Source organism: Anolis carolinensis, unplaced genomic scaffold, assembly GCF_035594765.1.
Source record: "Anolis carolinensis isolate JA03-04 unplaced genomic scaffold, rAnoCar3.1.pri scaffold_10, whole genome shotgun sequence".
In the NCBI taxonomy this organism is placed as follows: domain Eukaryota; kingdom Metazoa; phylum Chordata; class Lepidosauria; order Squamata; family Dactyloidae; genus Anolis; species Anolis carolinensis.
Window position 1 is genome coordinate 10,094,250 of NW_026943821.1, and position 71,553 is coordinate 10,165,802.

At 42.1% G+C, this 71,553-nt stretch overlaps 4 protein-coding genes across 6 annotated transcripts in view; all 4 read left to right on the plus strand.

Annotated features, from left to right (window-relative positions):
- Positions 1–3,379: 3,379 nt before the first annotated feature.
- Positions 3,380–14,915, plus strand: LOC103279331 (cytochrome P450 2G1). Its single transcript, XM_062962115.1, has 9 exons — positions 3,380–3,591; positions 8,061–8,223; positions 8,312–8,461; positions 9,029–9,189; positions 11,404–11,580; positions 12,980–13,121; positions 13,369–13,556; positions 14,027–14,168; positions 14,497–14,915. Exons 1-9 carry the CDS (start codon positions 3,412–3,414, stop codon positions 14,676–14,678), a joined length of 1,485 nt encoding a protein of 494 aa, XP_062818185.1. The 5' UTR covers positions 3,380–3,411; the 3' UTR covers positions 14,679–14,915.
- A 4,951-nt stretch (positions 14,916–19,866) lies between these two features.
- On the plus strand, positions 19,867–28,243 carry LOC100556452 (cytochrome P450 2G1). The gene is made up of 9 exons (XM_003222839.4): positions 19,867–20,116; positions 21,552–21,714; positions 21,803–21,952; positions 23,234–23,394; positions 23,614–23,790; positions 24,724–24,865; positions 25,058–25,245; positions 26,016–26,157; positions 26,497–28,243. The coding sequence occupies exons 1-9, from the start codon at positions 19,937–19,939 to the stop codon at positions 26,676–26,678; spliced, it is 1,485 nt and encodes a 494-aa protein (XP_003222887.2). The 5' UTR covers positions 19,867–19,936; the 3' UTR covers positions 26,679–28,243.
- Positions 28,244–29,737: 1,494 nt separating this feature from the next.
- Positions 29,738–49,744, plus strand: LOC100556646 (cytochrome P450 2G1). The gene is made up of 9 exons (XM_062962122.1): positions 29,738–30,036; positions 35,061–35,223; positions 40,019–40,168; positions 40,879–41,039; positions 42,291–42,467; positions 43,323–43,464; positions 44,348–44,535; positions 45,074–45,215; positions 47,393–49,744. Exons 1-9 carry the CDS (start codon positions 29,857–29,859, stop codon positions 47,572–47,574), a joined length of 1,485 nt encoding a protein of 494 aa, XP_062818192.1. The 5' UTR covers positions 29,738–29,856; the 3' UTR covers positions 47,575–49,744.
- Positions 49,745–60,333: 10,589 nt separating this feature from the next.
- The window catches only part of LOC100551943 (cytochrome P450 2G1), a 22,151-nt gene continuing 10,931 nt past the window's right edge, over positions 60,334–71,553 (plus strand). For 2 of the 3 annotated variants that reach the window (XM_016994808.2, XM_062962123.1), the window contains exons 1-2: positions 66,546–69,902; positions 71,019–71,181. In XM_016994808.2, the coding sequence (XP_016850297.1) occupies positions 69,714–69,902; positions 71,019–71,181 (352 nt within the window). In that variant the 5' untranslated portion in view covers positions 66,546–69,713. Of the gene's footprint in view, positions 60,420–66,545; positions 69,903–71,018; positions 71,182–71,553 lie in introns of those variants that run through there. The other variant, XM_008113839.3, reaches the window with a different exon arrangement.

The window sequence follows — 71,553 nt, forward strand, 5'->3', positions numbered from 1 at the left end:
ATTAGAATGATCTGTGTTTACAGAAATTCCAGTGTCAAGAGTTATGAATTTGCAAAGAATCTTCAGACAGTCAGGCATGGCCAGAAATGTCCAAGAACAAAGTGAGGAGCAAAAACTTGCTTGAGATACAATTGATGGTCAAGAGGGAAAGTCTATAGAACCCTTAGGTTTTTACTAGTGCGTCAGGGTGTTAATATAGTAAAGTCCTCACCAAAAGGTTCAGCAGAAGACAGAAGATTCTCCTCTTTTTTGCTTGCAGGAAAGCGGATCTGTCTGGGCGAATCCTTGGCCCGCATGGAGCTCTTCCTCTTCTTCACCACCATCCTGCAGAGCTTCCACCTGAAGCCCACTATCCCCCCTGAGGACATTGACCTCACTCCTCTTGAAAGTGGCTTGGTCACTGTCCCACTCTTCTATCAGTTCTCCGTCATCCCACGCTGACCCAAAAGACTAATTGTTTCCAGCCATCACTCTTTTACACTTGCTGAATCCCACAGCTCTTTAGAGGAGACCCCATAATCCGTTTTCTGCTAAATACTCCATGTAGAGAGGGAGGAAACTCGTAATTCACTTCAGACCAAGAAATATGCTTTGAGCCTGAAAGACTGTCATGTTCTCTTCTCTATTTTTATCTCTGTACCTACAGAATGTGTAAATCTTGAAATATAAAATGTAACAGCAATATATTCCTTGGATTAGACTGATCCGCCATCAGTGGTTCCTTGAGGCCACTATGCAAGCTTCCAGCTGCTTCCTGTGGTGCTTATGTAGGTTACAATTCTGCTACATTTTTACATGCATTTTATATAACCAAAATGTATTTTTGCGTACTGTATCTACAGACATACATAGTAATGTGTGCATATAAACAATTACAATTATTTAATTTCCCTATATTGTCTACTTCGATTTGCCATAAAGCATTAAAATTATATACTTGTTTATGGATCAGGGTGGGCACAGTGCCACAGATGGACCATATGCTCTAGATATTATTTTTGTGACCCATAAACTCCCCTTGGTTTACAAAAGTCGTGAGTTACATCTGATCAATGGGTTTCACTGGAGCCCCCGATGGCGTAGTAGACTAAAGCCTCGTGACTTGAAGGTTGGGTTGCTGACCTGAAAGCTGCCAGGTTCGAATCCCTCTATCAGCTCCAGCTCCATGCGGGGACATAAAAGAAGCCTCTCACAAGGATTGTAAAAACATCAAAACATCCGGGCGTCCCCTGGGCAACGTCCTTGCAGACAGCCAATTCTCTCACTCCAGAAGCGACTCAAGTTGCTCCTGACACGGAAAAAAAAGGTTTCACTTAGCAATCCCTCAAGCTGAATAGCTGCACATAGAAGGACATGGTGGCCATACAGGAATATTTTGTTGCTGTACCAACAAAGAATTATTTCATATCTGACACCTACTTTTGGACATATGTATGCTGCATGAAATATTCACCATGGTACACTTAGTTTGTGCCCTCCTTTTAAAAAAATTGTTGATTTTTACAATTGCATAGAGACATCTCCACTTCCATTTTTATATTACCAGCTTAGGTAGCTAGGGTTGAGAGGATTAGGTATTTTGTTATGATAAATATTAGAATTAGTCATTGTTTGGTTTTAGATGTTGTGGTTATCAATGGTCCCATTAGAAATATCTAACACCTTGAAAAGAAAAACCTTGCCTCTCTGGATATAGGATGAACAAGGGTAATCAGAAATGAGAGAACTACAGGTCCCATCATCCAGTGTCAATTCCTGCTGGAATCCCACCAGTATTTTAAGTTGGTCATGGTTGTTATGTGTGCCAAGTTTGGTCCAGATCCATAATTGGTGGGATTCACAGTGCTTTCCAGATATGAGTGGGCTGCAACTCCCATCATCCTCTGCCAAGCTTCCTCTAACCTCCCCAATATTTAAAGTTGCTCATTATGGGTTTGTGTATCAAGTTTGGTCTAAATCCATAGTTGGTGGGTTTCACAGTGCTCTCTGGATGTGGGTAGACTACAACTCCCATCAATCTCTGACAGGCCCCTGAAACCCCGTTACTATTTTAAGTTGGTCATGATGCATATGTGTACTAAGTTTGGTCCAGCTCCACCACTGGCAGGATTGAAACAGCTCTCCATATGTAGGTGGACTGCAACTACCATCATTCTCTCTCAAGCCGCGTGAAATCCTGTTGGTCATGGTGGTTATGTGTACCATGTTTGGCCCAGCTACACATGGGTCATCAGATGTGGAAGGACTATAGCTCTCATCATCCTGTGTCAATCCAGACTGAAACCCCACAAGTATTTAAAGTTGGTCATGGTGGGTATGAGTGCCATGTTTGATCCAGATCCATTATTGATGGGATTCACATACTCTTTGGATGTGAGTGCACTACAACCTACACTATCCTTTTCCAATCCTGCCAAAACCCTGCTAGTTTTTCAAGTTGAGTCACGATGGATCTGTGTACCAAGTTTGGTCCAGATCCATCAAGCCATCTAGGAGCCGTCCTGCTGCTGCTGCTCAGTTGTATAGTCGTTTCTGACTCTTTCTGCCCTCATGGACCAGTCCACGCCAGAGCTCCCTGTCGGCCGTTGCCGCCCCCAGTTAGGCCAGTCAATTCAAGGATGCCATCCATCCATCTTGCCCTTGGTCGGCCTCTCTTCCTTTTTCCTTCCATTTTCCCCAGTATCGTGGTCTTTTCCAAGCTTTCCTGTCTCCTCATGATGTGGCCAAAATACTTCAACTTTGCCTCTAATATCCTTCCCTCCAGTGAGCAGCCGGGCATTATTTCCTGGAGGATGGACTGGTTGGATCTTCTTGCGGTCCAAGGCACTCTCAGGATTTTCCTCCAGCACCAGAGTTCAAAAGCATCTATCTTCCTTCGCTCAGCCTTCCTTATGGTCCAGCTCTCGCATCCATAAGTTACAATGGGGAATACCATTGCTTTGACTATGCGGACCTTCATTGCCAGTGTGATGTCTCTACTCTTCACTATTTTATCAAGGTTGGCCATTGTTCTCCTCCCAAGAAGTAAACGTCTTCTGCTACATACATACATATTTTGATTTGCATTATACACATAGATAGGATTGTTCTTCTATCTGGATTTTGGTGTGTTGTTGTTATTAGTCATCTCAATTACCAGTCATGATTTTATTGCAAGGGTTCAAGAAAGCTAAGCAGGATTTTTCTTGAAAGGACACAGAAATGTAAATCTCTACATGTCCTCTGTCATAATAAAAATGATTAACTGGGAAATAAATTATTAATCTTTCCTCTGGTTCCAGAGATCAAACATCCCACATGTGTATGTAACATAGTTATATAAGACAGAAGGTGGGACCTAATTTGTGCCAAATTAAATAAATGGACTGGACACATTCTGGGTAAAGGAGCATAAGGAGTGCAAACTCCATCATGGAGCTATTCGGAGCAGTCACCCTTTTCCTTGTCATCTACCTGTCTTTCCTTGCCATTGTATCATTTAAGAGGAAACTATCAAACAAGGGGAGGCTCCCTCCGGGACCCACTCCCTTACCTCTGATTGGGAATTTCTTACAGATCAAGTCATCAGAAACCTTAAAATCTCTCCTCAAGGTGAGTGACTTTAACCATGTTGTTGGACGTATGACGTATCACATCTTATTGTCCTGCAGTTTTTATAAACAGGCTTGGCTACAAATTATTAACCCACTACTAGAATCATAGAATCATAGAATAGTAGAGTTGGAAGAGACCTCATGGGCCATCCAGTCCAACCCCCTGCCAAGAAGCAGGAAATCGCATTCAAAGCACCCCCGACAGATGGCCATCCAGCCTCTGCTTAAAAGCCTCCAAAGAAGGAGCCTCCACCACAGTCCGGAGCAGAGAGTTCCACTGCTGAACAGCCCTCACAGTGAGGAAGTTCTTCCTGATGTTCAGGTGGAATCTCCTTTCCTGTAGTTTGAAGCCATTGTTCCGTGTCCTAGTCTGCAGGGCAGCAGAAAACAAGCTTGCTCCCTCCTCCCTATGACTTCCCTTCACGTATTTGTACATGGCTATCATGTCTCCTCTTAGCCTTCTCTTCTGCAGGCTAAACATGCCCAGTTCTTTAAGCCTCTCCTCATAGGGCTTGTTCTCCAGACCCTTGATCATTTTAGTCGCCCTCCTCTGGACGCTTTCCAGCTTGTCAACATCTCCCTTCAACTGTGGTGACCAGAATTGGACACAGTGTGATTCCAGGTGTGGTCTGACCAAGGCAGAATAGAGGGGGAGCATGACTTCCCTGGATCTAGATGCTATTCCCCTATTGATGCAGGCCAGAATCCCATTGGCTTTCTTAGCAGCCGCATCACATTGCTGGCTCATGTTTAACTTGTTGTCCACAAGGACAACTGAGAAACCTACCTGGTATATCATCCCAATTCATGGGAACCATGTAGAGCAGGGGTCCCCAAACTTTTTAAGCCGAGGGCCGGTCCACAATCCTTCAGACTGTTGAGGGGCCGGATTATCATTTGAAAAAAAAAATACAAATTCCGATGCACACTGCACATGTCTTATTTGTAGTGCAAAAACAACAACAACAACAACAAAAGGCCCCCGGGCCTTAGTTTGGGGACCCCTGATGTAGAGCAATGGTTCCCAACCTTTGGTCCTCTAGATGTTTTGAACTTCAACTCCCAGAAATCCCAGCCAGCTTACCAGATGTTAGGAATTGTGGGATCTAAAGTCCAAAATACCCGGAGGACCAAAGGTTGGGAACCACTGGTGTAGAGTTTTTATTAGCAGACAATTTATTTCACCTGACATTGGCTGTTGACAAGTTTCTCTCTGAGGTAGCCAGGATACCTTCCTGTATTAGACTCAGGCTGAAACCTGTCCTGTATCTATTTGCACTGTCTTTACCCTAGTTCATATGCATATGCAGTTCTGCACCTTTTACCACTGGGCCAATTGGTCTTTGGACTGTAAAAAGGTTTTGACTGACATATAGAGTAACTGTCTTTTGGAAACATAATATGACATTTTGAGAATGGAGGAAAATCTAAGATGGAAATCAACATTTACCAAGCGCTGGCTGTCTCCTGAAACCTCTGCCATCTCTTCTCTTGTATAGAACTTAAGGGAATCCTTTCTTTCCTTCCAAATAATCTTGAGTTACATGCTGACTTCCAACTGACAAAGAACTCTTCTCACACCCTGGACTCTCCACAGATATATATATTAACCTTCCTTGCCTAGTTTCTCCATGCCTCACAACCTCTGAGGATGCCTGCCATAGATGTGGGCGAAACGTCAGGAGAGAATACTTCTAGAACATGACCATACAGCCCGGAATACATACAACAACCCTCCAATCTTGAGTTATTCTGTGATTTTTGACTGAAACATCTTCATGTACCACCACCCATCCGCACATTCTTTCTGTTTGCTTGTGGACTTTGTAGGCAATTTATTTATTTACAGTATTTATCTTCCGCCCTTCTCACCCCGAAGGGGACTCACATTATATACATATAGGGCAAACATTCAATGCCCATATACACATAGAACCGAGACAGGGACAGACGCAGAGGCAATTTAACCTTCTCTTGAGGGGAGGTTCGATTTTGGCCACAGGGGAGAGCAGCTGCTTCATCATCCACTGTGACAGCACTTCCTCATTCCAACATCGTAAGTTAGTTAAATTTGCCTCCCCACTTTATAAGTGGTACCTTATTTCCTACTTGATAGATGCAACTATCTTTCGGGTTGCTAGGTCAGCAACGAGCAGAGGCTATTTTTTTTTAATTGATGGGTGCTCACCCCACCATGGGCTGGCCTCGAACTCATGACCTCATGGTCAGAGTGATTTATTGCAGCAGGCTGCTCACTAGCCTGCACCACAGCCCAGCTATATCCATTTGAAAGTACAGCAGGGAGATGCAAATTTTTTCCTTATCTAGGATGTTACAAGCTGACCTCAATTTGTTTTAATGTTAATGAGAGTGATTTCTTAAGCTTCTATATAATAGTCTAAGCAGTCATAAAATATTTTTTGTAGAAAGGAACTTCTTTGTCACAGGTTTGTTCACCCCTGGACTTGGGGTTTGTTATTGCTGAGAGAGAAAAGTGGGATGTAAATAAAGATTTATTATTGTTATTATTATTATTTGCAGGTTTTTAAAATATTTTTACTGGGATTTTACGTACATTGTTGCTTTTAGACTTATGTTAAATTTTTATATTGTGTACTTGTATACTGTGCATTGTGCATTAGATACGGCATTGTAGTGCTTCTGTGAGCTCCCCCAAGTCCCTCCAGGGAGATAGTGGCAGGGTACAAATAAATAATAATAATAATAATAATAATAATTATTATTATTATTATTATTTTATTATGACACAGCAAACAAGATAGATATGCTGGATTTCGTATCACAAAATCACAAGTCGAACACTTCCCAAGTGTCTAGGACAGTGTGATGTATTTTCAGATGATTGTTGGTTGATGATACTGTTTCATGTTATGTTATTGTCTTATGTAATGTTATTGATTTTGAGTTATGTCTTAATCTATGGTTAGTTTTAATTTGTTGTTGGACTGGGCGTATTTCCCATGTAAGCTGCCCCGAGTTCCTCTGGGAAGATGGAAGTGGGATATAAAAATAAAGTTGTTGTTGTTATTGTTATTATTGTATGACACAGCAAACAAGATAGATATGCTGGATTTTGTATCACAGAATCACAAGTCGAACACTTCCCAAGTGTCTAGGACTGTGTATTTTCGGATGATGCGCGCAGATCCCAGTAGGGTGGCCTTTTGTAGTTGGCAGATCATAATTTTGTCAATGTCTATTGTTTCCAAATGCCAGCTGAGATCTTTTGGCACTGCACCCAATGTGCCCATTACCACTAGGACCACCTGCACTGGTTTCTGCCAGAGTCTTTGAAGTTCAATCTTGAGGTCCTGATAGCGGCTGAGTTTTTCCTGTTGTTTTTTGTCAATGCAACTGTCACCTGGGATGGCAACATCAACGATCCAAACCTTTTTCTTTTCTATTATTATTATTATTATTATTATTATTATTATTATTATTATTATTATTATGCTTTTCTCTCTGAATGGAGAAAAACACCTAGGGTGGATTTTAATGATGAAAATGCCTTGTGTCAAAAGCCTTAAAGAACATAATTTGACAATTACTCTAGACAAATCTCAAATCCTTGCTTTCAATGAAACAGGAAAGCCCCATTGCGAAGATGCAACCACAAAGATTCAGAGAAGAGATCTTTTAAATTTTTCTTTCTTTCTTCTTCTTATTCACTTTAGATGGTAACGTAACTTGGTTTATAATATATGCGACAGAGGCTTAGATGTTGGAGGAACAATAACAAGTTTATTCAGGCACAGAGCCTAGTGGTTACAACGTTGTTTCTCAGAGGCACTTTTATTAACGGTTACAATACTAGAATAAGGTGAGTCAAACTCCCTAAAGTGTCACTTCTTTTATTTAAAGTAGTTAGAACTTCTTCCTCTGCTACTTTTAAACCGCAGTCACCCTGTGATATACGATCACAGATTCTCTGTTCCTTACCAGGACACAGACTACATTAAATAAGTCACTAAACTTATTTTAAACCAACTCAAAAATGAATTGAGTCTCCTTTATCCCCTCAACCTAGGATCAATCTTCCCTGTGCCTCATTGAGCACAGACTGAATCCCTTTTTAAAACGCTGCACTTCTTCAACAAAATGGCAGTTGGCTCCACCTACTTCTCCATGGTAACCAGCCTCTGAGTGCTGAGATGCAATAACTGTAATACTTACCCTTTTAAAACACAAACACACAATTAAACATAACATCTATAAACCAAAAATTCATACTTCATTACACCCATTAAGATTCATTCTACTCTGAAATTATTTAGTCATAAACTAGAAACCTTCTTCACTTTGTTCCCTTCTGCTGTAGGACTCGAAGCTCATTAGTTTTTGCACACTTCAGCTTTCAGATATGACCATTTCAAAGAATACTTACAAAAGAGCTGCCAACCTCATAACAGGAGAGTCCCTAAATAATATATGATTTTCCCCACACAGCTGAGTGAAATCTATGGCCCCGTGTTCACAGTCTATTTTGGAACACGGCCAATTGTGGTCTTGTGTGGACATGATGCCGTGAAGGAGGCCCTGATAGACAAGGCAGATGAATTCAGTGGAAGGGCCACCAACCCTACTCTGGAACGGACCTTCAAAGGACATGGTGAGCTATTCATATTAGCTTTGCTAGCACAATTCCCATTTTCTGCTTCTTCCTGTCAAACACTTCATTTCTTTCCTGTTTCCTGCAGGGGTGGCCTTTGCCAATGGAGAGCGTTGGAAGCAACTACGGAGATTTTCTCTCAATGTCCTGAGGCATTTTGGGATGGGGAAAAAATCAATTCAGGAACGGATCCAAGAGGAAGCCCAGTTCCTGCTGGAGGAATTCAGGAAGACTAAAGGTGAGTTGAGCTATAAGGAATAGCAATAGTTGTTTTCATTTTCAAGAAGATGTAATCGTTGGAAAACGATATCAACCACAACAATATATTCCATCCTGGAATTTAATCAGAATGTTCAATTTTACATCTTCAGTGAATTTTGCACATAACTCTAAGGCTGAGATCCTCTTCTAGGAGATGTTGCTATGATCTATCTATGATTTAGGTATGGTGACCTATCTCCATGCTGTATGTGACCACAAAAAGACCCTTAAAACAGAGGAATCACCAAGGTTTGGAAGGAGAGGGTGGTGAGCAAGGATCCATACATCCCTCTCCTAGAAGTGGGGCAGAAGACAACAACAACTGAAAAAGAAGGGTCCTTTTAGGTACCAGAAAGTGCTGGACCATTAAAGAACTGGATGCCTCATGGCTCAAAAACCTGGTCTTTTTTTAGAGGATAGTATGGTATAAAAGATAGGATTGGGGAGCACTTTCAAGCAACTGTTGCAGAGGAAGTTTCTAGATACCAGGAAATAAGACACTTTTCAAGAAAACACCTCTTTTCTCTTTGTTCTTGAACTTCAGAGAAGCCCTTTGACCCCACCTACTTCCTCAGCCGGACTGTCTCAAACGTCATTTGCTCCATTATTTTTGGGGATCGCTTTGACTATGAGGACAAGGAATTCCAGTCCCTCATGGAGATGATAAACATCACCTTCCGGGAGATGAGCTCAGGCCAGGCTCAGGTAACCCATACCTCTTCTTCTTTCTATTAGATTAATGAGAGAAGGTCTTGGTGCCATCTGCTAGTATCTGAAAGAAATAACTAATCTGTATAGTCTTCACATACGTTTGGCTAATCAATGTATCTGCTAGACCTCTGTGATCAATTAAAAATCTTTCAATACTCGTTACTAAATTAGACAGGCGTGATAAATTATTTCTAAAATGTTTCTAAAATATTGTTAGGGGTATATAACTATAAAAATTTAACAATTTTTGTTACTTTTTTGGTTATGTAATTGCACAAGGGGGAAGCTTCTGGGACTCCTTTCTCTCTTTTTTAGAGCTATTGGGATGAAACTTGCTACAATGTTAGAACACATTTAGCACTGCAAACCTCCCACCCCAGTTTCAGAACATTTCACTCATTCACTAATTTTTGGGAATTTAAAAAAGTTTTTATGAACAATTTTTTTAAAAAAACTGCAAAAGCTATCTCCTCTAATTTCAATTTTCAATGCTACAACATAACCAGGACATCATTCCCGCCCAAGTTTCAGAAAGATTTCCTGCAGAGGTGGCCTTTGCCAATGGAGAGCGTTGGAAGCATTTAACCAATATAAACTTACCAGTACTATTTCACTGGGAGACCCCAGGGACCATCTAGTCCAAGGCCCTTCTGCCAAGTAGAAAAAGCAAGCACAGTTAAAGGACACCCAAACATATGCCCATTCAGCTTTTGAAATAATAATAATAATAATAATAATAATAATAATAATAATAATAATAATAGGAAACCTACTAGGTAAACCTTGGAATTACTGCCTCTCAACTTTGCCTAAATCCCAACAATCCCCTTTTATCTCAAATTCCCATTAGAGAATAAACACCAAAACTTTCAGGGAGGAGGAGGCACAACGCAGTAAGCAGAATTCTGGGAAATGTAGTTTGAGAAGGTGAGAAGCCCTGTGGCAGAGAATTCAAAAGGCCCTGCCCTAAACTACATTTCCAAGAATTCTGCTTGCTTCAGAATACTGGGGCTGCCTTCATTAAAGCCTCAGTGTGATGGGCTCTTCCTGTCTCTCTCTGGCCTGGCCATGTGCTGTGGGGGCTTCTTCCTTGCCCAGCCATCCAGCCACGTATCCATCCCTCCTGCCCACCCACCTGGGCCCCCTTACTGTCCCCTTTGGGAAAAGAATGGGGCTTCTCCTTCCACTCTGGCCTCACCATCCTCCTCAGGGCCCTTTGGTGGAATCAAACCCAGCCCTTTTGGGGGAGAAGTGGTGACCACAACAGAGATCTGGAGCCACTTACAAGACTTACATAAACTCATCCAAAAGCCATAGGTCAGAGTTTTGAATCATACGTTTTTTGCATGAGCGCCCCATGCATTTCTAAATATCATTTCGCATGTACATATCTTACAAAATAGATACGACAAACGAGTAACAAACTCAGCTCTAGTATCTAGTATCTTATTTTCTTGGTATATGCAGCTAAGATCTCCAGAATTCCTTAATACATGATCCTCTGCATTCCCTTGGTTGGGCACCTGAGAGAACGCCTCTCTTGAAATCTATAGTTCCTCCAATATGACTCTAATATGACTCTTATGAGCATTGTTAGTCAGTTGCTTATCTTGTTGAGGAACAGGATATATCTTTATGGAGGCTATCTGGTGCATCTCATATAGTGCATTCTATGCAACTGGCACATGAAGTTTATGAACCTACATTAGTACAAAATTAAATGGCATATGCAGTTCCATATCTTTACACTGTCCCAAAGGCAGCAAACCCCTGGAAAGGATTCCTATTGCTGTCCCTTATTGGTGGAAAGTGAGGCAGAGGGAGGTGGTTCAGATAATGGGAACGCCATAGGTTTTAGCTTACTTGAGGAAAGAAGAAATGACAGTACAATTTCCAATGGCCAAGTGTCTCTCCCAGGACATGACAAGAGACAAGTGGTGGGAATTCGGGAGATGAAGCCCAAGAGCAAGAGAATAGCTTTCTTCCTGCCAAATAAAATGAGACTTCAGCATGAGAAGGTGCATTTCTGTGGGCAGAAGTAAGTAACAGAATGCTAGTCAAACATATTTCTTGGTGTGCATAGCTCACCTTAAACAAAATGATACTACCAGCTCTAGACATTCTCCTGGGCCAACTAGGAGAACTATAATGCTGCGAGGGAGGAACATGGCAGATCACAAACTGGACATCTTTTGTCTTCTCATACAGTTCTATGATATGTATGTCAGCTTTCTGAAGTATTTCCCAGGACCTCCCGTCAAAGTTTACGATAGCCTGGAAAACATGAGGCTCTTCATTGCCAAGAAAGTGAAGAAGAATAAAGACACTTTTGATCCCAACTTCCAAAGAGATTTCATCGATTGTTTTCTCAACCAGATGGAAAAGGTATTTGGGAGTTTCATGAAAGAGATGAGGTTTTCCTATCTCTAGGCAACCTTATGTCCTCCAAATTGCAATTCTTTTAATCTCCCTGACACATAACTATGCTGTTTCAGGCTAATAGGACTTGTAGTCCAAAACCTTTGTAAGACACCAAGCTTTTTACACTGCTCTGGGTTGCCAGTGATTTAATCTTTACAATGGTAGAAGACGATGCCAACACATTTCTCTGACCATGCCATTTACATTGCTGGGTAGATAAATATGTTGTAGTATGGCTTTGATAACATGCATTAGGTCAGGAGATCAGAATGTATTATATCACATCCACCATAACCTATCCAAAGAGAGATATTCCATGTAAAGTTTTTTTCTAGGTGACAATTTCTCCCATGTGATCTTGGCTGAGGTAACCAGGATAAGACAACGTCCTGTGTTGAACTGTGTTGAAATTTGCCTTGTATCTATTTGTAGTGTTCTTGCCCTTGTTCATGTGCATCTTGCATTGCACGTCACCCTGTGTTTAGTTGGTCTTATCGGTTTGTTGGTCTGTTTGTAGTTGTGCACCTTTTTGTCACTGAGCAAGTTGGGTCTCTGGGCCATAATAAAGTTTTGATGATTTAAAGGTCTTCTAGCTCCAGGCAACTTAATGCCCTCCAAATTGCAATTCCTTTCATCTCCCTGACACATGTCTAAGCTGTTGCAGGCTTATAAGAGTTTTAGTCCAAAACATTTGTAAGGCACAAAGCTTCCTGGGGCCACCAGTGGTTTTATATTGATAAAACAGAAGATGATGCCAAGTGCCAACACATTTCTCAGAACCCTGCCATTTATACTGCTGGGTCTGGCTTTGATAGGGGACATAAGGCCAGGAAATCAAAATGCATTATGACCATATCCATCATATTTTATCCAAAGAGAAATGGGCAATGGTTTTAATCCAGACTGGTCATTTTGCAGTGTCTGGAACTGCTGCTAACAGCCAATATTATCCCTAGTTTGCATTTCAAGTACAAAATGAAATGGAACTAGATTCTGGTATCATCTAAAAGAGATTCAAATCAAAACATTAGGAAGAACTTCTTATTCATAAGAAGTATTCCACAGTAGAATGGGTTGCCTGGAAGACTGGTAGATACTTCTTCTTTGGAGGTCTTTAAAAAGTGGTTGGATAGCATATTTTAGATATACTTTAGTTGCATATTCTTCTATAGTAAAGGGTAGGTGGGCTAGATGGTTGTTGGGATACCTTTCAGCTCAAATTCTAGGATTTGAGTATCTGGGAAGGAAATATGTAACTTCTCTAGTCCCCATTCACCCTGAAGACAGAACATACTTTCCCAGTCTTGCTATCAAGGGCCTTCCTGGAGCGTTCTCACAATGTTTTGTTCTTTCCTCTCTTCAGGAAAAAAACAAGCCAGCCAGTGAATTCCATGACTGGAACTTAGAGCTCACTACCCTGAACTTGTTTGTTGCTGGAACAGAGACAGTCAGCTCCACCCTGAGATATGGGTTTCTGTTTCTGATGAAACATCCTGAAGTTCAAGGTATGGAGTGGTGGGCAAGGGCATGGGGAAACCTAGTTGAATTTCACCCTCCAATTAGAAACCTCCCCTAGGGAATGCAGGTAAAGGCCCCCACATATAATTTCAGGATACATCTTGAAACTGGTATTCAGAGGATTGCTATCTCTTAAAACAGATTTTCCATTTGCTTCTATAGACATTAGAAACTGAGCTCCCATTCAGAAATTTTGATCTGAAGATTAATTCACAACTACCATATTTTTGACAGCAAAAGTGCATGAAGAAATTGATAAAGTGATTGGCCGCAGTCGTGTCCCAAACATTGAAGACCGGAGCCAGATGCCCTATGTGGATGCCGTCATTCATGAAACACAGAGATGCAGTGATCTCGTTCCCATGGATGTGGCTCACAGGGTTATCCGTGACACTGAATTCAGAGGATACCTTATCCCTAAGGTATAAGCTGTAAGAATTGCAAGTAACCCCTAGTGATACATTGTTCTGAAAAGGTGATCAGTTTTAAGGATTCCATCCCCCTTTTCCCAAGGTCATCTGCTAGTATCATTTATCAATGCAGCATGTCTTCATACAGCCCAAAATTTGCTGATGGATAATGTTAACTGTTAGATGTTTTGGTGGCTCTTAAGTAGTTTCAAAAGATATTTAATGACTTCAAGTCATAGAGTTGTACTTAGTCATGATCTTCAAAACATCAGGAAAGGTGTATGAAAATATTGTCAGTTACTCCTCTGCTATTCTATGACCAAAATAACTGATTTGATTTGATGCTGTCAGTTACAATGAACATTTAAATGGTATTCATGGACCACTAACAGATAACAAACCATGCTCTGCTCTAAAACATCCTAGTGACATTCCTGAAACACTGAATCTCTCTCTACAACCCTGTTTCTTTTTTTCCGCAGGGGACAGAAATTTATCCTATTCTCAGCAGTGTCCTTCATGACCCCACAATGTTTAAAAGACCCTTTGCTTTTGACCCAGAGAATTTCCTGGATGAGAACGGGCGTTTCAAGAAGAACGATGCCTTTATCCCATTCTCCTCAGGTATAGTTCTCTCATATACTTCTGACCACTAAAATTGCTTTTCCAATGTTTTCTCATCTCTCATGTATTAGACCAGAAGATCTCACAAACACGTCTATTGAGAGATGTTGCTGCAAAGCAATCAAAGTTGTGGTACTGATTTTGCAGTCAGTTAGGCATGGCCAGCAAAGTGAGGTGTACGAGAGAAAGTTCATATAACCTTTTGGTTTTTGTGAGTTAGGAAGGAGACTTATGAAGTAAATAAACCACCTAAGTCTTCATCAGAAGACATTTGAGAGAAATCCCTTTATGTCCTTTCCTCTTGATGATTTCCCTTTTTTGTTTACAGGAAAGCGGATTTGTCTGGGCGAATCCTTGGCCCGCATGGAGCTCTTCCTCTTCTTCACCACCATCCTGCAGAGCTTCCACCTGAAGCCCACTATCCCCCCTGAGGACATTGACCTCACTCCTCTGGAAAGTGGCTTGATCACTGTCCCACCCTTCTACCAGCTCTCTGTAGTCCCACGCTGACCCAAAGAGTGTGTTGTCTACAGCCATCAATCTCTTACAGATGCTGAATCCCACAACTCCTCAGTGGAAACCCCATATTCTGTTTTCTGCCCCATGAAGAGAGTGAGGAAGTTTATGATTCATTGTGGATGAAGGCATATGCTTTGAATTTGAAAGCCTGTGATTCTGTCTTATCTGTTTATAATCTCTGTATCTAAGGAATGTGTAAATCTTGAAATATTAAACATATCAACATTGCCTTGAGCGTTTGCTTTGTGCCTCTGGTTTATCATGGGACAGCAGGGACTTTACAGTAAGGACCACTGATAATGTGTCAAACAGTGAGGGGCGCAGGACCCCTGTGAAAGTAGAAACATTGTGAGTAATACACAATCTGAGGGAAACTATCTGTTGGAGAATCTACAAATGCCCAAACATGTGTTCTCAAGTGCAACTCCAATTAATCAGGGCAACTCTAATTCAAGTCCAATTCTAGAATTTCTGTCTGTCTGTCTGTCTGTCTGTCTGTCTGTCTGTCTCTCTCTCTCTCTCTCTAAGATTTCTTTCTCCCACACTGGACATGATTCCACAGGGATATAAACCCCACTTGGCTGGTTGCTTCCTACCTAGGGGAGTCCATTGTTGGCCAGCATGAATAGCACTGAATAGCATTGCATCACCAAAGCCTGGCAAATCCTCTGTTTCCTGAGGGCCAGAAAACAGAGTGTGTGTGCTCAAGAACTGCATATGGGTACTTCTTCATGTACACAGACAGTAGAAGAACAGAAAATATTGCAAAGAACAACACTCTGAAAACAGAGGAATTCCAGACATGAAACAATCAGGGCAAGCTAACATCTCCCAACAAAAGATTCCCCCAGGTAGGAAACAACCAGGCTTTGAAGCTGAAAGACTATTACATGCTAGTCATTCAGGCTAATTGCAGCATTCATACTTGCCCCCAACAGACAAAAACAACCAGAAGTATTGTATATTCACAAGCCTTAGGAAATAACATGTACTAACTACAGTACCACCAATTCTGCAATATTTTATTTTCCATACCACCAGACCTCGCCACAGATTATTTTGATTGAAAGACATAGATTTGATGACTATGTCTTTTGTGGTCAAATTTGGTGTGATTTGATTCAGTGGTTTTGTTGTTTACTCCATGGGGAAAACACACATTGCATGTATATAGATATATATTAGTATATACTTAGTAGGCATGTGTGAGATATTAAAAAATAGTTCAAAAGTACTTACAAAACCGGGGGGGCCCTGGCGCTTCATTTCTAAAGTGTTTCTTCTCCCTTTCTCCCATCTCCAGCTCTGAGAGGGCCAATCTAGCAATGTCTCCAAAGCTCTCTTTGTGGCTCTTGCCTCCCCCCCCCCCTCAAACCCATGTTACTTTTCTTTTCCAGTGACATCATAGAGGTCCACTTGACCTAACAACAGCCAATCCAGTGACATCACAGACAGCCACTTCATCTAGCAATAGCCTTTGTGATACGGACAAACAAACACACACACACACACACACGGGGGGGGGGGGGGGGAGAACGAGAGACAGCATTTCAACATGTTTTAGCAAACTTTTTATAGGGTTTCATTTCAGTACTAATCTATCCCTATACTTATTTCTATTTCTGCTACAAAATTTTCTAATAGATCACAAACTTTAGGAAAACTGTCCCCTTTTGATGTGCTTTTTTTAACCTGGCGAGCTTATCCCAACGAAATACACACCAGAGCGGAGATCCAACTCTCTTTGATTCCTTTCTGCGCAGAAGAAAGAGCTGGGAGCTATTTCCTGAGCAAGGCTAGCACAATCTCAACCTAACCACAGCTAGAAATGTATACATTTCCTTATGGGAAGGAACAGAATAGACATCACTATTTGCATCTGCACCACATTACATCATGGCTAAAATCTCTTTGCACATCAGTATGAGTGTTCACAGCCAATAATTAAAATTGAGGGAATGGGCCGTCACACCCAGGGACCTTTGGTTGAAATTAAGATGTGCGCCTTTCTTTGCTGGGTGGACTGCGGGGGCCTTACTTTGAAGCTCAGAAGTTCCAGCAACTAAGGCCACTCCAAATTGAACATCAAACAAGATTTTTATTTTCTCAAAGTTCTTGACAGGCTTGGCACAAGTTGTTGAGGTTACAAATACAAACAGTCAATTTATGAATCATGCAGATGTTTCCCCTTAGCTGCTGGGTTAACTTCTTCCAAAGGTGGGGAGATCCTGGGATGCTCTTTAACCCTGAGTTGCTATATCAGAAATACCTGAAATATCAGGTATTCTTTACCCTAGTGCTGAGTTACTATTTTAGAAAGAGCAGGTCTTTCCCTATCTAAACTCAGAACTAGTTTTAAAGGCAAGAGGTTAGTACTTATGATGGCTTGTCTGAGCTGGCCTGGCTTGACCACACAAGCACATCTGAGTTCCTTTCTCTATTTTGTAGAAGGCAAAAAGGGCTTTTCAAAATGGAGATTTTATCCCCAGGAAAAAGGGGTGGCCCTCAAGATCAAAAAGATACGTTTGCAAGCCGACAAAAGCAAAGGCTTTGCAGGCTGGCTACAAACCTCTGTTGATGGTTAACTATCAGGGTGTTGCTGAGTCTGTAGCAACCCTGAAAGAAACGCAAAAAGGGTGCTATTTCCTACAACTATGGGAGACGGAACAGGGAACATTACCATATTAAAATCTCTTCCATGAGCATGATTGTTATCATTAAATTCTAGGCTACTATAATTCATAATGTATCCATTAATAGGTTACATTCCCATGATTTACTTCTCCGTTCTTCTCTTCTACTTGGTACTGACTCCATGACTATTGGTATCTGTTTCCACATTCATTTTCTTGTCAAAGACACAATCCAGAACTACAAGAGCAATCTAAAGGACTTTCTGAAGGAAAACAGCTAATGATCAAGTCTTTTATTTATTTTATTATGGGGTCCCTAGTTTTTCAACATCATCAGTTACAAATCTGTATATGTGCAAACAATTATTTGATATTTTTATGTTGTTTATCTTTATTTGCTATAAAGCATTCAAAAATGCTGCAAGTCGCTTTGATGTGGGAGAATCAGCCATCTATGAAGATGTTGCTCAGGGGATGCCCGAATGTGTTACTATCCTGTGGGGAGGCTTCTCTTATGCCCCTCTTAACAAGACATGCCGCACAATCACAGGATGTCTGCGCCCTACACCACTGGAGAAATTACATTGTTTAGACCAGGGGTCCCCAAACTAAGGCCCGGGGGCCAGATGCGGCCCTCCAAGGTTATTTACCTGGCCCCCGCCCTCAGTTTTAGACTTAGACCTTGCCCAAAGTCTGAAATGACTTGAAGGCACACAACAACAACAATCCTACTTAACTTGACTATCTCATTGGGCAGAAGCAGGCCCACACTTCCCATTGAAATCCTGATAGGTTTATGTTGGTTAAAATTGTTTTTATTTTTAAATATTATATTGTTCATTCATTTACTAATATTGTGCTATAGTAATAATATAATATATTGTGTTTCTGCTGCTCAGTCGAATAATTCACACATCAACATTTGTGACCTAGCAGCTGAGTTGAGCCACTTCCAACTCTTTATGACCTCATGGAACAGTCCAGGCTAGAGCTCCCTGTCGGCCATCACCGTCCCCAGTTCCTTCAAGGTCAAGCCAGTCACTTCAAGGATACCGTCCATCTTGCCCTTGGTCGGCTTCTCTTCCTTTTTCCTTCCTTTTTCCCCAGCATCGTGATCTTTTCCAAGCCTTCCTGTCTTCTCATGATGTATCCAAAGTACTCCATCTTTGCCTCTCATATCCTTCCCTCCAGTGAGCAGCTGGGCATTATTTCCTGGAGGATGGACTGGATGGATCTTCTTGCGGTCCAAGGCACTCTCAGGATTTTCCTCCAGCACCAGAGTTCAAAAGTGTATATCTTCCTTCGCTCAGCCTTCCTTGTGGTCCAGCTCTCGCATCCATAGGTTACTATGAGAAATACCATTGCTTTGACTATGTGGACCTTCATTGCCAGTGTGATGTCTCGGCTCTTCACTATTGTCAATATATTGTGTATACATATAATATTGATAATATAATAATGTAATACAATATAGTACATATTTATTTATTTATTACAGTATTTCTACCCCGCCCTTCTCACCCAGTAGGGGACTCAGGGTAGCTAATAATAATAATACAATGTAATAATGTTGTATAATATAATAATATTAATTATATATTAAATGTAATATTACTACTAATAATATGGTGTAGTGATATAGTACAATATAGTAATATATAATGCTAATATTGTGCTATGCTAATAATATAATATATTGTATATACATACAACTTGCGATTGTGGAGAAGAGCAAAACACAGACCACCTACTACAATGTAGTCTGAGCCCCGCCTCATAAACAATGGAGGATCTTCTTATAACAACACCAGAGGCACTCCAGGTGGCCAGCTTCTGGTCAAAGGAGATTTAGTAATATGCCAAGTTTTTAACTTTGTGGATATTTTGATACATTATAACTGCATTATCAATTCGCTTCTGACACGATAAATAAATAATTCAAAAATTCCATTTTTGTGGCCTATGAAACCCACTTGGTTTCCAAAAGATGTGGATTTGCATCTCGTCTGTGGGATACACTATTGACAGCTGAATTTCACTTGAAGTATCTCTTCATCTGCTGGACATCTAGGTTAGAGTGAATCAAACTAAAATGCTGTGCATAAGACATGGTGAACATACATGAATATTTTGTTTGTGTATCAACACTACCAACAAAATAAAATTATGTCTGGCACCTATTTTGGGCATAAGCATGTGCAATTAATAGGTGTCCATCTTTTAAATGCATTTCTTGCATTTTTACAATGCTATACAATGGTTAGAACAATTTCCACTTTTACTTTTATATTCTAGGAGTGCCATTCCCTATGGCTCTTGGTGGTGGTGATCTCAATTGCCAGACATGATTTTATTACAAGGGTTCAAGAAAGCTAAGCAGGTTCTTCCCTGCAGGAACACAGAAATGCAAATCTACATGCCCTCTGTGATAATAAAAATAATTAACTAGGAAAGAAATTATTGATCTTTACTCTGGTTCCAGAGATAAAACATCCTACATGTGCATGTAACATAGTTGTGTAAGACAGAAGGTGGGGCGGGCCCAATCCAGGCCGTATTAAATACATGGAGTGGACACATTCTGGGTAAAGGAGCATAAGGAGTGCAAACTCCATTATGGATCTGTCCGGAGCAGTCATTCTTTTCCTTGTCATCTACCTGTCTTTCCTTGCCATTGTATCATTTAAGAGGAAACTATCAAACAAGGGGAAGCTCCCTCCAGGACCCACTGCCTTGCCTCTGATTGGGAATTTCCTACAGATCAAGTCATCAGAAACCTTAAAATCTCTTCTCAGGGTGAGTATCCCTTGGGAGATCTAAGGAGGCTATCAAGATTTACTCAAGGTCCTGCCTATTTCTTGACTCCTCTTCCATTTCTTCTCTTGCACAAACCTCAGGAGAATCTTCTCTTTCCCTGAAATTCCTCCAAAATAATCTTGAATCTATATCTTGTTCTATGTCTGATTTTTGGTGACCCTTTGCTAGACTTTCTGACAATTAAAACATCTCCTTTCACCAGCCCATGAGCCTTCTGGTTGCTTGTGGACTGTTTAGGCTTAAACAGTCCACAACTTAAAGGATGGCAGGCAGCTGTAATAACATTATCTACCTGGATGATTTCAAGCTAACTTTGATCTGTTTGAATATACACTGGCTGTTTTTTAGACTGTTCTGTCAGTGGATCTTGAACAGGATATGAAAGCTGTAGAAAGAAGCTTTTTTTGTTAAAGACTTCATTTATCTGAGGTATGCCTGAACTTGGATTTCTGTCTCCCTGAACTGAGAAAAATACCTGGAGGTGGGTTTTCGTGCAGACAATGGTTTGCCTTGGCTAAATTTAATGCCTTTACTTAAAAAAAACAACAACCCAGAAAGGCCTCTACTCTGGAATTATTTAGCCGTGAGGAAGTGGGGTAAGAAATAAAATTATTATTATTATTATTATTATTATTATTATTATTATTATTATTATTATTATTATTGTATGACACAGCAAACAAGATAGATATGCTGGATTTCGTTTCACAAAATCACAAGTCGAACACTTTCCAAGTGTCTAGGACTGTGTGATATATTTTCGGATGATGCGTGCAGATCCCAGTAGGATGGCCTTTTGCAGTTGACAGATCGTAATTTTATCAATGTCTATTGTTTCCAAATGCCGGCTGAGATCTTTTGGCACAGCACCCAGTGTGCTAATTACCACTGGGACCATCCGTACTGGTTTATGACAGAGCATTTGAAGTTTGATTTTGAGGTCCTGATGAGATAGCTTAACTACTCCAAGGAAGCTGAGAGCTGTGTTGGCAGTAGTGGAACTATCAGCAGATCCAACCAAGCCAGAGAGGTCTCAGCTGAGGAGTGGAACTAAGAGCACCAAAATGAAGTCTATACTGGCTCGGTCGCCGCCCAGGATAAAAAGGACCGCTGTGGATGCTGCTGATTCTGGACATCCATTGACAAGTGGGCTAAAGAATCAAAATAAAAATGAACAGACGCAGAAGCGGCAGAAATATATAATGTGAGAAAACATCACAATTATGATTATGATTATTTAGTAAAAACCAGAGAGACCTCCTTCGTTTTTTCTTTATACTGTCGGACTCTAAGCCCATTTGTTCTTGCACACTTGAGCTACGGGACAGAACCACATCAAAAGATCACCATTACAAAAGATCTGCTGATCTCATAACAAGATTGTCCCTATATAACAGGTTATTCTCTCACACAGCTGAGTGAAATATATGGTCCCGTGTTCACAGTCTATTTTGGAACACGCCCAATTGTGGTCTTGTGTGGACATGGTGCTGTGAAGGAGGCCCTGATAGACAAGGCAGAAGAATTCAGTGGAAGGGCCACCAACCCTACCCTGGAACGGACCTTCCAAGGACATGGTGAGCCATTCCTATCAGCTTTGCTACCATGATTCCCATTTCCTGCTACTTCCCGTTGGTTGCTTCATTTCTTTCTTGTTTCCTGCAGGGGTGGTCTTTGCCAATGGAGAGCGTTGGAAGCAACTACGGCGATTTTCTCTCAGCGTTTTGAGGGATTTTGGAATGGGGAAAAAATCCATTCACGAGCGAATCCAGGAGGAGGCCCATTTCCTGTTGGATGAATTCAGGAAGACTAAGGGTGAGTTGAGATGTGATGAATAGCAATATAACCTATCATTCTCAACAAGAATGTCAAAGCACGTATCAAAAAATATCAGCTGTGTCATTTTCCGTTCTGGCATCTAAATCATTAGAAGTTTACCCTTCCTCTAATTTTTCATTTTCTGTGAATTTTCTGGTTAATATTATGGTTGAGATACTCCGCTGTGAAATGTAGCTATGATTACATAGCTACAATGACTTTGGTATCCTGACCTAGCTACATTACTCATTACATTACCAAAAAAGACTCCATTTAGTCATTTAGAATCTCCAAATAGAGGAGACACCAGGGTCCTGGGAGATATAATGGAAATGACTTATACAACCCTAATACAAGTGAGGCATGTTGTAACAGCACCTGTAAAATAAGGGCCATGAGACTAAATAATGTCTTCTAGCCCAACACTCCAGCCTTGACTTACCAGGCAGCAGCCACTGTGAGTGACAGGGGTCTGTTTTCATATCGATCAGGATTCAGTGGGCTGTCATTCTTAATCTTTCTACAAGTGATCCCTTGTGAAATAGTCAGGAGCAAAGTCCCTGTTTCAAAGACTCCTTGCACCAAAGATAGCTCATGGAAGGGGAGTGAATCAGTCTGTTATGTGAATAGGTAGGAGAATAGAACCCCGTCACTTGCAGTGGCTGCTGCCCAGTATGTCAGGATCAAGTGACTTCTCCACAGTGTTGAATACATAGAGATTGTGCATGCAAATCATTTATGAAGTTGTAACTTTAGGTTATGTATTCATAACTATAATCATAAAGTCAAGCCAATGTTTTTATGCACATAAATATTAAAACATTCCTGACATGTTAGACAAGAACTAACATGACTTCCATATATCTGGAAGACATCAGATTGTATAGGGTTTAGGCTCCAGATGGATAAAAGAAGCAGAGGAAGAAGTTGCGGTTTAGAGCGTGATGCCCAAATGTGGGATGAATGGGGAAGGAATACTGGAAGAGATCAGGGAGAATAAAGAAAAGGAAAAATGGAATATTTCCTTCTTTCTAAAATGTGTGGGAAAGCAGGGAGAAGAAAAATAATCTCCCCTATCAAAAAAGCAACTTTATAACTTTGTAAAAGGTGAGACTGTCCTAAAAGATATTGTCTAAGCCAACTTTCCCCATCCTGATGACAATTTTCCAGATGTTCTGAGCTAAAATTCTCATCCATCTGAAACATCTGCAGGGTATAAGCAATATGTTCAGTGAAGTAATGAGACCTTCCTTCTCCCCTCCCCCCCTTGTTTTTCAGAGAAGCCCTTTGACCCAACTTACTTCCTCAGTCGGGCTGTCTCCAACGTCATTTGCTCCATTGTTTTTGGGGACCGCTTTGACTATGAAAACAAGGAATTTCAGGCCCTTATGGAGATGATGAACAACAGCTTCCGAGAGATAAGCACAGCCTGGGCTCAGGTAACCAATACCCCTCCTGGAGTATTGGATGGGTAGGCTGCACCTCCAGGTACACTAACAGGATCCTGCCCAAAGATTATTCTGGGTGTACTTAACCCACCTTAAACAAAATGGGACATCCAGCTAGAAATGCTCATGGGCCAAACTAGGAAAACTCTACTGATGCCAGGGAGTAATTGGGCAGATCATCAACTGGACATCTTTTATCTTCTCATACAGTTCTATGACATGTATGAAAGCTTTCTGAAGTATTTCCCAGGACCCCACACTAAAATCTATAATATCCTGGAAGATATGATATGCTTCATTGCCAAGAAAGTGAAGAAGAATAAAGAAACCTTTGATCCCAACTACCCACGGGACTTCATCGATTGCTTCCTCACCCAGATGGAGAAGGTATTTTGGTGGGTCATGAACTGATGATCTTCCAACCTCAGGCATCCTCGTATTTTCCAGAATACAATTATTTTCCTCTCCCCAACCCTTGGTTATGCTGTTTCATCTTATAGGAATCATAGTTCAAAACACCTGTAGAGCACCAACCTTCCTAACCTGCTCTAGTGCTATATTAAGATTGATGTGGGCTGTGTATTTAAAAAGATGGGAGACTATGGTAATCCATTTGTCCAAAAAATGACATTTATACTGCTAGGTAGATCAATGTGCTGTGGTGTGGGTGTGCTGTGTATTATCATCCTATCCTTAATAAAATAAGAAGAGCCAAAGAGAAATAGGTAATTTTTTAAAAAATCAAGACTGGTTGTTTCATAGTATTTGGAACTTATTCCCTAGTTCGCATTTCATGTACAAAGTGAAATGTAACTAACTTAAAATATATTATTCTGCAAAAATGTTAGGAAGAAGGTCTTCACTATACGAGCTGTCCAGCAGTAAAATTAACTTGTCTGGAAGACTGATAGATAGTGCTTCTGCTTTGGAAGTCTTTAAAACGTGGTTGTATTGGGCATCTATTAGACATGCTTCAGTTGCATATTCTTGTATACTGGAAGGTAGGTGGACCAAGTGGCCACTGGGATAACATCCAACTCTAAAATTCTAGGTTGTTCTGAGTCCTCCGGGCTCTGAGGATGCCTGCCATAGATGTGGGCGAAACATCAGGAAATAATGTTTCTAGAACATGACCATACAGCCCAGAAGACTCACAACAACCCAGTGATTCCGGCCATGAAAGCCTTCGGCAATACATGAAAATTCTAGAATTCTTATGAGGAAGAAAGAAACATGCAACTTGTCAATGCTTTCCCAATCTTGCTGTCAATTATCCTTACTAGAGTGGTCTTACAATGTTTTGCTTTTTCATATTTTCAGGAAAAAGACAAGGCTTCAAGTGAATTCAATGAAAGGAACTTAGAGCTCACTACCCTGAACCTCTTCTTTGCTGGAACAGAGACAGTCAGCTCCACCCTGAGATATGGGTTTCTGTTTCTGATGAAACATCCTGAAGTTCAAGGTATGGATGGGTTTGTATCGGGAAAGCAATTAGAAGCAACCCAAGGAATAAAAAGGAAAATATACACATACGCTTTTACAATACCTCCTGAAACTGGTATTTAAACGGTTATTCCATTTACCTATATTGACATTAGAAGCTCAGCTCCCTTTCAGAATTTTTAGAATTTAACTCGGTGAATATTTTTGACAGCAAAAGTGCATGAAGAAATTGATCGAGTGATTGGCCACAATCGTGTCCCAAACATTGAAGACCGGAGCCAGATGCCATACATGGATGCCGTCATCCATGAAATACAGAGATGTAGTGATCTCATTCCCATGGATGTGGCCCACCGGGTTATCTGTGACACTGAATTCAGAGGATACATCATCCCTAAGGTACAGGATGTAGAGATTGCAGGTAACACCTAGAGATATGGGTGAACTTAGCCCACCTTAAACAAAATGGGTCAGAGAGAAAGCTGCCTATAAATAAAGTAAATAAATAATATGTTGTTTTGAAATGGTGATTCATTTTTATAGGATATCCTGCCCAAGCCATCTGGAAATATTTGGAAATGCAGCATGTCTTCCTACAGCCCAAAATCTGCTATTGGCATTTAATGTGGGATGTTGTGGCTAATAGGATGTCCAAAAAGGCATTTAACACTATTGAGTGGGTTAGTTCTGCTGTAGAGGTGTCTTTAGTTCTGATATTAAAAACTGTTTTTTGGGGTATTTGGCGGGGACTTGTAATAAATGTTTCAGGGTTCAAACTTGTCTCTTGAATCTGGATCACATAGTTATACAGAAGTCATAAGCTAAGACTATGTCACTCCTAAAGTATGAAGGATTGTGACTGTAGGAAAAAAGAGGAAGGTCCAAGAAATGGTGTCATGAAACAATGAACAGTATTTATGGGATATTCTACTTTACCTGTTTGCTAATCTGCCCTTGGTGGAAACAGATTTAACTTTTGCTACCAGGAAAACTAAATGCCGCATAGAACCAAGTACAGAAATCAATCAGATCAGCATCTTTATGCTGAATATTTAAATGAAACTCATGGGCCACCTATGGATGGTGGCCCACATGCTGCTCTAGAACCTCCTGGTGCCATTCCTGAAGCTTTGACTCTCCCATTGAAACCCTGTTTCTTTTTTCCACAGGGAACAGAAATCTACCCTATTCTCAGCAGTGTCCTTCATGACCCCACAATGTTTAAAAGACCCTTTGCTTTCGACCCAGAGAATTTCCTGGATGAGAATGGACGCTTCAAGAAGAACGATGCCTTTGTCCCATTCTCCTCAGGTACAATTTTTCCATACACTTAAATTATTTTTCCAATATTTTCTCATCTCTAATATTATAGGCTAGATGATCTCACAAAATCTATTGTAAAATGTAGAGTTTAGACTTAATATTAGGATATCCTAGTGTCAAGAATTACAGATCTAGAATGAATCTTCAGACTCTTTGCCATTCATTAGACATGACCAGAAAAGCCATTGAGATCAGTGGACACGAGATGAAGTGAGGTCAGGGGCAAATCCTGCTGGAGATGGGATTGGTGGTCTTGAGGGAAAGTATATAGAACCTCTAAGATGTTTAGGCCCTTCCCTTCTGATGAGTCTTGTTTTTTATTTACAGGGAAACGGATCTGTCTTGGTGAAGCCTTGGCCCGCATGGAGCTTTTCCTCTTCTTCACCACCATCCTGCAGAGTTTCCAGCTGAAGTCCCTTGTACCCCCTGAAGATATTAACATCATTCCTCAGGAGAGTGGCTTTGCCACCATCCCTCCTTTCTACCAGCTCTCCGTCATCCCACGCTGAGTCATTGGGCGCATGGTCTACAGCCGTCACTCTCTTGTACATGCTGAATTCCCCAGCTCCTCCGTGGAGATTCCACATTCTGTTTTCAAGCTCAGTCATAGTTTCTTTTGAAAAAGTTGGTCTCTGCACTTCCTCCACAGATCAGGGCTTGTCAGAATGTAGTCTTCTTGATAACCCATGCTGAGAGTCAAGAACCCCATGATTAACTGTATACTGTGACATCTATCTTGAGTCCAAAGGCTGTGATACCATCGTCTCCATTTTTGTCTCTATACCTGGCATGGGCAAACCTTGGCCCTCCAGGTGTTTTGGACTTCAATTCCTACCGGCTGTTAGGAATTGTAGGAGCTGAAGTGCAAATCACCTGGAGGGACAAAGTTTGCCCATGCCTGCGCTATATTTATCGAGTGTGTAAGCCTTGGGATCACCTTGAAATATAAAATATAACCGCAATGCATTGAGCATTTGTTTGTTCATTCTTTTGTTCATTCATTTTTTGTATGCTTCAAGTGTATCATAAGACCACAGGCTACTTTGCTGTTAATCCCTCAAACATAGCCGGGCATCTAGATCAACAAAGCAGACCCTTTATTTTCATGGGGGTTAGGGCACAAGATCCGCCATGAGAATGGGAAAATTGTGAATAACAATCTGTTTTTTACTTAAGAGATTGTCTCTCTGAAAGTCTCTACGTCCTCCGGCCTAACTCCATGGTCATTTTCCAGTGGAGGATCGACAAATGCCTAAACAGGTGTTCTATCTAGGCATCTCTAGGTCCTCCAGTGTAACTCACAGTTAACTCTATGTTCTAGAGAGAACATATTAATCCAATCTGAGAATAATAAAATCTGTAAAAACAACCAATATGAAAGTCTGATTATAATACCAGAAGCACATAGCCCAATGAGCAGAAGGGTGAGCTAAAATAAGCATTCACAATGTATTCAGCCAGAAGATCTCACAAAGAAGTTGGGTGCCTCGAAATTTTCCTAGGGGTGAGCTGGGACTGTTTGGGATGCACACAGCATTAGCCAAGTGCATTGTGAGTTTCCTTTTCATTCAGTCACTACATTTAGCAGGATAGTTCCCAAACACAAACAACTCTCAAGGCAAGACAGGAGGAAGTGCTCTGACTTTGACTCATTTCTGCCCCACTTGTTGACAAGTTGTAGTTTAGCTCCTGTGTATGCACACATACATATTATACCACGTCACCAGCATGTATGGAAATGCATCAATGTTTGGAAGTGATCTTTTATTGAAACAGAAATAACAACCAAGACCCTCCAACATAGGGTGTGATGTGTGACTTTATGCTGGCAAAGTTACATTAACTAGTAAGATTGTGTTTCCCTGTCATGACACACAACTTTGCTAATGAGACAACACACAAAAAATCCTGATGCACAAAGGTTCCAACACACAATATGTCCAAACATTCAATGTAACTCTGAGCAAAATATACACCACGACAGACTGTGCATTGGAACATGTTAAAAGATTTTTTAACAGGCATAGTCAATGTTTTCTGTTTTAGTTGATCAAATAAAGGCTGGTGTTTGGGAGTTTTTTGTGAGAAATCTTTTTTCTTTATATCGCTGTCTCTATTTAAGTTTCTTTCGCGGAGGTTTTATATTTTTCCCAAAGAAGGAGTGATGCAATATGTATTTTTTAAAGAAGGAAAAAAATGGGAAAAGTGTGTACTGTCCTCTGTGATAGGAAATGAAATAAATGATTGCTCTGGAAGCAGGAACGGACAAATATGTGTGATAGAGGGTTCTAAATTCTCCAGATCATTTCAAGTCAGAACAGCATGATAACCTAGGCAAAGAAGAAGATTCCCCCCACTTTCTTATCGTGTCAGAAGCGACTTGAGAACATACTGCAAATCGCTTCTGGTGTGAGAGTATTGTCTGTCTACAGAGACATTGCCCAGGGGACACCCGGATGTGTTACCATCCTGCTGGGAGGCTTCTCTCATGTTCCCCACAAGCTAGAGCTGACAGACGGGAGCTCACACCATCTTGCAGATTCGAACTGCCAACATTCAGGTAAGCAACCCAACCTTCAGGTCAGCAGTTCAGCTAGCACAAGGGTTTAACCCATTGCGCCACTAGTGGGATGAAGTCTCAAGAATTTTCTAAAGAGAGCTTCTTAAATCGAATCCATTAATAATCAAATCCAAAGTTGCAACTAAAAGAGGAAATGGAATAGATTCAGTCAAAAGAAGGACTAGAACACATTTCCCAACTTTTCTACAATGGTTTGCGTGCAGTTTCTGTTTAGACCAATTTTTTATCATTCTACTTCAGTTTGGGCCCCTCGTCCAACCCTTTATTTATTTATTTATTTATTTATTTATTTATTTATTTATTTATTTATTTATTACAACATTTGTATCCCTCCCTTCTCAACCAAAAGGGGACACAGGGCAGCTTACAATAAAACACACGTATATAAAAATATAAAATACAATACAAATCAATTAAAATAGTTAACTAATTAATTACAGCAACATTTATAAAATACAATACTAAATAGCAGATAGACGCAATCAGATCTAAAAATACGAGTCTATCAAATTGAATTCCAGCACACATTATAATACTTAATGCTGCTAGTGTGGTTCGAAGGCCTGGTCCCACAACCAGTTCTTAACTTTCCTACGAAAGGATAAGAGGGAGGGAGCCTGCCTAACTTCGCTTGGGAGGGCGTTCCATAGGCAGGGAGCCACCACTGAAAAGGCCCTGTCTCTCGTCCCCGCCAGCCGCACCTGTGAGGCTGGCAGGAGCAAGAGCAGGGGCTCACCTGAAGATCTTAAACTTCGAGGTGGGTCATAGCGAGAGACACGTTCGGACAGATAAGCTGGGCCAGAACCGTTTCACCCTTTCACTCTTCAACCCTTTCATTTCCCTCCACCTAGCTTATGCTCCAACAAAATTTCAACCACGGGAAGACCTAAGTGCCAATTCACCCCTTCTCTGCTCCACATATTTGCAATACTGATTAACCAGACAAAAAGATAAGAAATTGGCTCTACTTTTAGACATTAAGGTCTTTATCTGCCTACCTTGCATGGTTATGCAAAGCAGAAGGTGGGGCTGAATTCAGCTAAAATTAATAAAAAGCAAGAGGGCTCAAAAGAAGTACAACAAGTGGCAATTTGGCAAACACCATCATGGAGCTGTCTGAAGCCGTCACTCTCTTTCTTGTCATCTGCTTATCTTGCATTGCTTTCTTATCACTTAAGAGAAAAATATCAAACAAGGGGAGGCTTCCCCCAGGACCCACTCCCCTGCCTCTGATTGGGAATTTCCTACAGATCAAGTCATCTGAAACCCTAAAATCTCTTGTGAAGGTGAGTGAATGCCCCTGGGAAAACAGCATTGGCATATTGGCTATAAGGGCAAACCTAAGGAGACTATCAGGATTAATTGTAGCTATCTCCTTACGCCTCTCCCTCTTCCATGCCTTTTCTTTAAAAAGTCTCAGTGCAAGACTGGAGTTATCATTAAATAAAATGAACCTATTAAGTCATCAAGGAAGGGAGGGGGGCACCACAGAAAATTTCCATTGCTGGCGTGACCATTGACGATGTGGTGCCAAATAGCCAATGGTGCTGCTGAATCAGGTACCACATCAAGGGGAATCATAGAATCATAGAATCATAGAATAGTAGAGTTGGAAGAGACCTCATGGGCCATCTAGTCCAACCCCCCGCTAAGAAGCAGGAAATCGCATTCAAAGCACCCCCGACAGATGGCCATCCAGCCTCTGCTTAAAAACTTCCAAAGAAGGAGCCTCCACCACAGTCCGGGGGAGAGAGTTCCACTGTCGAACAGCCCTCACAGTCAGGAAGTTCTTCCTAATGTTCAGGTGGAATCTCCTTTCCTGTAGTTTGAAGCCATTGTTCCGTGTCCTAGTCTGCAGGGCAGCAGAAAATAAGCTTGCTCCCTCCTGCCTATGACTTCCCTTCACGTATTTGTACATGTCTATCATGTCTCCTCTCAGCCTTCTCTTCTGTAGGCTAAACATGCCCAACTCTTTAAGCCTCTCCTCATAGGCCTTGTTCTCCAGACCCTTAATCATTTTAGTCGCCCTCCTCTGGACGTTTTCCAGCTTGTCAACATCTCCCTTCAACTGTGGTGCCCAAAATTGGACACAGTATTCCAGGTGTGGTCTGACCAAGGCAGAATAGAGGGGGAGCATGACTTCCCTGGATCTAGACGCTATTCCCCTATTGATGCAGGCCAAAATCCCATTGGCTTTTTTAGCTGCCGCATCACATTGTAGGCTCATGTTTAACTTGTTGTCCACGAGGACTCCAAGGTCTTTTTCGCACACACTGCTGTCAAGCCAGGCGTCCCCCATTCTGTATCTTTGATTTCCATTTTTTCTGCCGAAGTGAAGTATCTTGCATTTGTCCCTGTTGAACTTCATTTTGTTAGTTTCGGCCCATCTCTCTAGTCTGTCAAGATCGTTTTGAATTCTGCTCCTGTCTTCTGGAGTGTTAGCTATCCCTCCCAGTTTGGCGTCATCTGCAAACTTGATGATCGTGCCTTCTAACCCTTCGTCTAAGTCATTAATAAAGATGTTGAACAGAACCGGGCCCAAGACGGAGCCCTGCGGCACTCCACTTGTCACTTCTTTCCATGATGAAGACGACGCATTGGTGAACACCCTTTAGGTTCGTTCGCTTAGCCAATTACAGATCCACCTAACCGTAGTTTTGTCTAGCCCACATTTTACTAGTTTGTTTGCCAGAAGGTCGTGGGGGACTTTGTCGAAGGCCTTACTGAAATCCAGGTACGCTACATCCACGGCATTCCCTGTATCGACCCAACTCGTAACTCTATCGAAAAAAGAGATCAGATTAGTCTGGCATGACTTGTTATTGGTAAATCCGTGTTGACTATTAACAATGACCGCATTTGTTTCTAAGTGTTTGCAGACCACTTCCTTAATGATCTTTTCCAGAATCTTGCCTGGTATTGATGTGAGGCTGACCGGACGGTAATTGTTTGGGTCGTTCTTTTTACCTTCTTGAAGATAGGGACCACATTCGCCCTCCTCCAATCTGCTGGGACTTCTCCCGTTCTCCAAGAACTCTCGAAGATAATTGCTAGTGGTTCTGAAATAACTTCCGCTAGTTCCTTCAATACTCTTGGATGTAGCTGATCTGGCCCTGGGGACTTGAATTCGTTTAGAGTGGCCAGGTGTTCCTGGACAACTTGTTTCCCTATTTGGGGTTGGATTTCCCCCAATCCTTCGTCCATTCCATGTTGCTGAGGTTGAAGATGGCTTTCTTTTTGTGAGAAGACCGAGGCAAAGAAGGCATTAAGCAGTTCTGCCTTTTCCCTATCCCCTGTCACCATCACCCCATCTTCTCCTTGCAGTGGCCCTATCGCCTCCTTTTTCTTCCTTTTTCTACCAACGTAAGCAAAAAAACCTTTTTTGTTGTTTTTTATGTCCCTGGCAAGCCTGAGCTCATTTTGCGCTTTAGCCTTGCGAACCTTTTCCCTACAGGTGCTGGCTATACGTTTGAATTCTTCTTTGGTGATTTCTCCCCTTTTCCACTTCTTGTGCATGTCACTTTTGAGCTTTAGCTCAGTTAGAAGTTCTTTGGACATCCATTCTGGCTTCTTTGCATTTGTCTTATTTTTCTTCTTTGTTGGCACTGTTTGCATTTACGCCTTGAGTATTTCACTTTTGAAAAACTCCCATCCATCCTTAACTCCCTTGTTTTTTAATATTGGTGTCCATGGGATGCCGCTCAGTAATTCCTTCATTTTTTGGAAGTCAGCTCTCTTAAAGTCCAGAATGCATGTTTGACTTGTCTTAGATTCAGCATTTCTTTGTATTGCAAACTGCAGGAGCACATGGTCACTTGCCCCTAAGGATCCAACCACTTCAACTGTATTGATCAGGTCTTCCACATTTGTTAAGATTAGATCAAGAGTTGCTGATCCCCTTGTTGCCTCTTCTACCTTCTGGACCATAAAATTGTCTGCAAGGCAAGTAAGGAATTTGTTGGACTTTGTACTCTTGGCTGAGTTTGTTTTCCAACAGATATCGGGATAATTGAAATCGCCCATGACTACTATATCTCTTCTTTGTGCCTGTTTGGTCAGCTGTTGACAGAAAGCTTCATCAAGTCCTTCATCCTGACTCGGAGGTCTGTAGTAGACACCCACGACAAGGTCTTTTTGAGTCCCGGTTCCCTTGATTCTTATCCAGATGCTTTCAAGCTGGTTTCCCGGATTACAGTCTTGCATTTCTTCTGCAACGTAACTGTTTTTGACATATAAAGCTACTCCCCTTCCTCTCCCCTTTGTTCTATTTCTGTGAAAGAGGTTATAGCCCTCAATGGTTAAATTCCAGTGATGGGAGTCATCCCACCAGGTTTCAGTGATGCCTATGACATCGTATGTGTGCTGCTGTGCTAAGAGTTGGAGTTCGTCTTGCTTATTTCCCATGCTCTGAGCATTAGTGTAAAGACATGTAAGCCCCTGTGACCTCCCCTTGAGCTATTTATTTGGGATTATTGTGCTCTCTGTACTTGGTCCTTGCCAAAGGAAAAGACTTTCAATTAGAAAAAGTATGAGAACACTTTTCAAATGTTACTTTGAAAAACAACATTTTATTTTACAGTTTATTACTATATTTTGCATTACATATATACAACACAATATTGTGTTTAACATTTCTAAAGATCTTAATTCAATTCTGCTTCAATTGCATCTTGCTGTCCCTCCCAAGTATCGATAGGGCACAGATATCTATATCAAAATGCTATAAGAATGGTATATATATATATATATATATATATATATATATATATATAAACAACTTCAATGTATATACTCTCATGCAGGTTTAAATGTGTGTATTATAGTATGCTAGTATTGTTGAGTATTTTCTTAGTCCCAACTGGGCACTATCTTATTATGTAATATATAAAGCAAAACACACATCAATCTCCAACTGAAAACAGTCCACAAATATGGTGTATATACAAGTACAATTATACAACCTGATTATGTAACATACATCAATCTCAACGGAAAACAGTCCACAACTATTGTGTGTATACAAACAAAACTATGCAACAACAAGTAATCCCGGGTACAATGCCTCGTTTCGGGAAGTCCTTCTTCAGGTTGTGGATATTTATGTTAGATCTTAAACAGTCTTTTGATGTATGGTAATTTTCTTCTTACTGTGATTCTCAGAATCTTCTACAGTATGTTGTGGATATATTGCTGTCTCTTTTAATCTTAATTACTTACTTGGTCCTGCTTCAGTTCAAGGCCTATCCATGTTGTCAATTTACGTCGTTACGCTTGCAGGGCTCTGTGTTTTTTCAAAGTCGCAAGTGATTACGATATTGGATTATGTGATTTTAATAATTTTAATATTGAAATGTTCTTAGCAGTTGTTTTAATATATATGTTTTATTTGTCAGAAATGTGTTGTATTATGTCAAATTGTGCCTTTCTGTGCACCGCTCTGAGTCCCGTTCAGGGTGAAAAGGGCATGATATAAATATGGCAAATAATATTAATAGTAATAATAGTAATTAGAAATGCAAAAAATCATTGTCAATAGCTCATTCTTGAATTGCCCCCCCCCTTGAAATTCAATTACCCCTTTATAGGGTGTGTGTTGGGAAGCAGGGCTGTAGAGGATGCTTGTCCTCACTTGCATGGGCAAAACATTCTAAGATTAACATTACTATCTGGAAGCATCTGGAAAATCCTTTCCAAGTTTAAAGTAATAAAAGCAGGGCAATTACCAGGATTACAAGAAGTAATTAGAGAATGAGCCAAAGGTGAAGAAGCAGAAATGTAGTCTATGTACAAGGGTTACCCATTTTGAGCCAAAGGCACCATAAACACAGTGCATTACGTATTATTTGTTAACTAACAGGTATATATCCTGCCTTTCTCTCCCAAGAACATGAACTTCAAGCAACTGCAGGTTACTCCTTTTGGGGATGCAGCAGATATTCTTGCAGTCCCCCCCCCCCCCCCAAAAAGGAGAAAAGCAGCTAGGGATGTATGAAGTTACTAAATAGGAAAACCTTCTATGGGAAAAGAATCAGACAAACAAAACAAAGATCCATCCTGTGTACTATATTGGTGGAGTAGCTGCATTTGAGAAGGTCACGAGATGGAGACTCCACCAATTAGCTGTTCTGCGTTGTCCACATATCATAATAGCAAGTACATTGCTTCTATATTTTGAAACTCCAGTGTGGTCTGATCATAAGAAGCGTCTCAAAGACTCCCTTGTTTCTTGGAGTTCCTTCAAGATCCTTTATGCCAGGAGATAGCCATTATGTAAAAAGTAAACCAAATTTTTTCTACTTTTCCTATGCAGCTGAGTGAAAAATATGGACCTGTCTTCACTGTCTACTTTGGGATGCGGCCAGCGGTGATCTTATGTGGACATGATGCTGTGAGGGAGGCCCTGGTAGACAAGGCTGAAGAATTCAGTGGAAGGAAAACTAATCTTACCCTGGAAACGACTTTCCAAGGATATGGTGAGGACTATCTCCATGTCTTGAGATCATCAATGTTTCTCAAATTGTGGTCCTCCAGGTGTTTTGGACTTCAGCTCCCAGAAACCCCAGCCATCTTACCTGCTGTTAGGAATTGTGGGAGCTGAAGTCCAAAACATCTGGAGGAGCACAGTTTGAGAAACTTTGATCTAGGGAGACTCTTCTTTCTTTGTCCAGGCTGTGGAACTCTTTTTCTAGAGAGGCTGGACTGGCATATTCCTTGTTGTCTTTCTGAAGCCAAATGAAGATTTCTCGTCAAGCAATCCTTTGAGAACTAATTGCTCAGAAGGAAAGATCATAGAATCATAGAATCATAGAATAGTAGAGTTGGAAGAGACCTCATGGGCCAGCCAGTCCAATCCCCCACTAAGAAGCAGGAAATCGCATTCAAAGCACCCCCGACATATGGCCAGATCCTTTCAGAATCATAGAATCATAGAATCATAGAATAGTAGAGTTGGAAGAGACCTCAAGGGCCATCTAGTCCAACCCCCCGCTAAGAAGCAGGAAATCGCATTCAAAGCACCCCCGACAGATGGCCATCCAGCCTCTGCTTAAAAGCCTCCAAAGAAGGAGCCTCCACCACGGCCCGGGGGAGAGAGTTCCACTGCCGAACAGCCCTCACAGTGAGGAAGTTCTTCCTGATGTTCAGGTGGAATCTCCTTTCCTGTAGTTTGAAGCCATTGTTCCGTGTCCTAGTCTGCAGGGCAGCAGAAAACAAGCTTGCTCCCTCCTCCCTATGACTTCCCCTCACATATTTGTACATGGCTATCATGTCTCCTCTCAGCCTTCTCTTCTGCAGGCTAAACATGCCCAGCTCTTTAAGCCTCTCCTCATAGGGCTTGTTCTCCAGACCCTTAATCATTTTAGTTGCCCTCCTCTGGACGCTTTCCAGCTTGTCAGCATCTCCCTTCATCTGCGGTGCCCAAAACTGGACACAGTATTCCAGGTGTGGTCTGACCAAGGCAGAATAGAGGGGGAGCATGACTTCCCTGGATCTAGACGTTATTCCCCTATTGATGCAGGCCAAAATCCCATTGGCTTTTTTAGCTGCCGCATCACATTGTAGGCTCATGTTTAACTTGTTGTCCACGAGGACTCCAAGATCTTTTTCGCACACACTGCTGTCAAGCCAGGCGTCCCCCATTCTGTATCTTTGATTTCCATTTTTTCTGCCGAAGTGAAGTATCTTGCATTTGTCCCTGTTGAACTTCATTTTGTTAGTTTCGGCCCATCTCTCTAGTCTGTCAAGATCGTTTTGAATTCTGCTCCTGTCTTCTGGAGTGTTAGCTATCCCTCCGAGTTTGGTGTCATCTGCAAACTTGATGATCGTGCCTTCTAACCCTTCGTCTAAGTCGTTAATAAAGATGTTGAACAGAACCGGGCCCAGGACGGAGCCCTGCGGCACTCCACTTGTCACTTCTTTCCATGATGAAGACGACGCATTGGTGAGCACCCTTTGGGTTCGTTCGCTTAGCCAATTACAGATCCACCTAACCGTAGTTTTGTCTAGCCCACATTTTACTAGTTTGTTTGCCAGAAGGTCGTGGGGGACTTTGTCGAAGGCCTTACTGAAATCTAGATATGCTACATCCACGGCATTCCCTGTATCGACCCAACTCGTAACTCTATCGAAAAAAGAGATCAGATTAGTCTGGCATGACTTGTTTTTGGTAAATCCGTGTTGACTATTAGCAATGACCGCATTTGTTTCTAAGTGTTTGCAGACCACTTCCTTAATGATCTTTTCCAGAATCTTGCCTGGTATTGATGTGAGGCTGACCGGACGGTAATTGTTTGGGTCATTCTTTTTTCCCTTCTTGAAGATAGGGACCACATTCGCCCTCCTCCAATCTGCTGGGACTTCTCCTGTTCTCCAAGAACTCTCGAAGATGATTGCCAGTGGTTCTGAAATAACTTCCGCTAGTTCCTTCAATACTCTTGGATGTAGCTGATCTGGCCCTGGGGACTTGAATTCGTTTAGAGTGGCCAGGTGTTCCTGGACAACTTGTTTCCCTATTTGGGGTTGGATTTCCCCCAATCCTTCGTCCATTCCATGTTGCTGAGGTTGAAGATGGCTTTCTTTTTGTGAGAAGACCGAGGCAAAGAAGGCATTAAGCAGTTCTGCCTTTTCCCTATCCCCTGTCACCATCACCCCATCTACTCCTTGCAGTGGCCCTATCGCCTCCTTTTTCTTCCTTTTTCTACCAACATAAGCAAAAAAACCTTTTTTGTTGTTTTTTATGTCCCTGGCAAGCCTGAGCTCATTTTGCGCTTTAGCCTTGCGAACCTTTTCCCTACAGGAGTTGGCTATACGTTTGAATTCTTCTTTGGTGATTTCTCCCCTTTTCCACTTCTTGTGCATGTCACTTTTGAGCTTTAGCTCAGTTAGAAGTTCTTTGGACATCCATTCTGGCTTCTTTGCACTTGTCTTATTTTTCTTCTTTGTTGGCACTGTTTGCATTTGCGCCTTGAGTATTTCACTTTTGAAAAACTCCCATCCATCCTTAACTCCCTTGTTTTTTAATATCGGCGTCCATGGAATGCCGCTCAGTAATTCCTTCATTTTTTGGAAGTCAGCTCTCTTAAAGTCCAGAATGCGTGTTTGACTTGTCTTAGTTTCAGCATTCCTTTGTATTGCAAACTGCAGGAGCACATGGTCACTTGCCCCTAAGGATCCAACCACTTCAACTGTATTGATCAGGTCTTCCACATTTGTTAAGATTAGATCAAGAGTTGCTGATCCCCTTGTTGCCTCTTCTACCTTCTGGACCATAAAATTATCTGCAAGGCAAGTGAGGAATTTGTTGGACTTTGTACTCTTGGCTGAGTTTGTTTTCCAGCAGATATCGGGATAATTGAAATCGCCCATGACTACTATATCTCTTCTTTGTGCCTGTTTGGTCAGCTGTTGACAGAAGGCTTCATCAAGTCCTTCATCCTGACTCGGAGGTCTGTAGTAGACACCCACGACAAGATCTTTTTGAGTCCCGGTTCCCTTGATTCTTATCCAGATGCTTTCAAGCTGGTTTCCCGGATTACAGTCTTGCATTTCTTCTGCAACGTAACTGTTTTTGACATATAAAGCTACTCCCCCTCCTCTCCCCTTTGTTCTATTTATGTGAAAGAGGTTATAGCCCTCAATGGTTAAATTCCAGTGATGGGAGTCATCCCACCAGGTTTCAGTGATGCCTATGACATCGTATGTGTGGTGCTGTGCTAGGAGTTGGAGTTCGTCTTGCTTATTTCCCATGCTCTGAGCATTAGTGTAAAGTTCTGTACTGTTTACAGGTGATGCAGTTTTTAGAAATGCATACACCTGCCCCTCCACATTTGTGAATTTTACATTTGCAGATTTGATTATTCATGGATTGGATTTTTTTTTCGTGTCAGGAGCAACCGGAGTTGCTTCTGGAGTGAGAGAATTGGCCGTCTGCAAGGATGTTGCCCAGGGGACGCCCGGATGTTTTGATGTTTTACCATCCTTGTGGGAGGCTTCTCTCATGTCCCCGCATGGAGCTGGAGCTGATAGAGGGAGCACATCCGCACTCTCCCCAGGTGGGATTCGAACCTGGCAGCTTTCAGGTCAGCAACCCAACCTTCAAGTCACTTAGTCCACTACGCCATCTGGGGGCTCCCATGGATTGGATTAATCCATGAATATGTGATGTTGGCAGGACCTTGATAGCAGTCAAAGGCACTCACAAGATAATCTTGGAGATATCTTTAATGCCAGGTTACTACATTACAGCAGAGTTATGACTAAAGAAAACATGGGAAAACATTCAATTCAATGCCTCCCTAAAACCCCACCCACTCAGTTCACTAAAATTTTTCAGACAACCTCCAGTTCCAGTCTGAGCTGGTTCACATTATTAGCCTCTTCCTAGGCTAAGCCCAAATCATCAGTCTCTTTCCCATGATGGGCCTCCAAATGTTTTGCATTCAACCTTGGTGGAACTAATGGCATGGAGGCACTCTGGTGTCCCAGGACTTCATCAGGATCCTAGGATGCTTCCACGCCATCTTCAAGATGGAGCCACGCTGGACATCACACAATATCATGTGACTACCAGTGGAGGACACCCCCAACTGAGGTAGAAGCATCATTGGATGCTTCCCCCAGAACACGGGAGGCTTCCCATGTAGTGCTGGCTCCAATAGAGCCAGCATGGGGCCTTTCTACCAGGGTGACACTTTTCCCATTGATGGAGAATGTGTCACCAAGAGGGAGCTGTGCGTGATGTGACTGATTCACCCCGCTGCCCCTCTTTTTTGTTCCAGGGGCCAGGCAAAGCGGAATGCTTCACCTAGCCTTTTTGATAAAGCCCTCAAATGCATCAGATCAGAATCCATGACAGAATAATCAAATCCCATGGGACTCTACAGTCAACTTCTGCCAGAGTTGTGCTAGAAGGTCTAAAGATTCAAGGATCTAAAGATACAGCACAGCTCTGTGGCCAACATCCATAGGCATTGACCCCAGAATCACACTGTAGGACCTTAAGCTTCCTAGAGAGGTGTAAAAAATAGTAGTATCTTAATCTTATTTTTCCACTTTCATGACAGTTCTGCACTCCTAGCCCCGTGGAATGTGGAGAGCTGATGGTCTATTTTAGCTCCTTGTATTCTAACAATAGTTTGATTTTAAAAAAAACTTTTATATGATATGAAATTTAGGTGGAGCTAAATCATCTCAGCTTAATCTTGTGATAATAGTTCATATACTTTCTGCTCTTTCCTGGCTGTCATGCAATTTCTTTCATGATTCCTTCAGGGGAAGCATTTTCCAATGGGGAGCGTTGGAAGAAATTGCGTCGATTCACTCTCTGTGTCCTGAGGGACTTTGGGATGGGAAAAAGATCCATCGAAGAGCGAATCCAAGAGGAAGCCCAGTTCTTGCTAGATGATTTTAGGAAAACCAAGGGTGAGTAAATGAAGTTGTTAGGGTAGGGCTGTTTTGTATCTCTACAGCAAAAGAACCCTATGCTCTTTTTCTATTGTGGAATGATATTTTAAATTGTAAGTCGCTCGGAGCACTCTGGTGGAGAGCGACTAATTAAGAAATAAAGTGAAGTGAAGTGAAGTGAAGTGAAAGACAAGACTACTCAGGGGTCCAAATGGCTATAATAACTTTGGGACTCAAGAAAGATAAAAGAAAACTAGGATGCAATGGGGATTCGTGGCATATTGACCCAACATGGGATGGAGGTGGAAAAAGCAATGAAAAGAGTAGGGGAAATGAATAAAATGAGAAGCATTTCCTCATTTCTAAGTGAGTGGGAAAACACAGAGGAGGGATATCATTTCTCCTATTCAAAAAAGTGGTAACCTGTGTAATGTAGACATCGATGAGAGTCTGTACATCAGATGATGGATTAAGGTTGGCGTATTAGCCCATTATTCCACATTTCCTCATGTATTGTGAGGCATCTTCTAAACCAGCTTTTCCCCAATCTGATGCTAGCTCTCTGGATGTGTTGGATTACATATACCACAATACCCAGATACATTGAGGGCACCAGTTTGAATGAGGATGTTCTAGTCAGCAGTACTCCAAGTACTAAAACCAAGGTGTGCTTTCAACACCTTGAGTGGAGTGACTTCTCACCCTGTTTCTCTCTTCTTGTGTTTTAGAGAAGCCCTTTGACGTCACCTTTTTCCTCAGTCGAGCTGTCTCCAATGTCATTTGCTCCATCGTCTTTGGTAATCGCTTTGACTACGAGGACAAGAATTTCCAAACCCTCGTAGAGATGGTGAACAGCAGCTTTCGAGAAATAAGCACAGCTCAGGCTCAGGTATCCCAAATTCCTCTCCTTCTGCCAAGTAGAAAAAGTTGATCTGCTGGTAGGAACCTGTTGTCTGGGGAATGGCTTTCCATTGCAGAAATCTTGAACTGGAATGGATATTAAGATGACAGACCTTACCTTGACTTGACATATAAAGATACAGCTATGGATAGATACATATAAGGTAGTGCTATCCTAAAAGTTAAAAGCTTCCGGCACATTCTTATGAATCGAAGAGTGCACCTAGCCACCTACACTCTAGAACAGTGGTTCTCAACCTGGGGTCCCCAGATGTTTTTGGCCTTCTACTCCCAGGAATCCTAACATCTGGTAAACTGGCTGTGATTTCTGGGAGTTGTAGGCCAAAAACGTTTGGTGACCCCAGGTTGAGAACCACTGCTCTAGAATCAACAAGCTTCACACCACTTTGACTACACGGCTCAGTGCATTAGAGTTTATTCATCCAGGTGCTCTTCCTGTTCCTTTGAGTATTCCTTCATCTAATTTCCTATTTTCTTTACATTTCCATCTACTGTTTCTCCTCTTTTCTCTTTGGGAAACATTCTCTTTCACACCCTCTTACTGAATTTCCATAGTGTTCAGCTCTAATTTCTCTCATTTGCAGCTCACAATAACACCAGGATTGAAACCTCCAGGATGTTATTCAATGTTCTCATTTCTTTTTTGGCTGCACACATTTCTGTAATTCATATATTTACACTTAGCCCTCATATCCATGGAATCCATATCCACAGATCCAACCGTTCACATTTTGAAAATATCCACCTCCAAAAAATAATAATTCTAGTAATCAAACCTTGATTTGATTTTGCCATTTTATAGAGATGACACTATTTTAGAACATCACTGTATATGAAGAAACATGAGTATCCACAGATGTTGGTATTCACAGGGGTCCTGGAACCAACCCCAAGTTGTCTTCAGCTTCCATGTCTCATCACAAAAGTTTATTGACTGGTCCAGGAATCTCTGCTGTCAGGGATCCCTTGACCACTCTCTATTCTTATGCCAAAGTTGCATTCTCTGCTACCTGCAATATTTATGCATAGACTATTCACCAGACATTAGACCTGCAAAGTTGTATGTGTAAGTGAAGTCTACTCTAAAGAAAAATGCAGTCTTTGTTGCCCACCTGCTACCATCTCCAGAAATCCTCCTCAGGGAAATTTAAAGCTACTTATATCACAGAGGAGTAAATTTGCAGGTCACTTGTTTGGCATGACTTCTTTCTCCTTGCAGTTATACGACCTTTATGAGAGCTTTCTAAAGTACTTTCCAGGGCCCCAAACCAAGAACTATGACATTCTGAAAGTCATTAGAGCCTTCATTTGTAAGAAAGTTAAGCAGAATCAAAAGACTTTGGACCTCAACGCTCCCCGGGACTTCATTGACAGCTTCCTCATCCAGATGGAAAAGGTATCATAATCACAAAGTCCTGGGGAAAATTAGTAGAATCAATATCTTAATTTAAAATAGCTGGGAGCTGCACTATGCAAATCTGTTGGCATTGCTGCAGAATGTTCTGTGAATGATCGGGAACAATGTTTTCAAATTTAGTTACCAGCCCGAGTTTTGCTAAGACACCACCAACATTAGTCTCAGGGCCCTTTATACAGCCATATAAAACAGAATATCAAGGCGGAAAATCCCGCAGTATCTACTTTGAACTGGGTTATCTGAGTCCACACTGCCATATATTCCAGTTCAAAGCAGAAAATGTGGGATTGTATTCAGATGTGTGGAAAGGAGCCTCACTCTATGGGGGGGGGGGGTAACCATATGATTTTTCAGTTTCCCATCAACTTAGCCAGATTATCTGAGATGTATAGATGTGTCTTGACTTATATTGAGTTTGCACCTTCTTCCCTCTGTGTCCTTCAACTTTTATCTTCCTTGGTATGGCTACTGTGCTTCATTTGAAATGGTGATAGGACTATGCTGATTGAATCAGTGGGCCACTGGTGGAAACTGTCGCCCAGAGCCCCACATCACCCGCATTGATGCTTTGCCCATCACACAGGGGAAAGTGCTGCCGCGTAGCTTCCCCCTATGCAATCGCCCCATTGTAAGCAATGGGACCATGGAAAGCCTCCTGTCTTTGTTTGTGTTTATCTGTCCCATTGTATATGGTTGTAAATGTTTGCCTATGTAGTGCTGTAATCTGCTCTGAGTCACCTAGGGGAGAAGGGCGGAGTATAAATAAAGTGTATTATTATTATTATTATTATTATTAATAATAATAATAATAATAATAATATTTTCTATTTTCAGGAAAAGGAAAATCCCTCTACTGAATTTTATATGAAAAACTTGGAGTGTACTGTCCTAAACCTGTTCCTTGCTGGGACAGAGACAGTCAGCTCCACCCTGAGATATGGGTTTCTGCTTCTGTTGAAATATCCTGAGGTGCAAGGTAGGAAAAGGTTAATGTTACATATATTTTCAAATTCTCTAGATGCAGTCATTATAGTTTTATTGGTTTCAAAGATCAGATTGCTTAGGTTTATCTTCTGGAAACAAATCAGTGAGCGTAACCTTTTTGAGCGTATATGGAAACTTTTAAATCACCTTTAAATCAGATGAGATTTTGGATAAATTGTTCTGTTGAAGATATGACTAATAAATGAGACAACTGAGTTAAGAGTAATGTATTAATAAGAAGAGTGGCAGGGAAGTCGTTTGTAAATGTCTTGGCCCCGGGGAAGGGAAGGAGGGTGGAGGAGATGAAAGCAAGATGTTAATGATGTTTTATAATTAACAGCTTAGCACAGTGGGCTAAACTGTAGTGTTGCAGAAACTCCTGCCAATCAAAAGGTCGGCAGTTTGAGCCCGGGTTGGGGTGAGCACCTGCCGTCAGCCCCAGCTCACCTGCTCACCTAGCAGATCGAACGCAGAAGTGCGAGTAGATAAATAAGTCCTACTTTTGGCAGGGAGGTAATAAAGGACATCAATCGGGATGATGTCTAAGAATGACAAAATCTCCTTGGCATGGAAAATGGAGCGACAGTACCACCCCCCCCCCTCCCATGGCCAGAGTCAAGCACAGCCTTCAATATGCCAAAAATAAGATGGCAAATGCCTTCTTATTTGTGTATTGTCTGTCCTTGTTAATTGTGTAACGGAATTGAATGCTTGCCGTATGTGTGTTCTGTAATCCTCTCTGAGTCCCCTCGGGGAGATAGAGCAGAATATAAATAAAGTATAGTATTGTTGCTGTACTGTGGAATTGCAGGTACTGTACTGTGAAAATTTCATTAACACACTTTGGGAAATAATTACACGAATATGTTTGACAGAAAAAGTGCATGAGGAAATTGACCGAGTGATTGGACAGAACTGCATCCCAAACATGGCAGACCGCAACCGGATGCCATACACAGATGCTGTAATCCATGAAGTGCAGAGATGCGCCGACCTCATCCCTATGAACCTGATCCACATGGTCACCCGTGACACTGAATTCAGAGGATACCTCATCCCTAAGGTAGAGGTGGCAGTGGGGTATGGCTTATATTGCACAAATGCTTAGAAATCCTGCTACAGCTTATTTTATGGGTATGTCTTATGTTTGGGGAAACAGAGTAGTATCATGAACCTTAGTCAGAGCATTAGTAGGTTAATATCCTAGTAAATAATGTTTCAATTTTTAAAAACTTTTTGTGACATCATAATCAAAACTAGGATGAGTTATGAAACCATAAGTTCTAGACCAGCTTGGCGATAAGAAATAATTGGACAGATTACAATAATGGTGAATCATAAGAATTAAATTTCATAGGTCACTTAGCCTGTTGGACCATATAGTTCAACATCACCTCAACCTCTGAAATCAGGAGAAATGCACTGTATCAAGTAGCAGTAATTGTAAGAGTTCTAGTATGTTTACATGATCTGCTTAAATGGAGATCACAGACCACCAACAATTGGACAGGCACCTGAGGCCTTCTGCTCTGAATCCTAATAGTGTTTTTCCTGAGTCTTTGCAGTTCTGGCTTCAATTCTGTTTTTCTCTTCTGTCCCAGGGAACAGAGGTCCACCCGTTGCTGAGCACAGTTCTGAATGACCCCACAAAGTTTAAAAACGCCCATATTTTCAACCCAGAGAACTTCTTGGATGAGAATGGGTGCTTCAAGAAGAACGATGCCTTTATTCCATTCTCTTCAGGTACAGCCCTCCTAAGCAAAGAGTGGGGTGGTATCCTACCTCTGAACCTAGGTTCTGAATAGACAATCACTATTGTTAAACATCAAGAAAACCAAAATCATGGCAACCAGACCGATTGACAACTGGCAAATAGAAGGAGAAAACATGGAGGCAGTGACAGACTTTATATTTCTAGGTGTAAAGATCACTGCAGATGCAGACTGCAGCCAGGAAATCAGAAGACGTTTACTTTTTGGGAGGAGAGCAATGGCCAACCTTGATAAAATAGTGAAGAGCAGAGACATCACACTGGCAACGAAGGTCCGCATAGTCAAAGCAATGGTATTCCCCATAGTAACCTATGGATGCGAGAGCTGGACCATAAGGAAGGCTGAGCGAAAGAAGATAGACGCTTTTGAACTTTGGTGCTGGAAGAAAATCCTGAGAGTGCCTTGGACCGTGAGAAGATCCAACCAGTCCATCCTCCAGGAAATAATGCCTGACTGCTCACTGGAGGGAAGGATATTAGAGGCAAAGTTGAAGTATTTTGGCCACATCATGAGAAGACAGGAAAGCTTGGAGAAGATCATGATGCTGGGGAAAATGGAAGGAAAAAGGAAGAGAGGACGACCAAGGGTGAGATGGATGGACGGTATCCTTGAAGTGACTGGCTCGACCTTGAAGGAACTGAGGACGGTGACAGCCGACAGGGAGCTCTGGCGTGGACTGGTCCATGAGGTCACGAAGAGTCGAAAACGACTGAATGAGTGAGACGACGACAACGATTGTGATTCTCAGGGTCTACAGATGCACTTAGTCCCTGCCATGAATTTATCTAATCCCTGAGAGAATCTAGGGGTGGTTTTTCTGGTTGTAAGGAATAGGATGTGCAAATCGAGAAAATACATCACACAAGGCCACTGACATTTGCTTCCTACTTACCCTTCTTGAACTGAGAATATAACACAGAATATAACACGACTATCACTGCACACAATCTCATCACAGTCTGGGGGAGAGAGTTCCACTGCCGAACAGCCCTCACAGTGAGGAAGTTCTTCCTGATGTTCAGGTGCAATCTCCTTTCCTGTAGTTTGAAGCCATTGTTCCGCATCCTAGTCTGCAGGGCAGCAGAAAACAAGCTTGCTCCCTCCTCCCTATTACTTCCCCTCACATATTTGTACATGACTATCATGTCTCCTCTCAGCCTTCTCTTCTGCAGGCTAAACATACCCAGCTCTTTCAACTGGTGCAATCTGCTCTGAAAGTTATCTTAGCTGATGGCCATCACAGTATCTAGAGGAAACAAAATTAATAACATACAAACATGAAAAAGGGGGAAATCCCCAAATCTCTATTTCATTAAATGATCCCCAAGTGCTAATATGGTGTTCCCTCGCTACTTCACGGTTCACTTTTCACTCCCTCGCTGTTTCGCAGGTTTTCAATTAACATTAATGTAAACATTCATTTCACTGTTTCACAGGGTTTTGCGGTGTGCAAAGGATTTTGGAAGGGGGGAAAGGGAGAAATAAAGGGAGAGGGGGGAAGGCAGGGAAGGATTGGAAATAAAAAAGGATTATTTAGCTTCCATTCTTCTTCTCTGCCACTGTACTGTATATTGTAACTGCTAAAATAAAGTACAGACTGCATTGTAGTAAGTGGTTTGTGGTTTGCTCTCCTCCACACATATAATAAATATAGTGTCCCTACTTCGCGGATTTTCACTTATTGCAGTGGTCCTAGAACGTAACCTCCGCAATTAGGGAGGAAACACTGTATTATGATAGAAGGACAAAATGTCTCCTGTACACTTCTAAACAAGTTTCAGCCATGTCTAGAATTATGTGTGAATAATTCTCTTGCCATCTGCAGAATCATAGCTTGGATTGGTTGCTATCTCATTTATTGGATGCCAATGGAATTCCATGCATAGTGTGTACCCACTCTGTCTTTCCATGGAATTTTATTCTTCTACACAAAAGAATGAAAAAGTGGGATATGAAAACCAGTATATGGGAGGGGGGGGGGGTAAAAATAGAAAGCAATGTCTGGGCTCCCCCTAAGATTCCATATCAAGAAAATGTAATGTTCAATAAATATCTCATATAGTCACTTCCCAGGAGATGTCCATATAAAAAGCTCTTCTTGTCTATCCTTCCCTGCTGATGATTCTGTTGGTTTCTTTGCTCTTTCAGGTAAACGGATATGCCTGGGCGAAACCTTGGCCCGTATGGAGCTTTTCCTCTTCTTCACCACCATTCTGCAGAGCTTCTGCCTGAAGTCCATTATCCCCCCTGAGGACATTGACATCACCCCCCAGGAGAGTGGCTTTTCCAAAATCCCACCCCTCTACCAGTTGTCCATCATCCCACGCTGAGAGAAAGAAACAGAAGAAGACCAAACTTTGGATGCCCTGGTAGAAAACTAGGAGAGTCATCAGCATTCTTAGTATTCCATTGCCAATCTATTTCAGCTTTTCCTATGTCCTCCTTCATCCAGAGATTTCAATATCTCTTGAATTTTATCTCTGTCTAGAGCAGTGGTCCCCAACCTTTGGATCTCCAGGTGTTTTGGTCTTCCAACTCCGAGAAATCCCAGCCAGATTACCAGCTATTGGGAACTGTGGGAGCTGAAGTACAAAACACCTGGAGGCTCAAAGGTTGAGAACCACTGGTCTAGACATGGGTCCTGAAACATTTTAAGTGGAGGATCGTTTCATAGTCCTTCACACTGTTGGGGGGCTGGACTATGATGAAATAGTCCAAAATTAGGATTGTTGTTGTTGTGTGCCTTCAAGTCATTTCAGACTTAGGTCAAACCTAAGTCTAAGGTTTAGGACAGGGGCCAGGTAAATGAACATGGAGGGCCACATCTGTCCCACGGGCCTTAGTTTGGGGACCCCTGGTTTAGATCATAAAGTTCATGCAGATATCCAGATTCTGTTGGACAACAACTCCCTAAAGCTCTAGCCAGCATATCTATGTATGATATAAGCTGGGAAATACAGTCCACCAATTTTTGCAGGGTCTGATCTGTCTGTTGGTCCTGTCTATATATCTATATATATAAAAGGGTAATGAAATTTCGGCCTAGGACAAAACAACAAAACTGCACATCCCAGAAACACTAAATTTGGCAGCACAACCCCTCATCCATGCCTCTACGTTCATACAACAAAAAGAAAAGAAAAATAAAGTCCTAATTAGAGGGAGAGGAATAATTGTTTTTATCCAATTGCTGCCAGTTAGAAGGCTAAGCTCTGCCCACTGGGTCTCCTAGCAAACCACTCAGCCCAGGGGACAGGCAGAATTATGCCTCACTTAGGCCTCTTCCACACTGCCTATAAAATACAGATTATCTGATTTGAACTGGATTATATGGCAGTGTAGACTCAAGGCCCTTCCACAAAGCTATATAACCCATTTATAACGGACTTAATACCCTTTACCTTAACTACCACCAATTCCTCAATACTTTATTTCCCATACCACCATACTTCGCCACAGCAACGCATGGCCAGGCAAAGCTAGTATATATATATATATATGCAATCTCCTGTTTCGATAGATATAGATAGATAGATAGATAGATAGAGCAAGCTAAGGTTGCATTTTTTTAAAAAAAAACACACACACACACACACATTCACATTTGCTTTTGGACTTGTGTTTTATTAATAAGTCATCCATTATTTCATCAACTCAGATGACACTCTGTCTCTCCAGTAGTTTTCAAAGAGTAGGCGAAATGTCAGTAAACACCATGGCATATGCTCTAAAGTAAAGTGCAATCCGATCAGTGCACTTGGATAGATGCCATGAAATCAAGTAGAGCAGTGAATTATTTTCAGAATTAGTCATACTTAGAATCCATTGAAACCACCAGGATTTTAAAAAGAAAGGACTGCTAAAAGTCAACAGCTGTTTCCTGATTATATAGGCCAATGTGTCCATTTTTTTTTATAGCTAGACATGCTGCTATAGCTAGACAGGCATCATGTTGACAGAAAGACTACCAGAATCTCTGCAGATGCCTGTTGTTGCAATGTCATGTTGAGAGACTGTGCTGCTTAAGTGGTAGGTTGGGGTTAGAAAGACATATTGATAGAACTATAGCTTCATAATTCAACCTGTTAAAATCAATGTAGAGGATGTATAAATAATCAATATCAGGTCAGAAGGAAGAATAGAAGAATAATGTAATAGGAAGGAAGAACGGAATTATATATGAATGTCTCCAACCCAAGGGACGGGAAGTCACTAAATTGGGAGGGGTGGAAGGAGCGGAGAGTATAACCAAATCCGAATATTTATAGGTGTTGAGAAATATTGTATTGGTTCATATATACATGTACTTATTTCACGGTTTTTTATGAATATATAAATTTAAAATAAAAAACATATTAAGACCCAAAATGTAGTTGGCTATTGCAACATAGGAACTTCTCCTGATGCAACATCTCTGCTATTCTTTTCAACATGTATGGCGATTCTGTACCAACATTTCTGGGTGCATTTGTCTTTGAAATAAACACTGTTACCAAACAATATCTTATAAAGGCTTGATCCTTCATTTTAAGGTAAAGGTTTCCCCCTGACATTAAGTCTAGTCATGTTCGACTCTGGGGGTTGGTGCTCATCTCCATTTTTAAGCATTGTCCATAGATGTCTCCAAGGTCATGTGGCCGGCATGACTGCATGGAGCGCTGTTACCTTCCTGCTGGAGCAGTACCTATTGATCTACTCACATTTGCATGTTTTCAAACTGCTAGGTTGGCAGAAGCTGCAGCTAACAGCGGGCACTCACTCCGCTCCCTGGATTCAAACCTGTGACCTTTTGGTCTGCAAGTTCAGCAACTCAGCGCTTTCATACACTGCACCATCAGAGGCTTTATTTTAGGAAGGGCATAAATAAGCTGGAATAACTTCAAAGATAGGCAACAAGGATGATAAGAGGCCTAGAGATAAAACCTATGAGAACAAGTTGAAGGAGCTGGGCATGTTCAGGCTGGTGAAGAGAAGGTCAAGGACATACATGATTGCACAGAGTTGGTAAGGTGAACAAAGGCAGGTGAAAACAATGTGTTTCTTTTATGGTGTTGTTCAGCCCTTTTCTTCCCAGGAATTTTGATATCATAGAAGTCCAAAAGCAACTTCTGTTTCCATTTACTAGCTACAGTAGTTTCCTAGAAATCATTCCAGAAGTTCCTCAACCTTCCCTAGTTTTGGTTGACAGTCCCCACCAATCCATGATCTCGTGTGGCTCAGGATTGTCAGTTAGGGAAGGGACATTATGCCCATGCCACATTTTTGCATAATCCATTTAAGCCACTTTTTTCAATTGGCACAATGGGTAGTTGGGGAACCAACTCCACAAAGAGGTATAGCATTACATGCCATTCTCCGGTCAGATACTCCTATTTTTACATAGGCTTTTGGTCTCCATCCGCCCTTTGCTTGCTAATGCTTGTGAAATCGAGCTAGAATTTGGAGGTCCCCTCCCAATAGAGAGAGAGACCTGAGACCCCCTCAAAACGGTTTGTTACCTCTGGCGAGAAGGAGAGAACTACTAGAATCAGAATTACCCAGTTCCCAATAAATCTCACCATAGGCTGAAGAAAGAGCACTGAGATGTTTAATGTGATCAAGCTGGAAAGGATGTCAAAGCACGATCATTCGGCAAGCCGATATATCGTACAACAGAATACAGCACACTTTATAGCAAAGAAATGGGGCGGCAAGGTTTGAATTTCCCGCCCCGCCTCCCTCAGCCAGCTTCATGCTGATTGGTCATCTTCATCAGCTGGAATGGAGGCACGAATGCCTCGCCCAATCATAGAGATAGCAGCGCTTCGGCTTCTTAACCAATCAGGAGCTAGGAGGCGGCCTGAGCCGCAAACAAGGGCTGCTGAGTGGAATGAATCAATGGGTCTAATGTGTACTTGATGGGCGCCGATTACTTCAAGAGTCCTCAAGGCACCCAAGGATTATTTCTAGCAATGGAAATATACATATTGGGTCTGACGTGACCATCAAATTCCGGTTTTTCTAAAGGCTGGGTATGGGGACAGATGGGTGAGTTCTTTGTCAGGGGTTTCGACCAAGTTCATTGACAAAAGGAAAAGGCAGTTGGGGCGATCTTGGCTTTCCGAAGGCCGATCGTCCCATATCTGAATATGACAAGGAAACCAGGTGGACATTTCCCCTCGGGCAGTCCTGCTCTGAGACCCAAAAGGGAAGCCCATTGTTCATCGTTCATGCAAAAGTATTTTGATGGAGTCCTTTGTGAGGGGATTATTCCTCCCTTGAGAATGAGGAGATCTTCCAGCAGCTGGGTTCAAACAGAGGTGGCTCTTAATATTTCATACTGTAGTTCATATATGAGGGATAAAAGGAAAGGAAACATGAAAGGGTACATTCATAGGATCGTAAATCATATTTGCCCATCACCACCCCCAGAGAGTCCAGGGTAAATCCATAAGTCACATAGGAAAACAGGAAACCCAGGGGAAAGGAAAGTGTGTCTCTCAGTCTCTGTTTGATGTGTTTATGGGCATTGAATGTTTGCCCTATGTGTGTTATAATGTGATCCGCCCTGAGTCCCCTTCGGGGTGAGAAGGGCGGAATATAAATACTGTAAATAAATAAAATAAATAAAGGAAAGGGTTTCAATGAATGTCCAAAAGGCATGGCCAAGCCAGCCCAAGTCCAGTTGAGGGGGGTCGATGGGGGCTGTGGTGGTAGCCTGAGGCATGGAGAGACACTTGGATGACCCCCTTCAAGTCCGCCATGTAGTCCGAACTCCATGAGCCAGGAAACAGCCGTGAGGCGGTAGCACAGCAGCAGCGGAGGTTCCGTTGACAATCAGCTGTTGTCTCTTTAAATTTGATTCTTATAGAAATAAAGGTGATTCCCAGAGCGGAGGGGTCCAGAGTGCAAAAAGCAAGATAGCAGTTAGGCTTAGAATTAGTTCAGAAAGATATGTTATGAAATTGGTGCCAATCCGTTAATACGTGGTTACGGGGGTCTCAGATCTCCGTAACCGCGGTTTAAAGGGAATGCACCTAGCCGGTCGCCGGTGGCTGCTAGCAACCTGAGAAGGAAGAGAATACATTGTGGGAGGCTAATTTCTAGTGGAAAAAGGAAAAACTCTCATGTTGGAGTCAAGAGAGAGATACATAAAAACTACTATGAGAGGAGAAGGTTAGAATAAACTGATACTTTTATTAGGGATTAGTTACATTGTTAGGCTTAGGGAATGGGGGGGGGCAGAAGAAGAGATTCAGACACATTAAAAACTGCTGCTGGAGCACACATTTCATAGTTGGCTGGTTCAGCAGGGCTTTTCTCCGGGTCAGTGGAACCCCCTGCTGCAGGTCAGATCAGGTTGAATGCAGGAAGCCTGTTTCGCTCGGTCTCATTCGCTTACTTGTTGGTTTTACAAGGAGTGGAGATCTTGGATGGCCTCTCAGGGGAACATTGTCAGCTGCCAAGTGTACTATGAACATTTATACAACAGACCTTAGATATGCACAGCAACATTTTTGCACAATATTTGAAAATGCAGGTCACAGTCCTGTTAGTGACATAATTATGTACACATTACTTGAAATTATGTGAGCACATAGATCTTAGTTTGGAAAGGTTCATGTCTTCATTGTCCTTTTTACGCCATACAACTGGCTCTTCATTACCTCTTGGACTCTTTGCAAAATTCACTCTCCTAGCTAGGCTTACTGTATTAGGATAATCCCGGGTTTATGAGCTCCAAATTGAGAGCTGGGGGCAATAGCATTAAATGTAGAGTATTAAGTACCAAATACTGTTATCACACATGGTCATTCAAATACAAAGTGTGTGTGTGGGTGGGTGTTTATGCTCCTGTTTGGGAATTAAGATTGAAATCTTAGCTACAAACATGACTGTATCCAGATCAAGATGACATGAAAACATTATTCATTCTCATGTACTTAGGAGATGGGATAAGGAACATGTCATCGGGTCTTCTTGCATCTATGAATACTCTGGACCATCAAAAAGAGAACTAAGAAGATCCTAGAGCAGATCAAGTATTAGAGATAAAGTAAAGGGAAGCTTGAAGAAATAATTAAAAACAAAGTAGATATGTTTGAAATGTAACATAACACCATAAAGTAGATGGAAGTCAATATATATACAACATGTTCTGTGTGTGTGTGTGTGTGTGTGTTTTGTCCTGTCTTTTTGGCTTTTTTGTTTTTGTTTTCTTTTCTTCTGATGTCCCTTTCCCCTTTCCCACAGTCATTTTTGCTTTTTTTTGGTGATATTTTATATCGATACTATTCTATTGTTTATGTAAAATAATTCATTAATAAAAATTATTACAAAAATAATAAATTTTAATAATTTAACTAATTTAATTTAATTTAATTTTTATCTCATCCGAACTTCCTCCGCAAATCATAGCCATTTGCAAAATACTTCCTCATCAGTCCTCTCACTAATAAATTATCCTCTATGCAATTGTCTAATTTTATTAATAAGAGTCTTATCTGCCCCTGGTCATATGACCAAAAATCTCACTTAATGTAAGGGCAGTCTAAATTTGCTCAGTAACATTTAGGGCAACCAGAAAAGAGGAAGACTATATCATACATGGATAGACACAGTTGAGATAGCCATGGAGCTGAGTTTTTAAGACATGAGCTAGGTCTTTTGGAGGCCTCTCATTCACCAGGTTCCCTAAATCAGTGATTCTCTAACTTGGATTCTCCCAGTTGTTTTGGACTCCTGCTCCCAGCTTAGCCAATCATCCAGGATTTTGATAGAGATCCAAAATGTCTGGAGGGAATGACATTTGAGAACCACTGAGCTAAGTGAAAGTCAACTGGATAGCACATAACAGCAAGGCCACTCTGGCGAAAGGGGGGGGGAGCTGCTTTTCCAAGCATGTGACACAAGAGAGTCTGAGGAATGCAACTCTCATGCCTCAAAAAGGTCAAGAGCTGATAAAAAAACAGTAAAACAGTAAGTAAAACAGACACTGGATGTAGCGTATCTGGATTTCAGCAAGGACTTCGACAAGGTCTTCTTGGCAAACAAACTAGTCAAATGAGGGCTAGGCAAAACTACGGTTAGGTGGATCTGTAATTGGATAAATGAACGAACCCAACTGGTGTTCACCAATGCTTCCTCTTCATCCTGGAAAGAAGTCATGAGCGGAGTGCCATCAGCAGGGTTCCGTCTTGAGACCAGTTCTGTTCAACATCTTTATTAATGACTTAGATGAAGGGTTAGAAGGCATGATCATCAAGTTTGCAGATGGGACCAAATTGGGAAGTGAGCCAATATTCTAGAAGACAGGAGCAGAATTCAAAAAGACTTTAACAGATTAGAGAGATGAGCCAAACAGTAACAAAATGAAGTTCAATAGGGACAAATCCAAGATGCCCCACTTAGGCAAAAAAAAAAAATGAAATGCAAAGATACAGAATGGGGGACACCAGACTCGACAGCAGGACGTGTGATAAAGATATTGGTCCTTGTGTGGAGGAAGGTGAACATGAGTAAACAATGTGATGCAGCAGCTTTAAAAAGTCAAAGGGATTTTAGTCTCCATAAATAGGAGTATAGTATCTAGATCCAGGGAAGTCATGCTACCCTTCTATTCTGTCTTGGTCAGACCACACCCGGAATAACACTGTGTCCAGTTCTGGGCACCGCAATTGAAAGGAGATGTTGACAAGCTGGAGTGCGTCCAGAGGAGGGCAACTAAAATGATCAAGGGTCTGGAGAACAAGCCCTATGAGGAGCAGCTTAAAGAGCTGGGCATGTTTAGCCTGCAGAAGAGAAGGCTGAGAGGAGACATGATGACTGCCATGCAGAATAATGGCTACAAACTACAGGAAAGGAGATTCCATCTGAACATGAGGAAGACCTTCCTGAGTGTGGGAGCTGTTCAGCAGTGGAATTCTCTGCCCCAGAGTGTGGTGGAGGTTCCTTCTTTCAAGCTTTTAAGCAAAGGCTGGATGGCCATCTATTGGGGGTGTTTTGAATGCGATTTTCCTGCTTCTTGGCAGAGGGTTGGATTGGATGGCCCAAGGGGTCTCTCCCAACTATATGGAATGAAAAGATCAGATGGAGAGTCGAGTAGTCTGAGATTATAATGCTAGAAATCTCAAGAATTAAAACCAAAGTATCAAGGCTGGCGAAAATGTCATCTACAAGTGGTATCTGACATGCCTTTCAGCAGAGATCTTATACTCTAAGTTTGTCTTTTGTCTTCTAAGTGTCTTTTGTACATTTGGTCTTCCAGAGGGATTAGTTCGTTCATTCATTCACTCAGTCATTTCCGACTCTTTGTGACCTCATGGACCAGTCCACGCCAGAGCTCCCTGTCAGCCATCACTGCCCTCAGATCCTTCACGGTCAAGCCAGTCACTTCAAGGATACCATCCATCCATCTTGCCCTTCGTCGGCCTATCTTCCTTTTTCCTTCCATTTTCCCCAGCATCATGATCTTTTCCAAGCTTTCCTGTCTTCTCATTATGTGGCCAGAATACTTCATCTTTGCCTCTAATATCCTTCTCTCCAATGAGCAGCCAGGCGTTATTTCCTGGAGGATTGTATCCTCTAATTGTCCTGGTTTGGTAGGGAAGCCCCAGTTAATTATCTGTTGCTTTACTTTTTTTCTCAGTTACTTTTTAAATGCTCCAGTTCTTAAAATGCATTCAATTAATTCAGCAAGTGGGGAAGGAGAGCTAGGCATGAAATCTTGCCCTTCTCAGTAGGATCAGGCACAAACAAACTGCTGAAGTCTATTTTGAGAGTCTTTCCTCACTAATAACTCAGATCACCTTGACCACTCTCTGGTGTTGATTGGCTAGATGTGTCCCAGTTTCCTCCTGTGAAATATTATGCACATATGCACAACCCTGTATTAAGTTTTCTTTGGAAAGGAAAAGAAGAATGTGATATATATATATATATATATACACACACACACACACAATATAATTTACAATACATTGACAATAATATATACAATATATACACAATATAATTTACAATACATTAACAATAATATATACTATATATATATATATATATATATATATATATATATATATATATAGCCAAAAATTCAGGGAGGATTTTTTCCTGGAAATAAGCAGGCAAGGCAATATCAATAAAGGAATGTGAGTCGTATAGAAGCCAACATAAGAGTATTGCAAAACGGCATCAACATCTATGAATAATAACAACTGTTCCAGCAATCGTCCCAAAAGAGCCTCCTAGATGCTGACTTCTGCCCACCTCACTAAACTTCTCTTAAGGCCTGCTCATGCCCTGATAAATATTAGCCACTGAAGGCAGTACATTTTTGATGGGCCATCAATTTAACCCTAACATTCTCCCCACTTGGCTTCTGTTTGCAAAGGATCAGGGGATGAATACATAAAAAACTAGATAAAAGTGCAAAGTTGAGCGTTACAAAGGAGAATGGAGGGAGAGTTCTCTATCACACAGTTTCATAATTTACTCTGATCCAACAGAAATCCAATCCCCTTTTACATAACTGGAAAATCAAAAACACTTGTTCAACGGCTTGCCTATTTCTGGAGGACTCTTGTCCAACTCTGATTTGATGTCTTGATTCTCCTGCACATATTGACTTTAGAAGCTGAGAAATACTTTTGCTAGCTGAAAAAATGCTCAACAGCATGTGAAACGCCTCTCTACAACAGTTTTAACATAGATCTGATTCCTGAAATGCTTTAACTGGAGATTGAGACAAACCCATGGACCCTCTGATGCACATGGTGGCAGGGTTATCTCCTTAACCCAAACCATGGTTTTCAGTGGAGAGTGTTTAGTAGTAGTTCCCAAACTGTGGTCCTGCAAAGTGTTTTGGGCTTGAGCTCCCAGGAGCCGTAGCTGGCTGGACCAACACACAGGGATTTGTGGAGCTGAAGTCCAAAGCATGTTGAGATGCTTGGGAACCACTGGTGTATAGTCTTCTCCAGTTTTAAATAAAGCAGAACTCAGGAGTGAAACCAGTAGGGGAGAGGCTGAATTGGGCATTGGTCCTCCAATAAATGTTTTTAAAGACCCCCCAAGTAAGAGAGTCCACCATCCTCAAAGACAACCTATTTTACGGTCAAAAAGTTCTTCCTTTTAGAAAGTACATCCTAATAGTTTTGCAGGATCTCGACCTACTGTGGCATATGCGCCATTGGTCTAGCCATGAGCCAATGGGTTACATTTCCTATTTTTAGAATAATCCACAGAATCATTTGCACAGCTTTTTTTAATCTTTCCTAACTTGTTTTGCAAAATACTGTTGAGAAATGTGTGAGAGATAGTGGTGGATCTTTCTGGTAGACTGATCATGTTAGCAAGTCAGAAGTGGAACAACAACAAGTGCCAGAGCCACACCCAGTTAACCCAAGAGAGTTAAGTAAAGTTATTTTTCTTTCTAAAATGTATCAAGAAGCTTTACTTACAAATGACTCATGCCTAATTAAATAATGAAAGCAGGTGAGAGAAAACAAATGACTGCAGGATAAAGAGATGTAGCACAAGACTGGGTGTGGGAAAACTAACACATAGACTGTGCATTCAGATGTGCCTAAAACTAGAGTGCATGTGTATGCATTTGTGTGTACCTTCAAGTCACCTGTCAACTTATGGTGATCCCAAAAATATCATAGTCAATGAATACCCAGAGATAGTTTTGTCAGTTTTTTCCTCAGTTTTTTCCTCAGTACTTCAGTTGTTTCTATTTCAAACTAAAACTCTTTCAGGGGAAACACAATGTACTGGCCGATGCTCTCTCCTGGATGCCCCAGCATGGAGGAGGTTCCTAGGAATCCGAGGGGAGCATTTTCATGGACAGTCAATGGGGCCTAGCAGTGCTGACCCGAGCGCAGGCAGCGAGAGATAACAAACACATTGCAACTACAACGGGGGAGGAAGTGTGGGAAAGAGAGTTAAAGCAGGCATATGAAGGGGATGTTTGGCTGCAATCAAACAGGGAACGAGGGGAGCTGTGTGGGGATTTGGTGTTTGTGAATAAGAAATTGTATATCCCTGAAAAATTGCAACTGGAAATGCTGAGACAGTAGCACAATAACAAATGTGCGGGTCATCTGGGACCCGCCAAGACAATGAAACTGTTGGCTAAACAATGCTGGTGGCCTGGGATGAGGAAAGACACTAAGTCGTACATCGACCAATGTGAGCTGTGTATGGAGAGCAAAACGCCACCTGGAAAACCCCAGGGACTCTTTCAGAAAATGGTGGAACCAACGAGACCCTAGGAATGTGTGACAATGGACTTTGTGGGTGAACTGCCTCCCAGCAAGGGCCACAGATACATTTGGACAATAATGGATCTGTTCTCAAAGCAAGCTCATTTTGTGGCCCTACCAAAACTCCCTTCGGCAGAACGGCTCACTGAGCTATATGTTAAGCATGTCTATCATCTACATGGGTGTCCTGATAAAGTGATTAGCGATTGGGGGTCCAGTTTGCGGCAAAATTTGGGGGAAAATTCCTACAGCTGTTAGGGGCAGAGAGGAATCTGAGCTCTGCTTTCCATCCAATGACGAATGGGGGTGTCGAGCGCACACATCAAACGTTGGGCCAATTCTTGGGAATATATTCCAACTACAGGCAAACAATTGGTTGGAGCTTTCGCCTTTCGCCGAGATGGCTTTCAATGGGGCAGTGCATTCGGCGACCAGTCGTTCCCCTTTCGAAATAGTGTACGGACAAGATATAGCACCATTCCCAAAGCTACCGGAGTGGAAGGGAGGGGAGAGCCAGGATAGCGAAGAGTGGCTGGCAAAAATCAGGGCAGAGTGGCAACGTAGTAAAAGCACTGCGAGAAACTCAGAGGAAGTACAAGCTATTCGCTGACTGAAAGCGCTGGGAAGGGGAGGAATTAGGAGAGGGAAATCCAGTTTGGCTAAGTATGAAGAATCTGAAGTTGGGGTTTCCCTCAAAGAAATTGGCACCACGCTACATAGGGCCATTTAGAATCACAAAAAAGATAAATGAGGTCATGTATCAGCTGAGGTTGCCCGAATACTTAGGGAAAGTGCACCCGGTTTTCCATTGTAGCCTACTGAAGAAGTACAGAGGAACCTTAGACAATGGATAACAATAGCCAGACTCATTATTTTGCTTTCCAGGATGCGGAGGGGGCGCCATGTCAGAACTCAGTCTTCAGGGCCTGTATTATGGCGCCAGAAATCCGGGTTACTGACATTCTGAACTGATAAGACACCTGGTACGCCTGACCCTGAAAGGAAACGGTTACAGAATTTGGTGGGGGGATTTTGCAGGGTTTTCATCTGGCGGGAATTGTGTCTTTGAATAAGGGGGAGGGTATATAAGGGAGCACGAACCGATGCCTGGCACTCTTGGCTTTTTACATGTCAATGTTTCCTGTAGTAAAAGTTTCCAGTGATCACAGAGAGAGTCTCGTGTCTTCATTTGGGAGCGGCTATAGTGACCTGACACCCTTTTGAACTATTTTTGTATAGATTTGGCAGTATCCTTGCTCTGACATGGAGCCTACAATTCCACTCTTTGCTCTAGAAGTTCTATCTTGCCACATTTGGGGTTAGTAGGCCAAGTTCAGACTGTGTTTGTGTGGGTCTGCATGTGTGTGCCTTCAAATTGCCTGTCAACTCATGTTGCCTCCATGAATTTTACATGACTTTTTATGCAGGAATACGGAGAAGTGATTTTGCCATTGCCTTCCTCTGAATATAACCTACTGTACACAGTTTTCTTTGGTTCCCCCATCTAAGTACCAATTAGACCCGACCCTTACATATTTGTATGTATATATGCGCATATGTGACTGTGTCTTCAAGTCTCCTGTTGACTTATGGTGACCTCATCAATTTCACAAGTATTGCCTTTCAAGATAAGACAAGATCTGGAGCCTTCAGGATATCTAGGTAAGAGGCAAGAAATAATCTGACTCCGCAATGCCAAAAAGAGCCTATTCCTGCTATCTCAAGGGTGAAAATGTCAAATAACTAGTTTTTTCTTGTAGAGGTCAAGCTGACCATTTTCAGTTCTAGGTAGACTACATGTGTGTGTGAATTCCAGCATCCAGTTGAACACCCAGACCATTCACCATGGAGCTCGGAGGTGTGTTGACCATGTTGTTGGGCATTTGCCTGGTCATCGTCATTGCATGGAAGTGGAGACACAAGGAGGGGAGGTTTCCACCTGGGCCAATGCCCCTGCCTTTCTTTGGCAACTTACTACAACTAAACCCTAAGGATCCTCCCAAATCTTCCTGAGGCGGTAGCCCTCCATCCCTTTTTTGGAGTCCTTTCTCAATAAATTTCCCCCATACATCCTCAAAATCATTTTTTTCCATATCCCTCTTTTAACTTTTAATTTGCATGTTAGCTTATCATTTATTGCCAATTTCCATACTTCCTTATATACCATTCTCCAATCTGAACATTTATTACTTTTCTCCAGTTCCTTGCTATAAGCAATCTTGCTACTGTCAATAAATTTGTTATTGCTTCTTTTTCTTTTTTATCCATCTTATTGTTATTATAAATTGATAATAATGCAATACCAGGGCTTCTTTCCAATTTGATGTCCATTATATCCTCTATCTCTTTAAATATTTTATACCAAAATTTCCTTACATATTTACAATGCCACCACTATCAGGAATGTTCCCACTTCCTGATAGCCTCTCCAGCAATTTTTTGGATGATTTTTATTAATGTTTGACATTTTTAATGGCATTAAATATCATTTCCAAATTATCTTATAATAATTTTCTTTATCTCTTATTGATAAATTTTTCAAGTGCCTTTGTTTCCACAATTGCGATCATTCCATTTCATTTATTTTCATCTCTAACTCCTCCTCCCATATTTCCTTAACAGTGGTATTTTTTTCTCTCACCAGCGACACTGGTGGGGGCTTTGCTTTTTGTTAGTTTGTGTTCCATTATTAGGAAGAACACTAAAAAAGAGAAGAGAAACTGATGGATTTGGGCCAAGGACCCACTAAAATTACCATCAATGCCAAACATCCTCAGTGAAGACCTGACATCTGAGGCTACGGCCCCAAATGTGGCCAGGAAGCCTGCACTGGAAGACTTGCCTCCTACACCAAAAAAGGCAAAACGGCGTCCTCTGTGGGATCTGAGACCCCAAAAAGCTGAAGGCACCACAACTGAGAGAAAATATTGAGGGAGAATATTAAAGCCCGCCGTGAAGAAGACTAAGCAGAGAAGGGGATGCAGGTCTGCCAGAAGAAGACATCCAAAAAACAGGAAAACAATGCTGGGACCTGCATCTCCTGGACTACTGACAGCCCTGACTTGTTTGTGGGAAGAGAGGGGTTAGTGGAGATTAATGAGAGTTGATTAATGGAGAGAGACACTGTTGGGGGGCTCTGCTTTTTGTTAGTTTCTGTTCAACAATTAGGAAGAACACCAAAAAAGAGAAGAGAAACTGCTGGCTTTGATTTTTCGGCACAGGAGAAAGAGCAACTGTTTATGAAAAAACAATCTTGAGCAGAGGACCCATTAAAGTTGCCCTTGATACCTAACATCATAAGCTTTTTCAACAGCGGTTTTATCACAGCCAATTTGAAGCTCGCTGGAAAAATGCCGTCCCTAAGGGACCCCACTCAATTGGATAACTATCGGCCGATTTCCAATCTCCCCTTTTTGGGCAAGGTCGTGGAATGGGTGGTGGCAGCGCAACTCCAAGCATTCTTGGTAGATGCTGATATTCTAGATCCGGCACAGTCTGGCTTCAGGCCGGGGCATGGCACCGAGACAGCCTTGGTTGCCTTAGTTGATGATCTTCACCGGGAACTGGACAAGGGGAGTGTGTCCTTGCTGGTTCTGCTGGACCTCTCAGCGGCCTTCGATACCGTTGACCACGGTATCCTTCTGGGACGACTCGCTGGGTTGGGCATTGGAGGCACTGTTCTGCAGTGGCTCCGGTCCTTCCTGGAGGGACGATCCCAGATGGTGTCACTGGGGGACACCTGCTCGGCTCCACAGCCATTGTCCTGTGGGGTCCCGCAGGGGTCGATATTGTCCCCCATGTTGTTTAACATCTACATGAAGCCGCTGGGAGAGATCATCCGGAGTTTCGGGGTAAGATGTCATCTGTAAGCAGATGATGTCCAGCTCTGTCACTCCTTTCCACCTGTCACTAAGGAGGCTGTCCAGGTCCTGAACCGGTGTCTGGCCGCTGTGTCGGTCTGGATGGGGGCCAATAAATTGAAATTGAATCCAGACAAGACGGAGGTCCTCCTGGTTAGTCGCAAGGCTGAACAGGGAATAGGGTTACAGCCTGTGTTGGACGGGGTCGCACTCCCCCTAAAGACGCAGGTTCGCAGTCTGGGGGTTCTCCTGGACTCATCGCTGAGCCTGGAGCCTCAGGTTTCAGCGGTGGCCGGGAGAGCCTTCGCACAACTCCCCTCGTGCGCCAGCTGCGCCCGTTCCTTGGGAGGTCTGACTTGGCCACGGTGGTCCACGCTCTGGTCACATCCCGGCTGGATTACTGCAACGCACTCTACGTGGGGCTGCCTTTGAAGACGGCCCGGAAGCTCCAGCTGGTGCAGCGGGCGGCAGCCAGGTTAATAACGGGAGCAGCTTACAGGGAGTGTACAACCCCCCTGCTAAGCCAGCTCCACTGGCTGCCGATATGCTACCGAGCCCAATTCAAAGTGCTGGCTTTGACCTACAAAGCCCTAAAGGGTTCTGGTCCTGCCTATCTATCCGAACGTATCTCCTCCTATGAGCCCGTTAGAACCTTAAGATCTTCCGGGGAGGTCCTGCTCTCGATCCCACCTGCCTCGCAGGCGCGGCTGGTGGGGACGAGGGACAGGGCCTTCTCGGTGGTGGCTCCTCGGCTGTGGCACTCCCTCCCCAGCGATATCCGGTAAACCCCATCCCTCCTGGGATTTAGAAGAAAACTAAAAACTTGGCTATGCGCCCAGGCATTCAGCAAATAAGCTCATTGGCTGTTGTAATCGGGTCGCAAATCTGTAATTGTAGCAGTAGTGAATGACTGAGGATGGTGCAATATCGCTGCCTTGCAGCGTTTTAATTTTTGTATACTTTTTATCATGTTTTTATCATGTTTTTATCATTTTTTAATTGTTTTGTTTTTATAGTATATTTGTTGCTGGCCCTCGTGGCAGAATGTAAGCCGCTCTGAGTCCCCTCGGGGAGAAGGGCGGGGTATAAATGCATGTAATAAATAAATAAATAAATAAATAAAACCACAACGAAGAGTGCTATCAAAGTGCTAAAATTTGGAGGGTGAGGAGAATCTCGGTTGTGACTTTATGGAAGCAGTCACTGTAAATAAGGGGGAAGTAATGGGACTTAGAGATAGAGGAGCCAAAGTCAGCCTCATTCAAGCTAAACTGGTAAAACCGGAACAATTAGTGCCTAACAAAAAGTATCAAATCAGGGGAATCCACGGTCCCCAATTCGAAGTGCCATTAGCAGAAGTCCCCATAATATACCAGCAACTAGCTGTGCCCGGCCACGCATTGCTGTGGCTAGGACTTAATTTTTCTTTTCTTTTTGTTGTATGAACTTAGAGGCGTGGATGAGAGATTGTGCTGTCAATTTTCGAAGTTGTGGGGTGTTTAATTTAGTTGTTTTGTCCGGTGCCGTGATTCCATTACCCTTTTATATATATAGATATGAGAGGAAATGGCAGATGAGAATCATGGAAGAATTAGAAGTGCCCATTCTAATAGACAATGACCTCGCTAAACATTGTAACTGTGTTAATGTGACTGCAGGAGCGGTAGGAGCAGGAGGCCTGGGAACATGCCAAAAACAGAAGGAACTCTGCTGGGTGAGGGAGTTAGCGGCGGTGGCTCTCCTTGAGTGGGAAGGGTCACGTAGGGTCCGATTGGTTCTGGGTGTCCAGTGTATGCAGCAATCCCTTCCTGGCAGCATCATGCAAGGCAAGTCGCCAATCCAACACCAGCCAAGTGTGCCAGCCTTTCTCCTTCCAACCTCTAGAGAACCAGAGAGAACACCACCGTTCAATACCAAACATCCTCAGCGCAAACCTGAAGCTCGAGGATAAGGCCCTAATCTTGACCAGAGAACCAACATTGGAAGAGTTGGAAGAGAGGAGTTGGAGTTAGTTATTATTACTATTATTAGCTAGTTGGGAGGCGTAGGGTTAGTAAGTGGTGAGGCGTTGGAATTAGTGCAGTGAGAAATACAGAGGAATGCCAAAAAAGAGAAAAACTCCTGGGTTTGGGCAGAGGGCCCATTAAGGTTACTATCAATCCCAAACATCCTCAGTACAAACCTAACACCTGAGGGTAAGGTTCCAAGTTTGATCAGGGAGCCAACACTGGAATAGTTGCCTCTGATTCAAACAAAGGCAAAGCGACATCCCATGTGCGAACTGGCTCCCCAAAAAGCCTAACATGACCGAAAACTGAGGGAAAATATCAGGGTCACCCAGAAATAAGACCAAGTGCAGAAGGAGATGCAGGCCTGCCAGAAGACAACCTCTGAAAAACAATGGTGGGACCTGTATCTCCTGGACGACTGACAGCACAAAGGCCTCCATGTGCATCACAATGGCCCCTGAAAACCTTTCAGCCTTGGCCAACCCTGGCATATTTGTGGGAAGAGAAGTGTTAGTGGAGAGGAGTGAGAGTTAGTGGAGAGAGACACATTTGTGGGAAGAGAAGTGTTAGTGGAGAGGAGTGAGAGTTAGTGGAGAGAGACACTGTTGGGGGCTTTGCTTTTTGTTAGTTCCTATTCCACTGTTAGGAAGAACACTAATAAAGAGAAGAGAAACAGCTGGCTTCGATTTGTCATCAGAGGAAACAGAGCAACTGTTTATGAGAACGTGATCTTGGGCAGGGGACCCATCAAAGTGCCCCTCGATACCAAACATCATCAGTGAAGAGCAGGCATCTGAGGGTCAGCCCCCAAAGTTGACCAGCCAGCCTACATTGAAAGAGCTACCTCCAATACCAAGGAAGACGAAATGGCATTCTCCGTGGGAGCTGGGGCCCCAAAAAGCTGAAGAGGCCCAACATCTCAGAGCCAATATTGAAGCCCGCTGTGAAGAACAACAAGTGCAGAAAGAGACCTTGCAAAAGCAACGGTGGGATCTGCATCTGCTGCAGCGGGAGCAGTGGGAGCAGCAAGACCAAAGTTCACTCTGAGGGCCAGGGACATATGTAAAGTGTCAACAAGAATAGATAAGCTAATGGACAAGAGACAAATTAAGGCTTTTTGGGATGTCAAGATAAGACCTGGCGCCATGAGGGGAGTGCTAATGGGTCGCTGACAGCTAAGATAAGGGGGAACTCCTTGATTAATGAGAACCCCTAATGGATGAGATGGGAATTCCAGAGATAAGGCTAATGGAGAGTCAGGGGTCTTGAAAGTAGTCTATATTTTAGGAAAATGCAAAGATAGCTTTTTAGTAAGTGCACAGTAAGACTTTTTTGACACTAATTGGTGATGGATAATGCCTAGATCAGGGGTCCTCAAACTTTTTAAGTGGAGGGCCGGTTCATAGTCCCTCAGATTGTTGAGGGGCCGAATTATCATTTGGAAAAAAAAAACCCAACAACAAATTCCTATGCACACTGCACATATCTTATTTGTAGTGCAACCCCCCCCCCCAAACAACAACTATTTCTTTATTTATTTGCTACATTTATACCCCGCCCTCTCTCACCCCGAAGGGGACTCAGAGCGGCTTACAAGTTGTATGTACATACAATATATTATATTATTAGCATAGTACAATATTAGCATTATATATTAATATATTGTACTATACCACTATACCGTAATATTATTAGTAATATATAATATATAATTACTATTATTATATTGCATTATTATTGTTAGCCGCCCTGAGTCCTTTATTGGGTGAGAAGGGCGGGGTAGAAATACTGTAACATATAAATAAATAAATAAATAAATAAATATTATATTGTATTACATTATAATATTATTATCAATATTATATGTATACACAATATGTTATATTATTACCATATAATTCATTTACAATATTTCATTTACAATATTGGTAAATGAAAGAACAATACAATATTTAAAAATAAAAATAATTTTAACCAACATACTGTAAACTTATCAGGATTTCAGTGGGAAGTGTGGGCCTGCTTCTGGCCAATGAGATAATCAAGTAGGATTGTTGTTGTTGTGTGCCTTCAAGTCATTTCAGACTTTGAGCGAGCCTAAGTCTAAAACTGAGAGCGGGGGCCAGGTAAATGGCCTTGGAGGGCCGCATCCGGCCCCCGGGCCTTAGTTTGGGGACCCCTGGCCTAGATGATGTAGTAGATGGAGGAAAAAGGGTATATAAGAACCTGTGATCTTTTGTTCCAGTACCTTCACTTTCCTAACCACAGGAGAAGGTCTTTGCTTATTCTCTCTGGCCATTGAGAATAAACGTCATTTTTTTCTACAGCCACCGGAACTCTCTTTGTCTCATTTCCTCAAACCTTTGTCTGCCATTTCATTAAGAGTTAGTTAGTTATTATTACTATTATGAGTTAGCAAGGGGAAGTTAAGGTTAGTTCGTAGCAAGGAGTTGGAATTAGAGCAGTAAGAAACGAGGAAAAATACCAAAAAATAGAAAAATTGCTGGGTTTGGGTAGAGAGGGCCCAAAGCGACATCCCATGTGCGAACTGGCTCCCCAAAAAGCCTAACATGACCGAAAACTGAGGGAAAATATCAGGGTCACCCAGAAATAAGACCACGTGCAGAAGGAAATGCAAGCCTGCCAGAAGAAGACCTCTAAAAAACAATGGCAGAACCTGTATCTCCTGGACTATTGGCAGCACAAACGTCCTGATGTGCACCACAATAGCCCCTGAAAACCTTTCAGCCTTGGCTGCCCTGGCTTGTTTGTAGGTAGAGAGGCATTAGTAGAGAGGAGTGAGAGTTAATTAGTGGGGAGGGACACCGTTGGAGGCTTTGCTTTTTGTTAGTTTCTGTTCTATTACTAGGAAGCACACTAAAAAGAGAAGAGACACTGATGGATTTGGGCCGAGGACCCATTAAAGTTACCATCAATGCCAAACATCCTCAGTGAAGACCTGACATCTGAGGCTACGGCCCCAAATGTGGCCAGGAAGCCTGCATTGGAAGACTTGCCTCCAATACCAAAAAAGGCAAAACGGCGTCCTCTGTGGGATCTGGGACCCCAAAAAACTGACAACTGAGAGAAAATATTAAGGGAGAATATTAAAGCCCGCCGTGAAGAAGACCAAGCAAAGAAGGGGATGCAGGCCTGTCAGAAGAAGACATCCAGAAAAACAAGAAAACAATGCTGGGACCTGCATCTCCTGGACTAGTGGCAGCACAAAAGACCCAATGTGCATCACAATGCCCCCTGCAAGCCTTTCAGCCTTGACCAGCCCTGGCTTGTTTGTGGGAAGAAAGGTGTTAGTGGAGTGGAGAGTTATTTTACTGGAGAAGAGCTGCATCGGAAGAGCTCCCTCCAATACCAAGGAAGGCGAAACGGCGTCCCCCGTGGGAGCTGGGCCCACAAAAAGCTGAAGAGGCCCTAAAACTTAGCAGGAGGTGTCCAGAGAAAGAGGGTAACTAAAAAAAAAAATAATCCCTCTGAGGAGCATCTTAAAGTGCTGGGTCTGTTTATCTGCATAAGAGAAGGTTGGAAGGAGACATAACAGTCATGTCTGCTGCTCTCTCTCCTTAGAACAGTCCCTTACAGCAATAATACGACTGTTTTTCTCTCACCGTGGACGCTCTCTCTTCTGAGGGGGAAAGGGGGCGAGGAAAAGGAAGGAACCCCACCCACCACGGCAACGTTTTGAGAAACTGGGGTTAGGCTCTGCGTGCAGCTGCAAGGTCCTCTGGATAGTGTAGTTGTTTCAGTTTCGCTAGATTAGCTTCTAAGCTTAGACGGGACCTAGGGCCTTTAGGGCAATGCTTCCCAAACTTTGGTCCTGTTTTGAACTTCAAGTCCCAATAGCCCCAACCAGTCTGGTCAAAAGTCAGGAGTTAGGAACTGAAGTCCAAAGCACCTGGATGGCCACAATCCCAGTATTAATTCACTAAACTGGAGGCTTCAATATTCTCTACGATTCTGCTATATCTACACCAATAAGCCAAACTTTCTTTTTCTCAATCCCAGTTTTGTATGACATGTTATGTTCTCATTGCTTACCAGTTTACCAGCTTCAGTCTTATAATTCCATAAGGTTGTCACTATACCATTTTACACTACTACTATTGTAATTATTTCTTATGTGATTGAAATGTATTCTACTTTTTCACTGTTTTTTTAAAGCAAGCAGATAAAACTCATGTCCCCGCCTGCCAAAGCTGAGCCTTGTCCACCTTCAAAGCAGGTCAAGGGTCCCTGTTTTGGACAGAGAAGAAAGAATGTTGTTTGAGAATGTGGCTGCGCCAGTGGATTGGCATACTCTGATGAGAGGCATCTTTTCTACTAAGATCTTCTTGCTCCATCTATGGTTGGCTGTGTTCAGCTGAACCAGCATATTTTGCTTAGAAGGGTTGGTGCATATTTTTGACCTAGTTACAGAATTGATATTACCCTGTGATCAATAAGACAATGTATTCTTAATGTAAAACCAAGTAATTTCTGGCAAGACACATTTAAAAGCAGGCAGCTGCTGAATAAAGAAGCTGTTGATCTTGGCTGAATTTCGTATCACACCTTTGTTTGCTGGCAGAAGGGGGCTGGAAACATCATTCAGCTTCTGCCTTGATTGGCAAGTGAATAAATTTCATTGCGTAATGTAGTTGCTGGATGTAAAGGTGGAATCCAAATCTTTTCAAGATGTGGTGGAAGTCTTTCTGATAGATCACCTTCTGAAAAGTAGCCTTTCTGATATCACAATTACTTGTCACATCATTTTAGCAAAAGTGGTATCTGTCTTCATCTAGCCTTCAACTTCTCAAGGTTGTTAGGAGTGAAGCCATAAAGGTAAATGAAAAGTACTGGTAAGCTATGGTGTTTGGTGGCTTTGGTTCAGCATTGCAGGTTTTAATATGAACTTTGTAAGAGCTTTTGTTTGTGCAAAGAATACTCAGAGGTGGTTTTGCCATTGACTTCCTCTGAATATATGTATATTATTCCCCATCCAGGTATTAACCATGCCTAACCCTACTTAGGTTAGCATGTATTTGTATTAGGAGAGTATGTGTGACTAAGCCTACAAGTGCCTTGTTGACTTATGGTGACTTCATGAATTCCATAGGATTTCGTATTAACTTTCAAGATCAGACAGGATCTAGAGTCCTCAGGGTATTTAGACCTGAGGCAGAAAAATGTTTGCTTGAGTCGGCAACTCATTTCTAGCCCAAGGAAAAGCCTATTTCTGACATCTCAAATGTGGAGAATGTAAAAAAAACCCTTTCTTTTTCTCCCAAATATAAGAGGCCAAGCTGACTTGTTTCTGTTGAAAGGAAAGTACATGTGTGTGTCAAGATTGGCATCTAGTTGAATGTTCAGCCTATTCACCATGGAGCTCGAATGGGTGCTGAGCATCTCATTGGGCATTTTCCTGGTCCTCATCTCTGCATGGAAGTGGAGGCACAAGGAGGGAAGGTTTCCACCTGGGCCAATGCCCCTGCCCTTCTTCGGCAACCTATTGCAACTGAACCCTAAGGATCTTCCCAAGTCCTTCCTGGCGGTGAGTCTTGACATCTTTGCCATGGGAAAAATGGAATTGGAAGGTCTGGCATGTTTACTATCTGAGTGTTCCCATCATTCCCTTTTCATCTTGAGAGTATGGCTTCACTATGAGAACACTTTGACAAAAGTCCAGGATTCAACCTAGTCCAGCATCACATGGGCAACTGGGTTCCTTTTATGAAGCCCACAGCTTGGCTTAAACAGAATTTATTTATTTATTTACCAGTATTTCACTTATATACCACTTTTCTCACCCCGGGTGGAGGACTCAAAAGTAGTTTCCAAACATATTATGGCAAAATTCAATGCCTACATAAAACAATAATGACATATAATGATCAATTAAATCATTTTTCTCTCCCCCTTTCCTTATTTGCTGTATAGCATGTGGTACCCAAAGATACATTCCTTCTGAATGCAAATAGTCCATATTTATTGTTCATCCCCACTGATGCCTCAGTCTTCCATTAATTTGTTCCAGCTTAATTTGTGTGCAACACAGAATTCTGGCCTTTGCCTGACCTGGATCCTGTTCTATCCATGGACAACCGTATGGTTTACTATTATTAAGGAGAGGGGTGGGTTGTATGAAGTAGCTAAAAAGGAGCAAAAAGAGGGAATTGCCTCCCCCAGTAAAAATCCTACTCCCTCAAAGGAAATTTTCCTTCAGTCCCCAGATTTTTAACCTTGCAGCCGTTTAAAGCTTTGGCTGAAGCATGAAAAAAAAATTGAGTCTATGGGACACCCTACATATTCATGGTGCTCATGAAAGTAGAACACACACGAATAATAAAACATTTTTTTTAACTGGAGATAAAACCTCAAGGTTCTCCTGTACAACTTTATGGTCAACATCCACAGACCTAGAATGAGACTGTTAATCATATCCAAAAAGGTGAACCTACTACTGTAGAAGATTTACTATAAAGGAAAAATTCATTGTAAGGATTCTTATTTGGCAGACAAAGCCCTCATTCTGTTTTCTTCTCTACCCTGTAATTACACCACTGTTTTTTTCCATCCACTTAGTCCATACTATGTGTGATTTATAGATATTTCCAATTCTTTCAGCCGCACATCTCAGCATTTTTCTGTCGTCCTCTTTCTCTTGCAGCTGAGTCACAAATATGGTACAGTATACACATTGTACCTGGGCCCCCGACGCGTTGTGGTTCTTTGTGGACACGAGGCACTGAAGGAAGCTCTGGTTGACCATGCTGAACAGTTTTGTGGGAGGGGAGAGATGCCTTATGTTGAACAGACCTTCAAAGGTTCAGGTGAGTGGCCTAAATCTAGTGTGGCTTCCAAGTCATGACCACGGTTCTTCTTGTGTGTCTACACTGGCCCTGTCACCACTCCAGGGCTCACAATGGTGCTGTGATAGTCTCTTTCCCAGAGGATAGAAAGACAGATCACTGCAGATGCAGACTGCAGCCAGGAAATCAGAAGACGTTTACTTCTTGGGAGGAGAGCAATGGCCAACCTTGATAAAATAGTGAAAAGCAGAGACATCACACTGGCAACGAAGGTCCGCATAGTCAAAGCAATGGTATTCCCCATAGTAACCTATGGATGCGAGAGCTGGACCATAAGGAAGGCTGAACGAAGGAAGATAGATGCTTTTGAACTTTGGTGCTGGGGGAAAATCC

Bases quoted from the DNA above. Each gene is read 5' to 3' on its own strand.
- LOC103279331 (XM_062962115.1), top strand. From the start codon at position 3,412: ATGGAGCTATTCGGAGCAGTCACCCTTTTCCTTGTCATCTACCTGTCT. The intron at 11,581-12,979 runs GTATTTGGGAGT...TCCTCTCTTCAG, and splicing joins TTCTCAACCAGATGGAAAAG to GAAAAAAACAAGCCAGCCAG. The intron at 13,122-13,368 runs GTATGGAGTGGT...TATTTTTGACAG, and splicing joins GAAACATCCTGAAGTTCAAG to CAAAAGTGCATGAAGAAATT.
- LOC100556452 (XM_003222839.4), top strand. From the start codon at position 19,937: ATGGATCTGTCCGGAGCAGTCATTCTTTTCCTTGTCATCTACCTGTCT. The intron at 20,117-21,551 runs GTGAGTATCCCT...TCTCTCACACAG, and splicing joins CCTTAAAATCTCTTCTCAGG to CTGAGTGAAATATATGGTCC. The intron at 21,953-23,233 runs GTGAGTTGAGAT...CTTGTTTTTCAG, and splicing joins TGAATTCAGGAAGACTAAGG to AGAAGCCCTTTGACCCAACT.
- LOC100556646 (XM_062962122.1), top strand. From the start codon at position 29,857: ATGGAGCTGTCTGAAGCCGTCACTCTCTTTCTTGTCATCTGCTTATCT. The intron at 35,224-40,018 runs GTGAGGACTATC...TGATTCCTTCAG, and splicing joins AACGACTTTCCAAGGATATG to GGGAAGCATTTTCCAATGGG. The intron at 42,468-43,322 runs GTATCATAATCA...TTCTATTTTCAG, and splicing joins TCCTCATCCAGATGGAAAAG to GAAAAGGAAAATCCCTCTAC.